Genomic DNA, 72,089 nt, shown 5'->3' with positions numbered 1-72,089 from the left:
TAGACCTCTGAATTGGCACAATTATAGGCATTGTACAAGTGTAAGTCTCTCTTGAACACTATGGTCTGTAATTATGAAACAGGATGTTTAGACCTTGATGGAATAAATAATTCTTACATCTTTTAAGTGAAGTGCTATATTGCATTAACTTTTATCCCAGATAAAATGTTAGGGTTTAGGATTTTGGGCAAACCAACTAATGATTAAGGTATCTGCTTATCAAAGACAGATATTTTTTTAGAAATTTCACAATGCAAAGGAGTATTTCCAGAATTAGGATTCATTGAGAAGGGGATCACTGGCTTTTTGATACGGCAACAAGAAATCCAGTGCTGCAGCAGAAAATTGGGGTAAGACTGCCTCTCTCTTCTGTAAAAAGATCATTTAAAAGTTACACGATTGTGGATCTGGGATCCAAGACAGAAAATAAATTTCTATACTTTCTCGAACAAGGAATAAAAAAGGAGATCGGTTGGGGCTCCTAAATTAAAGAGCTTTCTTATATAAAAAAAGGATGGGAATGGTCTACCAAGTATCAAATTCCCAAACACTTCCACCCTGCCCAACCCAACTCACTTGGGTGGAAAATCAGGGTATACATTGAAAAAATAACTAACGTAAAAGATTAAGTCACTTGAAGTTTCATGAGACCTGGAATGAAGAACCACACCTCATCCAGCTTTTGCTAAATAATAAGATGTGTTCTTAGTATTGTGGGTAGCTAAACATTTATAGCACGGCTGTTAAACGCACGTCATTACATGACATATTGGAACTTCCCCTCCCTTTGCTAAACCGGGCGTGGGCATGGCCAGCGCATGATGCATCTGGCGCATGGGCCGTGAGTTTGACAGCCCTGATTTGGATGGTCTTGGGCTGTTGGGCTGCTGTTAAGACTTGAAACTTTTTTTTTCTCTTGCCTTGATTGCTACCTTGTCTCCATATTAAAACACTGATGTAAATCAGGAATACTAATCACTAGGTACAAAATAGAATTTTGTACAAGAAGGTTGAACTACAGCCTGGTTCACACATCATGCTTAAGCTGTCAGCGTTCTAAATACCATGCATGAAATCAATCAGAGACCAAGGCAGAATCATCCTTAAAGGTCCAATTTATTCATACAGGCAAGTTAGCACGTCTATGGAATTCCAACTCTAATGTTCTTCCTGGAATTCCCCCCAAGTGAAAGTTCATGATCTATCCCCACACCCACAAATCCATCACATGTTCCAATCATCATCTACACCCCTCTGCTTCCGGTCAGGTGTCGAGGTGCGGAGACAAAAGATGACCTTGAGCTTCTATAAAAGAATGACAACAATACATTCCACAAATCTACTCCTTTCTATTCCCCCCTCTCAACAACTACACTAATGAAACAGCATAGGAAATTAATAAAAAGTGTGGCAGGCCAAAGATCCTAAAAAGAAACATAACTACAGGTATTTTTAGGTTGAATACATTAGAATGGCTGGGATCATTGCATTAAACTGTAAACTACAGTTTACAAACCACAATGACAATTCACACAAGAAACTAAGGTTATAGTTTACTATAGTTTACCTTGCTGTCTCAGCATCACACCTAGTTTCTTCCTCTGAAATATTCTGGGCTGAAATTAAAGCTTTATTGTTTAATTTTTATTTAAATTTATTGACTCCCCAAATCTAGTGGATTTATCAATGTTTTACTTTGGATTAACAAAGATTAAAGAACCTGGAATAAATGTTGTCCATCCAATTGCATGTATTTATGTAATCGAATGCAGCGTAATCCCAATTTTCAAAGCCCCAGATGGCAGGAGTGAAGGTTATTTGAGGGACTGCCTCTCCCTAGTTATATCTACTTACGGTATCCCACAAGTTCCAGCTGCAGAGGTATGTTGCAAGTCCTGCCAGCCAGGATAACTTGTCAACTAGGACCTAGGAGGGACAATCTTTTTTGACATGGTTCCCGCCCAGTGGAACATCTTTCCTGCCAAAATAAGGCTGGCACCAACCCTGTTAGCTTTCTGGAAGGGCCTCAAAACATGGCTGGGAATCCCATGACAGAGTGGAGCCTACTTAGGGGTTATATAATAATTCTTTGGAATGTACTCTCCTACGTGGTTTTTTTTCGCCATTTTGCTTTTTTAAAAAATTTAATTGTATGTAATATTTTTTATGCATCTGGACTTTTTAAAAATTATGCACACAGCCCAGAGTCACTTTTTTTTGATGCACAATTCCTTCCTTCCTTCCTTCCTTCCTTCCTTCCTTCCTTCCTTCCTTCCTTCCTTCCTTCCGAATGAATAAATAAATAGAAAAGACAATTTGCTATAGTGGTTAAGGTCATCAGGCTAGAAACTGGGAGACTGTGAGTTTTCATGCCCCTTTGGGCACGAAACCAGCTTGGGCCAGTTACGTTCTCTCAGCCCTAGGAAGAAGTAATGGCCAACCACTTCGGAAAAACCTTGCCAAGATAACTGCAGTGATTTCTCCAGAGAGAATTGGACATGACTGAAGGGAAGAATGTATGCATGTACAGTATATGTAGTTATGGATGTATGTAGGTGGACTGTCCTCTTTTATCAAAGCCTGCAGGAAAGGCCTGCGTTGCTTGTGGTGGATCCATCCCCCACTTTTGTCACTAAAATGAAATAATTATACCATCCATAAAAGCTACTCCCAGAGGCCCCAAAGTAATTTTTCTCCCTTTTACTTCCTGTTTTTAAACTTCCTTTTTATTTTTAAGCTCTTGGGTCATGGTAACAGTTCTAAATTATGGCATTCCTGAATTAATTACAGCATGCCCTCTGAAGCTAAATATATTAAACTTTAAGAGCAGCATTATTTCTTTTCATTGGAGGGAGACCCCAGTTAGAAAAAAAATCTATGTTAGTTTGGTTAACTAACTACCCATATAAAACTATGGTTAACTAATAATGTGGTAGTAAAGTTGCTATTGAGCACAACTAGGATTGCAAAAACCTGGTTAATGGCAGTGAAGTGCCTCTGGATTTTTGCAGCAGAGACCTGCTAGCTAGCCCTGGCCACATAGCCTACGAATCTGCTTTAAGAAAAAATAATAATTATCAAAAAGCTGAATTCAATTTCTAATGAAATATTCTGCATGTTTTCTTACGACCTTGATTGCAACATGCATGCAGCCTTATTTCAAGACTTTGGGGTTCAGAAAAGGTCACTTCTAGCAAGTAGCCCCCAATTCTAGTACATCTCGTTCATTGGTATTTGCCTTTCTGGAATGTCTCTTCCTTTTTCTCCATGCATACCTAATTTAAAGTTATTTATTCTCCAGTGAGCAAACTCAAAACATTTATTTTTGTTTCATGCCTATGCTTGCCCATGAACAAAGAACCGGGAGAGTTTTGATTTATTAACATTACTTGCCAAGTTGTCCTTTGTTTATTCAGGAAGGGGAATATAAACTTTCTTGCTATTGTGAAATTGATGGCAATGAAGTACAATAGATGCTTCTTATGATTTATGAAATGTATGAATAATCTACTATAAATATAAATGTCTCAGATGACAATTTCTTACAATATAGGGACTTCACATCAGGAAACTATTATGTTTGACATTTATCAGCTTTTGTTTTCAGAATTTTGGATAGGAAATTAGGAGAATGTGGTAGTAACTGGTTCAAATGTTAATCACATTTCATTATTTGACTTTTAGGAAAACTATTATATGTAAGCCTCAGATTTCTGTTTCAACACAAATTAATGACATTGGCATGTGCTAGTGGTCATGTAAGATACAACTGGTTGTTATATTATAATGATTGTGTGTGTATGCATGGCCTTGAGTCTTGTTGACTCCTGGAGACTGCCTACACAAGTCTCCACAGTTTTCTTGCCAAAGTTTTTTGGAAATGGTATGCCATTTCCCCTACCTTAGGGCTAGAGACAGTAACTGGCCCAAGTCACCCATCTAGTTTTCTGCCCAAGGTGAGACAAGAACTCTTAGTCCTCCAATTTTTGGCCTGGTACCTTAACCACAGTGGCTCACATGCTGAACTTGTTGATCAGAAAGGTCAGCAATTTGGCAGTTTGAATCCCTAGTGCCATGTAACTGAGTGAGCTCCTGTTACTTGTCCCAGCTTCTGCCTACCTAGCAGTTTGAAAGCATGTAAAAATGCAAGTAGAAAAAATAGGAACCACCTTTGGTGGGAAGGTAACAGCATTCTATGAGCCTTCAGAGTTTAGTCATGCTGGGCACATGACCACGGAGATGTCTTCGGACAGCCCTGGCTCTTTGGCTTTTAAATGGAGATGAACACCATCCCCTAGAGTCAGGAACGACTAGCATATATGTGCGAGGGGAACCTTTACCTTTTACCTTAACCACTAGTTAGTCTGAATTCCTTAAGTTCTTGAACTTGTGGTTGATTTTTCTTTTGTTCAGGAAAGAAGATATAATTGCCAGGTAGCTTTTCAAACTTTTTGTTCTGAAGATCTCTAATAGCCTTAGTATAGTTAAATAAGCAATTTCCAAAAGTGATTAGAAAGTGAGGTTAGCAAATTCAGTGTCTTTTAAAAGGCTCCACTGTGGTTGATAGTTGATTCCTTCCTCTCAGACCTGCAGGAAACTGTTATTCTACAGATGTACAGTAATACTGCGGATGTAAACTCCAGAGAAGTTTCAAAGAACCAGTCTACTCATTGGTTTATTGGTCTTTACTACTATCATAATTTTCATTTCTTGGGAGATGTGTTTAGTTCACCATGCCTCCTCTGCAAATCTATGACAGGAAAAAAAAAAGTACAATTCTGAATGAATGCTATCCAGGGAAAATATTTTTTTAAAAAAGTACTTTGAATGATTAACTTGATCAAGGCAAGATATTATCAAATAGATACATAAATACATAAATAATTGGGCTGTTTGATAACCCAAGAATGTATGAGAAAATGAGCAATTGAATATCTGCTTAGAAAAGGTTGTGTTTGTTTTGAATATGTGGTTTATTCATGCATAGTAAAGGAATGAATCCATAACAAGCATGACTGATTTGAGTGTTTAAGTTGAAAGAAGAAAGAGATAGAATTAGCGAAGTGATAGGCGGGGGCTGAGAGACTGGAAATGAGAGACATTTTTTGAGGGCCGAGTTAATGAGAAGGCTGCATCCTGGGTTAAAGTGGGAGTAAAAGAAAAGGAAAGAAGCGAAAGAAGCAGGAATGAAAGTCGAATGACTTCAGGAAGAAAAAGTTGGAGAAGTTCCAAAAGTAGAAGGCAACTTACGAAGTGTTAAATGGATGTGTTGGAAGCAAGGAAGTTTGCAGTAGTCAAAAGGGACCCAGAGGTAAATTGAATGGGGTTGATGGAAATTAGTTTTAATTATTAGCTGCTGCATTTCTTTGGGTTATTGACTTTCCACCTTTTTTATGCACTAAGCAGAACATTGTCTACCCTGAAAAATGTAATGTAAATGTAAAGGATATTTATTTATTTATTTATTTATTTATTTATTTATTTATTTATTTATTTATTTATTTATTTATTTATTTGTTGTTCATCTCACCAAAAGCCTCTCTGGGCAGCTTACAAAATATACGGACATGTGCATATGCAGATACGTATACAAAAATAAATTAATTCATAGGTATAACTATGAATAGGTTCTATTGGGGGTGGGGGAAGGGGGACATGAAAATAGTAGGGATAGGAAACCTTTAGAGGCATTTAACCCAGCAAAATTCAAGCTGAAGACTTCAAAAGTTTTCACTTTACTTATTTTGTTTTAAAAAAAACCCTCTCTGCTTCTCTTTGAAGATAAAGGTAGCAGGAACAAAGCAAAGAAAGCACCACAGCTTCCAAATTGCCCAGCAAACTACAAAGACATTGTGCTGAAAATGCAGAAACTGCCATGCTCCAGTGTCAACAGAATTTATCCGAAACAATTGATAAAAAAATAAGCTTTCAGTTTTGCTCTTACCGTTTTGTGAGGGCAGGCTTGGCATTTATGCTGAGAAATGACCACCAAAGTGCACTTGTGAAGTTGTGTAACTTTGTTGCTTCTGATCAATGGGTTTTATTGGGTGTCTGTTGGTTTATGTGATGGGCAAACCCCACACACCATTGACTGTGACAGTGTGCCAGAGAAGGCAAGGCACAATATATTTCCAAGCATCATTCCATTGTGTTAAAGCTGTGTGGCTTGTTAGCAATATTTTTGGTTAATTCAGCAAACTCAGCAGGAACACGCAGGCATAGTCAGATGCAGTGCCATAGAGGTAATACAAGTGGCTTTCATAATCTTGCAGTCTCCTCTTTTGCTTTTTTTTTTTTAAAAAAAATACATTTTTGTGTTTAGCCTGGCCTCCATTTCCTGATAACCAGGATATTTTAAGCTGTTCTTGTCACGTAGAATTTAAAAGAAGAGTTTGATCAAAGGAACAAGATTGGCTGCCCTTTGTTGAATCCACATTCTGAGGGTTGAGAACTGAGTTGAAATTCAGATTGGATTGTTAGGATCATCATAGCACATTCCATTAGAATGAGAGAGGCAAACATGAACGAAGCCCAAAGCAACATTAGCTTTGCCTCCTGAAAATGTTCCAATGGCTAGAGAGGTTATCAAAATGGTTATTCATGAGTAGCAGCCCAAGGTTCCTGACCCTGTTATGGCTCTATATTTACTATATGTGGAAGTGAAGTTGAGCCATGTAGGTTGTCTGCAGCAACTACGGAAGCAGCTGAAAAAACATCAGATATGTGCAATATTTAAAATACTTCACATTTTCTTCAAGTGATTTTGGCTTCATTTGGTGAATCTGCTGCAAAGGGCAATTTGATAGAAATAGCTCTGTTGAATGAAAGCAGCTCTTCAACACTTTGCAAAATCCTCTTAACAAAGTTGGGAAAAACATGTTTGCATGCATACATACCTACCCAAACTTTTTTTTTCCCCCATAGAAAAAAGGTGAGGAAACTGTTAGGTGATAAGAAATCCAGCAGATTCATACAACATTCTCAACCAAAGCTTAACAAAACAGCTTGGATTAGGGTAATGTGTTAACCTAACCTTATAGTGGGAATGGTCAGGGGCAATATAGAAGCCAGACGTTTCCAGATTGTGTCATTAAAATAAATCACATGCGAACTCCACACTTAAATTTACAAATTTGGGAAAAAAAACCACCTTTGGGGCTCAGAATTGGCAGGCATGTTGAAAATTAATTCTGTCTGATTGTCCCATATTACTAAGGTGACCAACCGTCCTCCTTTAGGGAGGACAGTCCTTCTTTTGTAAGTTCTGTCCTCCCTCGAAAAGTGTCCTCCTACATGTCCTCCTTTTCGATATTTGAAGACTAATCTGTTGCGCGTTATGTGACGTATTTGTATTTGACATGACAATTCGTCAAGACTCGGTATAGTGCGGTATAAGACGCGATTATGAGACGCATGCGCTCCGCACGGGAGACCTTGAGAGAGAGCGCCGCGTGCAAGTGCCTTTGTTTACTTCTTACCGAAACACAACATGGCACATACGCACGCAGTAGACTCACGGCACGTCTGCAGTTGAATGACTCACGGTAATTATTTCTTTCTCAGTGAATATTCAATTATACAGAGGTAAGTACAATTCATGTTTTATTAAACAGTTTTTAATGGTGTTTTTTTTACTTCATCGCAAGTATATTGAACAGATATTGAATCTTGTGTTGAATTTTTATCTAAAGAAATGCTAGACATTAAAATAAACGACAATTGTCTCTTTGAAGAAATTAGAAGACTGAATGTATATTTAAATTCTGAAAAATTAATACAATGGGAAAATCAACATGTTGAAATTGATAAAAGATGGGTGGATATTTTCAGCCATTTCAAAAATGAACATATTCCATGTGAACATTTATTTATACTTGTTCAATTTACATTGTGGTGCCCTGGAACTAATGCAGCAGTTGAAAGAGTTTTTTTCAATTGCCAATGATTTTTCGACAAGTGAGAAATTGAGATTGAATGTTGATACTCTAGCTGCAGCACTTGCCGTAAAATTCAATATGAAGGATATTTCTTGTTCAGATATTTCCAATATATTGTTAGAAGATGATACATTGACAAAAAATATTAATTCAATGGAAAAGTACTCATTTAAATAATAATTAACAGGCATGTAAGCATAATTACAATATAAAATGTTACAAATGTTTTTTAATTTAATTTATTAAACTTCTAGACCGCCCCCTCTCCCCGAAGGGACTCAGGGCGGTGTACAGGTACAAATTTAAAAAACCATACACTCGATAATATACATAACTAAAATTGAATTAAATATCCCCTGTACAAATTTATAAGAATTAAAAACTTAAACCTTAAAACCAAACCATAAAATTTAAAAATACAAACTGAGGTGGGAAAGCTGGAATTAGGCCAGGCCAGCTAGGTGAAACAGGTGGGTTTGAGTTTCCGGCGGAAGGAGCGGAGGTCCGTAGACGTTCTAATGTCAGGGGGAAGGTCATTCCAGAGGGTCGGGCCCATCACAGAGAAGGCCCTTCCCCTGAGTGTCGCCTGCTGGCACAGCCTAGTGGACGGCACCCGGAGGAGTCCCGCTCTGTGTGACCGAATCGGCCGAAGGGATGTATGGGGCAGGATACGATCCCGCAAATAGCTAGGTCCTGTGCCATGGAGCACTTTGAAGATGATAATCAACACCTTGAAACGCACCCGAAAAGCCACAGGCAGCCAGTGTAGCTCGCGCAGGAGAGGTGTTACGTGGGAGTATCTAAAGACTCCCGAAACTACCCGCGCGGCCGCATTCTGAACCAACTTCGGGTGCATCTCACGGGGAGCCCTATTTAGAGCGCGTTGCAGTAGTCTAGCCGGGACGTCACAAGCACATGAGTGACTGTGCGAAGGGCACTCCGGTTCAATAGAGGACGCAATTGGCGCACCAGGCGAACCTGGTGAAACGCCCCCCTGGCCACGGCTGTCACATGGTCGTCCATTGATAGCTGGGTATCTAGAAGGATGCCCAAATTGCGTACCCGATCCACGGGGGCCAGATGTTCACCCCCAATGGCCAGTGATGGAGTGAGCTGGTTGAACTGGGGCGCCGGTAGCCACAGCCACTCGGTCTTGGACAGGTTGAGCCTGAGTCTGTTACTTCCCATCCAGATCCGTACGGCTTCCAGACACCGGGACATCACTTCGATGGCATCGTTGGGGTGGTTTGGGGTAGAGATGTACAGCTGGGTGTCATCCGCGTACAGATGGTAATCTACCCCAAACCCATGAATGATCTCGCCCAGCGGCTTCATATATGCATTGAACAGGAGAGGCAAGAAGACTGACCCTTGTGGCACCCCACAAGTGAGCGGCCTCGAGGTCGACCTCTGGCCCCTGGCAATACAAATTGCGCTCGGCCAGAGAGGTAGGAGGAGAACCACCACAAAATGGTGCCCCTCACCCCCAACCCGTCCAGTCGATGCAATAGGATACCATGGTCGATGGTATCAAAAGCCGCCGAGAGGTCTAATAGGATCAGGATGGAGGAGCAGCCCCCATCTCTGGCCCTCCAGAGATCATCCACCAATGCGACCAATGCATATATCATTTTTTAGTGTATTATTGTTGCAATGAATAAAATATTTCTTTTATTTGCGATATTTTTTTCCCCAATTTATCTGTCCTCCTTTTCATTGTAAAAAAGTTGGTCACCTTAGCATTTTGGACAATAGAACATGTTTTGTCCTCCTTTTCATTGTAAAAAAGTTGGTCACCTTACATATTACCAACACTACCAATGCAAAACAATTCAGTTCCATTTAGCTAAACATAAACATTGTGTATGGAAACATTGACCACCACAAAAAAGGAAAATAGTTGCTGGGAGCATATAAATGTAATATATATGAACTTTGTTTTGCTTTTAACAGAGGACAGCATTCAGGGCATCCCATTCCTCCCATCCACCTGCAGCTTGCAATAGTACATTCCCATCTACAGCAATGTTTTTCAAACTTGTGGACTTCAACTCCCAGAATTCCTCAGCCAGAAATCTGGGAATTGAAGTCCACACTTCTTAAGGATTGTTGTAGAATGTTGAAACTGTAGATAAGTGTTTCTCAAATTTGAGAAACACTTATCTACAGTTTCAACATTCTACAACAACCCTTATTGCGGCATCCCTCTTAGCAAAGGAAGTGGCACCCTTTCTGGCTAGGGCGCCAGATTAGAAACTGGAAGACTGTGAGTTCTAGTCCCACAGCCTGTGCACAGCACACACACTTCCAGCCCCTCTGCCTCTTCCCTCTTCCTGGATTCACTCAGGCATTTTTAAAACTCACAGCCTCTGCACAGGTACACACTCTTCCAGCGGCCCCTCTGCCTCTTCCCTCTTCCCCAACATCCTCTCCCCCACCCCAGCCACTCACCAGTTCTTTCTTCTTCTAGTTCTTCTTCTGAGAACTTTTCGGCAGCATGGTGCGAATGGGCGGGGTGAGTGAAAGAGCGAACGAGGGGAGGGAGTTCTGGTACAGCGCCTCCTGACTAACGGGTACGGGAAGCACGGTAAATTTCATGATCCGTTAAGGCCGTACCGCTCCATACCGGTTGAAACCCACCCAAATGCGTGCGCTTTGCACGTGCGTGTGTGCTGTGTATGTTCATGGGGTGGACACTGGGCCCTGTTACACCGTACCAGTTGCAACGGGATCCGGAACCCACCACTGGTATGTGTGTGCTGTGCACATATCCTTACGAATGTGCTCTAAAGGATCTTATGCATTTTATAGTGAAGTAATCAATTGTATTTCATTCTTTTTAAAATGGTGTTAGTATTAGGTGGTTTTATTGGATAAAGTAAAACCATATGCACCATACTTAACTATTGCAATCTCATTTTCTTCACTGAAGGAGTTTTTAAATAATACTCATGCCACTCATCCCAAATGATTATTCTTTAAGGTGATTCTCCATTCTGGGCTAGAGTTAAAATGTATTGATTAGCCCAAAGGCCATATCAAAGTCCAGAGTTCCAAACACAAATTATTACTAAAATCCGATAAAAACAATCTAAAACGAGATTGGAATAAAATACAATTTAAATGAAATTGAACTTGGAATAAAATACAACAATTTAATATATAGGTAAATAAAATAAAATTATATTTCAGTATCACCCCCTCCTAGCTAAAGTTTTGGGCAATTTTAAGGTGTCAGGACTTCATCTGCCAGAATTCAAGGAGTTACAATCCAGACATTTTAAAGTTCCCAAGGTTGAGAAACACTATTATGAGTTTTCCTAGAAATCTGTTGCTTGAGGAAAATAATCTTTAGATGTAGGAATATCTTTAGTTTTTCCCCCTTCCAATTTTCTTGGTTTCATTGCCACCTAGTGGTTTGCAGCCATAAAAAAAATCAGACCTTTTTTTCTCCTTAAAGACTTATAAACAATAAGACTTCCATAGTATTAATTTACGCTGTACACTTTTATTACAAACAGCAACTGCAATGGGAAAAAAGAAAATTAAACCTTTTCCTCATTCCAGAATCCCAATAAACTTTGAATATTGTCCTTCTCCTTGCAAAGGTGGTAAGTTGAATTGCAAAGCCAACAATAGCCAGAGATACCCTGTAGTTGCCAGGTGTGGTAAGTATAAGCATCCTGAGGGAAACGACAGCTGATCTACAATGCATGAGCAGTTATGGGTATGTCTTGGTACATTTGTATAACAACTCTGCTATGCAAGCTATACTGGTGACCTTCCAGGCGCAATTTAAGGTGCATTATCTACAATTCCCTTTATGGCTTGAGCATTGGCCAACTGGTGTTCCACCTTCCCTTCATTGTTTATGAAAATTCTGAAAGATCCATGATTTATTCACATCTATAACACAATGCTATCTGATGGTACCTATGTATTATACTTTCTCTACCCTGGACCCCATCCTCTGGAATACCACACTCCTGGAAGTCTTACACCTCCAGCCTTATAATCTTTTTAAAGAGGTGTGAAGATCTGCCTCTTTTGCTGTATTCCATATCAGCTATTTGGACTCTTATTATGTTTAATATATTTGTGGTATGTCTCTTTCTCTGCTGTGGAATTGTTTAAAATCGATGTAATGTGTCATCCTTTGTTTTTAATCTTCCTACTGCCCTGAGTTGCGGTGAAATGGGAGGTCTTATACATTTATATTAGAGCCTAATTGGTGTAGTGGTTTAGGCTTCAGGCTAGCAACTGAGAGACCGTGAGTTCTAGTCCTGTCTTAGGCACAAAGCCAACTGGATGACCTTGGGCCAGTCACTTTCTCTCAGCCCTAGGAAAGAGGCAATGGCAAATTACTTCTGAAAAACCTTGCCAAGAAAGCTGGAGGGATTTGTCCAAGTCATTTTCAGTCAAATTCTGGAAACAAAGGATGAAAAGGATGGGTGGGGTGTGTACTTTTTCATACTGCAGAATTTGAAGAACCTGACTTAGGCCATAAACTAATTTTTATGAGAATTTTTTTTGTATTTTGTTTACTTTTTCTTTTTTTATTTAAAGTTATTAAAGTTCTATATTCTCCAGGGTTTTCTTTTAATAAGTTTTTTTTTTCAATAAAAGCATAAATTAAAATTAAGACAAACCTTCTACAAATTCAATTCAATTCCTATTGACTTTAGATTTCTCACCATTAACATATAAATAGGCTTCCACTACCTTCTTCCTGGCTGTCCCCACCCCCCACTTTATGGCCATTAACTAACCACCTAAAAAAGATCAGTTCTTGCTCGTACCTGTACGAAGAATACACGAATTTAAAGAAGAAATTGTACTGTGACATAGTATCACTAGATGGCGCTCCAGATTTTTGAACAAACTCCTTTTGAAACCTGGTCGTATTTACTTACTCCTGAAAAGCTCCCGTGCGAAGGGTCTAATGTAGCTTGTGTAAGACACATAAACTTAGTATATTAGCTGCCTCCAAAATAAGCTACTGAAAATTCTTGTACTTGCTCCCCTGTGCTGAAGACTAAAGTGCCAAGTCTGAATAGATAAGAGGAGCTTTCATGAATTAATAACCAGCCCCAGTACCGGAGTGTTTGAAAATAAATTAGGTTATAGGTTTCAGCTATCAAACTGCCACTGTAACTACAGAACGGTTTCAGAAATGCAGGTTTCTATTGCAGCATCAATGCATTTTGCATGGCGAGCATCTAGTGGTAATCCGATCAACAGCAATCTAAGAATAGCATCCAAGGGTAATCTGTCTGGATTAGGAATTTGATGAGTAGTTGGTGACAAATCAGGAAAATACTCAAGAGGAATGGATTGGAATACAGATACAAAATGCGATCTTTATTTTTAGAGCGGTATCTGCATTCTGATTTCAAGGATTTAATCCTCTCCCCACCCCACCTCCTGATCTTTGCTATAATAGTTTCCTAGCTTCCCCCCCCCCCCCTCCTGCAGGAAATACAGTATTTTTCGGATTGTAAAACGCACCGGAGTATAAGATGCACCAAGATTTTGAAGAGGTAAAATAAAAAAAAGTTTTTTTTGCATTCTGCAGACCTCCCAAACCCTCTAGGCGCCTCATTTTTTTGTGAAAAATGGTGCATGCAGAGTTTGAGAGACCTGCAAAGTGCTCCTGGGGGCTGGGCGGGGGGGGGGGGAAGAGCAAAAACCGGCCCATTTTTCACTAAAAAAAGGGCATGCATAGCCTTTAGGAGGCTTGTAGAGTGCTCCTGGGGGCTGGGGGGGGAATGGCCTGTTTTCCACTAGTTTTTGCCTCCCCAGCCCCCAGGAGCACTTTGTAGGCCTCCCAAACCCTCTGCACTTCCATTTTTGTGAAGGGGACTTGGTTTTGGGAGACCAAAAATGCTCTATTCAGTGTATAAGACGCACCCAGATTTTCACCCACTTTTTGGTGGGAAAAAGGTGCATCTTATATTCCAAAAAATGCGGGTATTTAAAATTCCAGCCCTTCTGTTTTAATTTTAGAGTGATTTCTCACATTGCTTTTCTTGATACGGTTATGGACTGTAGAGTCTTGGAACGATTGGGCGTCCTGAGATTTTACTGCTCATCTTCTGGTTGGTGCAGATAAAATGAAGGGGGAAGAAAATCCCCATTGGTCTGAAAAAGGACTCCGGGTGAATTTACAGCATCTGAGAAAAAGGATGAGCGAATTTGGAACAAAGAGATTTCTCCTGGTTTTAAAAAAGTATTGCTATTTAACTATGAATTAAACTTAGTCTCTTCAAATAGGCATTATAACAGAGGCCCCCATCCAAATATTTTGGCAAAGTTACTGGTGAGAAAGAGGAAGAATAACTAGCATTAGGAAGATCCTGGAGTCAAGATTGTGTTCCTCAGCTTTTGGTAAAAGGGTGTAGAGAAGAACAAAGGCATTCTTTCCTTCTGGTTTATTTTTGCCTTTTTAGTGAGTTTGGGACAGATCATTCAAATCTGTGCTTTTCAGCAACAAGACAAATGTATTTAGGGTTAGAGATATCCTTCTAGTTAGCAGTGGCCAATTGTAATTAAGCTATCTTGCATTTAGGTACTCCCTGGTTACTCACCTACTCTTATTAACTTTCTGTTCTTTGAGCTTTCTCAGAAAAGAAATGAAAATAAGATTTTTATTACAATTCTTTAGGTAAACCCACCTCAAAGAACAAACAGTTCAAATTAAACCAATGTCCATATTTAATTGGTGTGTGTATGTCTGCGTGTGTGTGTGTGTGTGTGTGTAGATTAATAGAAAAAGACATTTAACTTTCAAGGCTCGTAGTAATACATTAAAACTCTGGAGGTAAAACTGCAGAACAGCAAATATATTTTACAAATGAATGAAATGTAAGCAGCTCATTCTGGGAAAAAGAAGTTACTACTAAGATGGAAACTTCTTGAAAGCTTTCTACATCTTGCTTCTGTATTGAATACTTTTTGTAAAAATTACCTCCCTCTCCCAAATCCATTCCACCCCCACCCCACCCCACCTGCCAGCCTGGAAGCCATTAGCTGCAGATCTAAAGGACAAGCCAAAGGAAACACTGAAAAGAATTTTTGAGAGCTGCAACCTTCCAACCTTTATACAGTAGTCTAAAAGTTGTACTCCAGCAGGATTCTGTTCTCTTGCTTTGATTAAGTTGAACTTCTTGTACTAATAGGAAATGTCAAATCAGCACTTGGAAGAAAGTTATGCGAATTACTTCAGTAGAGGATTGGTTGACCACAAAGATATCTGAGATCTTCCCATCATATTCAGGACTGAAAACTGTTTGTTTAGTAACTTTTTAAATATTATATGTATGTTCATTTTGCTTAAAACAGCCTTTCCAAGCCTGGCCCTCTGCCAAATTGTTAAGTTTGTAACTTCCAGAATTTTTCATGCCAGCCATGCTTGGTACTTGTTTGTTTCAATGTTCCCAAAGGACAGCAGGATAATGAAGGCTTGTTGGAGACATGTATAATTCATGTTAGTTTTTTTTAATAAGGAAGTAATAGAATATCAGGAACATCTAAAGTAAGTAGAATGCAGTGGGAACCAGGAGAAGAGTGTACTCTAAAACAGGAAGATATCATATTAAGAAATGGATGCTGAATGAATATACCTGAATGCACAAGTGAAACAGTACTATGCAGAAGAGATTTGGTTACGTAATGTGGTGGAATGTAGTCTGGATTCCCAGAAGAAGGGGCTGCATCTCAGAAGACCACGAGATAGAGAAATTTAGATAGTTTAGTTGGGAGGAACAGAGTCAAAACAACTCATCCCTACAAGTTCTCATGGTATATTGTTAATGATGCAAGCAGCTGCTTTGGCATGATTTCTCTTTATAGGTGAGGAACAACAAAGGAAAAGGTATATTTCTTGGTTTTGGAAAGAAGAAACTGTGTATATTTCTTGGTTTGGGGAGACTGACATCAGGAGAAAACATTACGAATTTGCCAAACAAAATTACAAAGAAAGCACAAATGGCATAAAAGAGAAGGGAAAGAACAAGAATGATAGATTTGACCAGGTTCTCTATGGAAAAGAAGTTAAGAGCAAAAGTAGTGAATAGATTATATTAGACACAAGGAAAGGTATGGAACACTGTAGTAAGATGAAGGCTGTTGCTTTAAACTCATTTGCTCTAGTTTCTTCTCTTAATGCATTTAAATTTGCCTAATTAATATTTCTTACTCCTTTTCTGTACTCAAATAATATTGTATATCCTGAAACGAAATAGTATGATGGATATATACATATATATGCATTATGAAGGAACACGGTGGCTCAGTGACTAAGACACTGAGCTTGGCGATCAGAAAGGTCGGCAGTTTGGTGGTTTGAATCCCTAGTGCTGTGCATATGGAGTGAGCTCCCGTTACTTATCCCAGCTTCTGCCAACCTAGCAGTTCAAAAGCATGTAAAAATGCATGTAAAATTCATGACCGTCTCTTCCCTGTGATAGATTCTCATGCACTGTTTGCCTACTATCTACTTACATTTGAGAACCTAGGCAAAATGCAAGCAAATTTTTTTTGCTACCTTTGGAGAAACGAGTCTTACAATTTCATCAGACGTTGATAAAGAGCTTTGTGAATGGAACAGCTGCGTGTTAGGAAAGTGTCTAGAAGCAAACAATGAGCGGCATAGAATTTGATCCATTTCAGAATGATCTTAGTGGTAGAAATTCCCCCACTAAAGTAGACTCAACCAGGATTTATTGATATGACAATATAATGTACATTGAATCAAACTGGACCTGCATCCTGCTTCAGGTTTAATGATGGAACTGTGAAACAAGACTTGTCATCTCAGTTCTCCATATGAAAGAGGATGTGTTATCACTAAGCAAAACAGTTCAAATTCAAAAAGGGTTGTTTCAACAAACCCAGAAACATTTCATGTACAAAACCAGGTTAATTCAGACAGTAGAAAGCTTCAAGAAGCTCATGCATGTTGAGCTTGAACTGTTTTAAATTCAAATGTTTTGCACAGCTCTAATTTACAGATCCCGACTTCTAAACTGCTGGCCGATGGAATCCCTGAGGATAAAAGATTATTTGCCCCAATCAAGAATATTACCGATACTGATCCTGAAAAAGTACTGTGTTTCATTCCCCTCCCTGCCAAACACCTACACATCCACAAACATGCACACAGAGTCTCGGAGAAATTCCCAGTGTGAGTTTCTTGTGCATGCAGCAGTTCTAAAGACAGCTAAAGGATATGTAGGAGCATCATTCTGCCTTTGATTGTACACATGACTGCAGCCTTCATTCCTTCACAGGCTTCAGTGAAATCCCAAAGGAAGCCATCATGGCGAAACACTTCACATTGGGCTTTTCAGATCAGGAGCCACGGGCAGGCCCCGAATGAGGGAGAGATGCGAAACAGAGAAAGCCAACAAGGATTGTAGCCACCGTCATCTCACAACAATAAAGAAGTTCAAAATACTTTCAAAAGCAACTCAAAAGCATCACCTGGAGAAGGGAGTGGAATCAGAATTCTCTTTTCACTGAGGATGAAAATGTTAGAGAAATTGGAAACTTGTTTTCAGTGCATGTTTAAGGAGTTGTGTTTTTTTATTAACATAAAAAGAAAGATGTATTAATCTCTCTCTTTGTGTCAGTGCACGCACACACACGCACGCACACGCACACACGCACACACAGAGATCTCTGTAACTGGCATAAACATTACATTAAAAAGGCTTTTGTGCAAATCTAAGCAAAAAGATCCCACTTCCAACTCTATTGTTGGTATTCCTGATAATAATGCTATCGTTGGAAGAATGCTGCCGACCCATTTTAAAACTAGAGTCTATTATGAAGCAGAACTATGCTGGTTATTGTGCTATATTGTGTTCTGTGTGATATAATAAACTGGTTTGCTGAATACGTTAGCCTAGTTTTGAAATTCTGAGATGCGGAAATACAAATTCCCAGTCACCATTTGTAATAAATACTCCACAGGAAATGCTACCTCAGTTATATGGTGTTCAAATGCTGCCACCAAAATATCTTTTCCAACAGGAGTAGGAATTTGTTTCTTCCCGGCAGTGAGTTTTCCCAGCATTCCCCACACAATCGGACATATGACCTGGAAACATTAGAAACCTGATATTGCAAGTCTTAAAGTTGCCAAGGTTGGACATCCTGAATTAAATAAAATTCTACTCCTATGGTCTTGAAACTGTGACCTTTATTGCAGATCCATGGAAGGGGCATTATGATTTGAGAAGCCTTCCCAGTTGAACTTAACAGTATTTTTTGTAGTATAAGATGCACCTTTTTCCCCGCAAAAAAGAGGCTGAAAATCTGGGTGCGTCTTATAGACGGAATACAGCATTTTTGGTCTCCCGAAACCCCACTCCCTTTGCAAAAATGGGCATGCTTAGCCTTTAGAAGGCTTCCAGAGTGCTCCTGTGGGCTGGGGAGGGCACAAAAGTGTGGAAAACAGGCCGCTTTTTGCTCATTTCCCCCCCCCCCAGCCCTCAGGAGCACTCTATAAGCCCCCTAAAGGCTAAGAATGCACTTTTTTGGGACAAAAAACCAGGCCTGTTTTTGCGAAAAACAGGCCATTTTTGGGAGGTGTTCAGAGTGCAAAAACTTTTTAAAAAAATTTGCCTCTTCAAAATCTTGGTGCATCTTATACTTTGAAAAATGCAATAGTTAAAAGATTTATTAAGACAAACATTTATAAAATAATAATCTTGCAAGATATTTTTGCCTTTCTCTCAGCCATCGTTTGTCTGAACTCCACCATAACTCTTTCTAATGAAGAATATATGCCATGTAATATATTTCTCTCCTTCAGCTCCTCTGGTTGCTTTGGGTTTTTCACAGACTTTTTCTGAAGTAACCTTAGATGTTGGAATCTCTTGCCTATGTAAGACTTAGCACGACTTTATGGCATGATTTCCCTCCCTTTTTTTTCAGCTACCAATCTTGTTTCTTCGTCCAGCAGTGATTTCACTTTTTTTATAATTTGTTAAAAATTACAATTAAAAAGATAATAACCAATGCAAATGCAAACAATTAAAGGATAAAAAGAAAAAGTACAAAGTGCACAAAATCTATATAAACAATAATGCAATGTTTGTTTGTTCAAAATCTCAAATCTCCGAAAGTTCTTCACCAATTGCTTTGAAATTTCCACACAACGTTACATTCGACTAGGTGCATGTTTTTATATATGTATATTATATGGATGTCACACCTGTGACAGGTAAAAACATGCTTTTTTGAAAACCAGCGCCATCTGCTGGACGTAAAAGCAACACACACTATACCATAGCGTTCATTTCTTGAGTATAGTATATTAGGAACAGTTCGGCCTTTCTCCAGCTTTGTCCCAACAGTCCCTTTATATGTCTGGCTGGGCTGCGGCTGCACCCTTTCCCCTTTCCGTCCCTCCGCCGAGCTTCGCCATTTCCACCAAGGGGAGCCGAAGGCTTTTGGCCTCTCCCTCCCCTCTCTCTCCTCCTCTCCTGCCAGGTCTTTGCTGTCTGTGACGGGGCGGCGCCTGCCCCATCTCTCGGCCACCTCCTTCCACCTTTAAGCCAACCTCCCCCTGCCCAGCCCAGTGGAGCTCCAGAGGAGGTGGAGGCGGAGCGCTCTCCACCCCCCCTCACATGGAGCCAGCTATGGCCTCGCCAAGGCGGCTCTGATGGGGTGGCGGCGGTGTCAGCCTGAGGTGCAGCGGGGCTGGGGCGGCCACTGGGTGCCCCGTGAGGCAGTGACTGCAGCGGCGAAGGCATCTCTGGATGGGGCCACGGCCAGCGGGGGCTGCCTCACGTCTGTGTCACCAGGGGAGGCTCCTTCCTCCTCCTCCTCCTGCTGCTCCTCAGGGGCCGCCGGCCACCTCCTCTCGTCGTCACTGCTGAGGGAAGCCAGGTCGGGGGGCGGCGGCCTCCTCCTCCTCCTCTCCTCCTCAGCTTGGCCAGGCCAGGTCCTGTGGGAGCATCCTCCATGGCGGCTCTTGCAGGGGCCACCGTGGCTCACTTCCATGCAGGGGCGCCTCTGCCGGGGGACTTGCGCTTTCTCTTTTCTTTCTTTTCCATTTAACCAGACTGGGCCAAAGCAATCCGTGGCCAGGTACAGCTAGTATAGAAATAAAAATACAGAAGAAAAAATAAGAATGTAGTAAAGAAAAAAAGAAATATATAAAGAAATGATATCCCTTTCTTCACAATAAGTATAAACAATTTTAATATCTGATCACCTTCTGTTAAAATCTCTTATCTATAAACAAATCCTCAAAGTCTCATCATTCATTCTGATCATCAAAAATCCACTAAGGATTACCAAGGTAATCACATATGTATTTTAACCTTGATCAAATAAACCAACTTTATATTCTTTTACTTCTAACAATCTTGATCTATTGTCCATTCAAATAATGTCCTAGAACTTGATTTCTTTTCATTTCATTTCTTTGTCTCTTCTCACAAAATTCTTCAAAGCTTTAATAAGACTCTTCCATAGATCCAAAATAGGCAAGTTACCCACATCACTCTCTTGGTTTATTTGTTTATATCCCTTTAATTTTAAAGACTTCAGCCAGTTTTATTTTGTGTACCCAGTGTAGCAATCTTTGCCATATAATTTTTCTAGTCTGTCATTTTTAATCCACTTTCACATCAGTCTGAATCTTGTCTAGTAAAAGTTGTTCTTCTTCCAGAATATTTTAATACAGTGCATCTATAGAGGCAGACATTCTTTTGGGTCCATTTTTCAAAAATATTGTTCAGTATGTCCAGTGTTAAAATATTTGTTCCAGTCTGCATGTATAAGTCAAATTTAAATATTGTTCCATTTAATGTAATCTTTAGTTGCTTGTTTCCCTCTAGCATCCAACCTTCAAAGTCTCATTATTACATTTTTAAGAAAATTCAAACAAAAGTATTTTGTTTATGGGAAGGATTCTTTATAATTAATTCCAAAATCTTATTTTAAATCCATCTAGGCCCTTAGCTCTAAAATCAAAGTTCTAACCACCCATTTGTTATTTATTCCAAAACACTTTTTCTTAAAGTTCTTAAGCTTCTATTTAAAATGTCTTGTGCTATGGATTGAAGGAAACTCATTCAGTAATGTAAAACATGTCAATCCAAAGTTCTTTAGAGCTGAAAAAGAGATTAACAAGCAATATCCAAAATGGATTAGAAAAACCAGTGAACCCAGTCCTTTTTGAAAGTGCCAACTGTGGTTTCAGCAAGATGGCTATTCTCTTATCAACCATAGCTTTAAATGCTCTGCAGACCATTATCTTGTGGTCTGTTTGTGAGGAACAATCACTGGAGCACTTCTGGGCAATCTCAAGTCCTTCCCTTGTCCAGAGAGGAATTACCAAGTGCTGTCTATTTGGCAACTGTTCATTTTGCTCTTGTTTTCCACTTTAACAGGACTATTTGCCATTTCATCCTTGGAAATTCTAGGTATTCCAAGCAATGATTTCTTAGTCCTAAACTTTTTCTTTTCTGAGCTCTACTCTCTTGGGTCATTAATCATCAGTTTTGTGGTATACAGCATAATGTTTAACTGATTGTATTCCCCAAAGAAAGCAGGGAGAGCAAGCATATCCTCTGTGACCATTTCAAGAGGTAATAACTCAAGACAGGTGTGGCAGGGGCTACAACACCTAACCAACTATAAGGGCAATACAAAAAAATAGCCAATGCTAATGCCCTGCTAGTAGAGGAGCTAAATAGCTTCTTCACCCTCTTTGAGGTCAAAAGATCAGTCTCTATGGCTCTAGTCCAAAGGCCCTCTGACCTCCAGCCACTCACCCTGGATGAACATCAAGTGAGAGCTGAGCTGAAGGCTGTAAATCCCAACAAAGTTGCAGGTCCAGACAGGGTGTTGGGGAAAGTGGTAAAAACCTGTGCTGACCAATTAACAGGGGTCCTGACAAGGATTTTTAACCTCTCCCTGCAACAGGCTAGCGTCCCATCATGCTTGAAAGCAGCCACAATCATCCCAGTTCTGAAGAAAGCGGCCATAAAAAGCTTGAATGACTATAGACCCATTGCACTGACATCTATTGTGATGAAGTGCTTTGAGAGACTGGTCCTACAACACCTCAGGTCCTGTCTTCCACCCAATTTTGATCGACACCAGTTTAATCGACAACAGGTCGACAGGGGACGCCATCACCACTGCTCTACATATTGCACTGAGTCACCTTGAGAAATCTGGGAATTATGTCAGAATGTTTTTATAAACTATAGCTCGGCCTTTAACACCATCTTACCAGGAATTCTCATTGAAAAGTTGACTGACCTAAATTTCCCTCCTTTCACTTGGGAATGGATCAAAGATTTCCTGACGGATCGTTCACAAACAGTAAGGGTTGGGTCTTATACATCTTCTGCACTGAAGCTCAGCACGGGCTCCTCTCAGGGCTGTGTGCTAAGCCCATACCTATACTCACTGTACACATATGACTGCATAGCCTCTGATCCATCCAACACCATAATAAAGTTTGCAGATGACACAACAGTGCTGGGTCTCATAACTGGAGGGGATGAATCAGCATATAGGGAAGAAGTCCAGAAGGTATCCGCATGGTGCTCAAGAAACAACTTACATCTAAATACCAGTAAGACAAAGGAGGTGGTGCTAGATTTCCAGAAGCACAGAGAGGAACCTGCCCCACTGTATATCGAGGGGGGCTGTGTGGAGAGGGTTTCCTCTTTTAAATTCTTGGGAATGCTTATTAGTCAAGATCTCACCTGGAAAAACAACATGTCTCTGGTGATTGGAAAGGCCCAACAGAGACTTCATTTCCTTAGAGTCCTGCGAAAAAATCAGGTGGAACAACCGCTGATGACCTCTTTATAGTATAGCCAGCCGAACAAACAGGTTTAAAGATAGTTTCTATCCTTGGGCTGTGAGACTTTTAAATACAACCACAGTCACTCCATGCACATTTTTCTTTTTCTTTCTTTTTTCGTTTCAGTTATAATTTTGCACCAGTGAGGCTAAAACCAATTTCGTTGTATTTAAGTACAATGACAATAAAGATTATGCTTATACCAGATTAACACCTGTTACAGCACTATTTTGTTTTTGTTGAACAGATAGAAAAAAACCAAATATAAAGGATTACTTAGAATAACTGTAATATTGCTGCTTCCTGCTCATGTTATGTTGTGGCTAAAGACTTTATTGATGTGCTGTGTGCTCATAAAAGCACGTGCAAAACACTCTGGCGCAAAGGGGAAGTGAGATCTCTGATGGTTCTGGAGGCCTTGCAATCATACTCACATTATTGCTCAGCTCTCAGAACTTCACTCCTTATCTTTTTTTTTTTTTAGATCCTGACACATTTAGGGAAAAAAAGTTATCTTATTTCTTTTTGACTATTTGGGGCATGTATGTATTATTGCAAATACGTTGATACCTAAGTGTATGTTAAGTATCTATAGCTGTCAGCCTTTTTCCAGAATTATGCTATTTGATCAAGAAGGAAAACTCGTCTGGTATTTGGGGGCTCAAAGGCATTTGAAGTCCTCATTTCCCCCCTTAAATCAATTTGTTTTCCTGCACCTAACTTTTAGGTGGACAAATGTAGCACACAATCTGTGAACTGCCCACTTTTGTGTTATTTCCCACTATCCCGTCAGCACCTTGATTCTACACGGTGTGCTGGAACATTGGAAAAAAGAGGTCTTGGTTTAAAGCAGGGGTGTCCAAACTTGGCAACTTTAAGACTTGTGGACTTCAACTCCCAGAATTCCCCAGCCAGCTCTGCAGAGTTGAAGTCCACAAGTCTTAAAGTTGCCAAGTTTGGACACCCCTGCTTTAAAGGAATTGAGTTCTGATTTCTCCTCTTCACACTGAGGTCACATTGTGGCCTATTTGCATTTAACTTGGCCTAACGTATGAACTCACCCATTATAGTTTAGCATTGGTATGAACCACTCAGCTGAGGTTTTTTTAAACACAGTATTACCGTTCAGTGTAAACTCATCCTTTCTGTGCTAATGCATCAGGGTTACATGATACCCAGAGAAGCCCTAGATTGAAATTGTGATGGGAGCGACCAAATGTATAGAACACGGATTGTTGAGGGCATGCTAGAGATGCCTATTGGAGCACAAGACATTTCATTTCAAAGATACTTCTTTTTCCTGATATTAAACTTGATAATTATGATCTAAGTGGCTCTCAACTTTTTCTTCACCCTTAAAATACGTTTTCTGGCCACGGACCATGGCCACGGACCTCCAAGGCTTAATTCAAGATTTAAATGGTAACATTTCTTCAAGCCTTTGCAGACTCCATGTGACATCGCCGCCTCGCCAAGCGGTCCATAGGCCATAGGTTGACAATTAGTGATCTAACTTATCAGTCTACAATCAAAGTTCAGAAAAAACCACAATAAAAAACACCAAATAAATTTAATGTTCTTACCCAGGGTGTCAAACTCAATTTCATTGAGGGCTGCATCAGGGTTGTGTTTGATCTCAGGGGGCTGGAGTGGGCATGACCAGGGTGGGGGTGGGCAGCTCAACATCACTGTTGGAGGCACCTGTGATGACGTGAGTGCTCTGCCAAAGAAAACGAACTCTTGAGCTCCATTTTTGGCTGCCATGGCCTCTTGCAACCCTCTGCCAGTGAAAAAGGTGCTTGGGAGGGCCATCCCCAGCTTTCCCAAGCTCCATTTTCACTGGCAGAGGCACCACGGGCCGGTCCTTTGCTGTTTCCGGGGAATTTCCACGGGCCAATTCTAAATACCCGTGGGCTGGATCCGGACCCTGGGCCTTGAGTTTGACATCCCTGTTCTTACCAAATCAGGCTTTCCAGAACACAGATTCACCATAATTTGGGATAGTTTCCCCATCACTAACTTTATTCATTTCAAAAACCACAACATTTAATAGCATGTAACCTCAGGGTAAGTGTAGAAAAATAATCCAAAGGTGTCCATTTTTTTTTTGCACACTGAACTGAGATAAACCTTTTAATGATTTTCATCCCCCCTCCACCAATTTGTATTCTTAAACCCAGTTCAACAAGGTTTCCCAAAGACCATTAAAGCAACATTATGTCAGTTTTGTACCTCCTTAAAATCTTGGCTTCAGCCTCCAAATACTTTCAAAAGCTGCCACCAAATTTGGGGCAGGGGGTGCGGTGGAAAAACGAGGAGAGAAATCGTAATAGACTTGGTTGAAAAGTCATCATATGAAAAACTATTGACTTTCAGTTAAATGCAAATAAAATACTGAGGCACCCATTCATTAATTTTGGGCGTGCCTTGCGCAGGGCGCCATCAAAGGCGTGAAGCAACTCTGTAGCCCAGACAATTTGTGCGCTTTCTCCACTAAGAAAAACTGTGAACGCAGCGTGAGGTTTGATAACAATTTTTTTTTGCTAGAGTGCCTATTGCTAAGAAGGGTAAGCAGCTCTTAAAAGCCACTTGCTTCTCCATGGCACCGCCTGATCAAAAAAGAAAATGTCCCAAAGAGAATCTAATGCTCCCAATAGACAGTAAGATGCCATGGGCCACAAATCACTTGCTATTACCTCAAACTATACAAAGACACTGAGAAGGTTTCCAATTTATTATTACAGATCAGAAAAAAGACTCTGGATGAAAAGTGGTAACTTCCTGCCCAACCTAAAGAATAGAATGATAGAGAATTCTTGGAAAATTCCAAGGTGGTACAGAGAAATAAAATACAGGAGACTGAAGCACAAGCGCCATAAAAAATAGAAGCCAGCCCTACCGCAGATTTTTGCCTAGAGTGTTATTTTTACATATTCATTATTAAATTTATTTGCCGCCCCTTCTCAAGGTCTGAGATATCTCTGAGCAGCTTACAAGATGATAAAATATGTAAATATCGCAACAATTATAATTATAAAACAGGTTAAAATTACAAAAAATAAAAAAAATTAAACAAAGAACCCTGGGTTCGGAGGGGAGAAATGGAGATATCTTCTCTGTTAGTGCATCAACTATCTCCAGCGAACAGCTTTCTCCTTCAGTATTCCAAGCCAACCACCATAGCCAGGTTTTAAGGCATTTCCTGAAGGCTAAAAGAGAGGGAGTGGTTCTCACCTCAGGTGGCAAGAGGTTCCAAAGGGTGGGGACCATGGCAAAAAGGGCTCTACTCCTAGATCCCGAAATTCTTGGCTGATGGGATCTATCTAAACTAGGCGCAGGGATGAAATTCAGCAGGTCCTGACAGGTTCTGGAGAATCGATAGCGGAAATTTTGAGTAGTTCGGAGAACCGGCAAATACCATCTCTGGCTGGCCCCAGAGTGGGGTGGGAATGGAGATTTTGCAATATCCTTCCTCTGCCATGCCCACCAAGCCACGCCCATAGAACTGGTGGTAAAGTTTTTTGAATTTCACTATTGACCAGGCTCCTTTGCCGGCATTAGTGGGGTGGACCAATCCCATTGGGGAAAGATGTGCTGCAGATATCCTGCACCCATGTCTTAGGGCAGGGATCTCCAACCTTGGCAACTTTAAGACTTGTGGACTTCAACTCCCATGCTGGCTGGGAGTTGAAGTCCATAAGTCTTAAAGTGGCCAAGGTTGAAGATCCTTGGCCTACAGCAGGGGTGGGTTGCTGCCGGCATTACTTCGGTGCCTCAAAAACTTTGCTCGTGCGCATGCCAGATGTGCTCTCCGCCTGCATGTACATTTGCAAATAAAAAGGTCTGTGCATGCGCAAAACCTTAAACAATAAAAAAAGTTACAAGATGGCGGCCCCATAGGAGAACTGTTTCAGGGGTGTGGCAGGCCTGGGTCACTGCCGGTTCCAGTGACCCAGTCCGCCAAGTTACTACCATAACATATGAAGAATGGTTGCAGGAACTGGGTATGTTTAGCTTAAGAGAAAGAAGGACTAGGGGAGACATGATAGCATTGTTCCAATATCTCAGAGGTTGCCACAAAGAAGAGGGAGTCAAACTATTCTCCAAAGCACCTGAGGGTAGAACAAGAAGCAATGGGTGGAAACTAATCAAGGAGAGGAGCAACTTAGAACTGAGGAGAAATTTCCTGACAGTTAGAACAATTAATCAGTGGAACAGCTTGCCTCCAGAAGTTGTGAATGCCCCAACACTGGAAGTCTTTAAGAAGATGTTGGATAGCTATTTGTCTGAAACGGTATAGGGTTTCCTGCCTAGGCAGGGGGTTGGACTAGAAGACCTCCAAGGTCCCTTCCAACTCTACTATTGTATTGTATTATTGTATTGTACTACCAGTTTGGCCAAACTGGTAGGAACCCACCTCTGGCTTAGAAGTGATAACACGTTGAATTGTATCTGAAAGCAGATTGACATCCAGCTCAGCTCACATAAGGCTGGCATTACATGTACCAGCTCAAGGGCTTCCAAAACTGTCCATGCTGCGTCATTCTGAAATAATCTATTTCTATAAGAATAACATTTTTTTTAGAAACTGGTTTTTTTCCCCTCCCTTGGCTTTAAATAGCTTGGATTTCCCCATTTCCAAAAACATTTGTCAAAGACTAGCTGAACATTCCAGCTTTGGTCCAGCTATTCCTGCCCTTGCATTAGAAAAGACCAATCCAATCCCGCCCCCCCCCAGGAGATGTATTGGTGGTGGATGCTGAGGAAATCCTTATGTATATGTGATAGATGGCATTCTTCCATTGTGACAACGTTAATTGGAAATTCGGAGTTGCAGTCTGCACGCTTGTAACACATCTAAAGAGACTTCAAAAGCCACCATCACAGTTAAGTGAAAAAAAGAAGAAGAGCTAAAACCAAAATGCCATCTAACTTCTAAAGGTCCTGATTTTTTATTGATTTCTGGAGTTGAGGGAGAAGTACGTCACTGAATGTTTTAGTAGAGGCATGAGGGAATTTACTGCTGACTTTTTTTTTTACATGTTTGTTATTTCTTTACTTTTTTGGAAGAAATGTCCACCTGGATTCAGTTCCAAGTAGGGAAAAAGACACTGGATTCATGGAAGTTTCTTGGAAAGAAGGTTTATTGATGATGGACAGGAAAAGGGGAAGAGATGCTGAGAGTGCCCTGGTTTTATGCCCTCTCTGGGCTTTTGAAATTGAGCTTGTATTCTGATTGGTTGTCAGACTCCCATGGGGCCATGCAGGGACAACTCTGTAGGCTGTCGTGAGTCCCAGGCTTGGTTGAACCTTTGCTGGGTGATGATGTAATGAAAGGGCTTTGGGATTCCTACTGTGGCTCTGCCTGAAGGACGTAGATCTTTGTTATGTAGAATAGATTGTTTCAGGCTTTAATGGCCCATTGACAAAGGTGGGAGGCTGAGTTCTTGCTTCCCTTTTAGGAGAGATATTCTGTCCTTTTAATATTTCCTAAAATATTTCATTTTTCCAGGCGAGGTGTGGGTGCTAACTTCCTACAATTTAAGAAATGCATGTGGCCAAACATCTCATACACATGTTTCTGAACAGCTCCTGTTCACAAAATTAAGATAAATATCCAAATTAAAATTGCATCATCGGCAGTATAAAACAGCTGCTGAGAACATTCCCAATATTCCAATCTAAGTAACCTTGAAACAAGCTCAACCATTTTGGAAGGACCCAGGATACATGAAAAAAGCCAAGGTTTGAATACCTTGCAAAAGGCCAGCAGGGTTGGGACAAGCCTGCTAGTGGAGGAGAGGGAAAAGTTTGCCCCCCCCCCAAAAAAAAGTGGAGCCCCCAGAAGTGGGGGAAGGAAACATTTCTAAGAGATGTCATCTTAATTGATGTGCTACACATCTGCCTGGGAACTTATGTTTATCTGAGCCTGCTGTTTGATACATTGAGGCCACTTTGTCTATTTCTAACCCCTCTGCTGATCCCTTATTCCTCCATCTAGTCAATGCAAAAGCCACCCATTTCTTTTTTGCCTTTCCAAAAAGAATCGGGAGATGCTAGATGCTAATGACTACCTAATCTTCCAAAACCCCAGATAGCTTCTTGATGGCCCGGCTTACAGACAATAATACCTGGTACTTGAAACCCCTTCCATTCAGCTTAGCCATTCCTGATCTGAAGATCAAATTTCCTATTTGATTGTTATGGCTACAGTTTCATGCTGATAAAAGTGAACCTGAGATCTCCTCGGCCACTCAGAAATTGAACCATTCTTTCTTTTCTCATCTGACAGAGCTCCTCTGACAAGAACATAATTTAAATGCTGAATCGCTTGCTGACAAGCACACCATTTCCTCACAGTAGCTCCAGCATTGCCATTAAGAAATCCAGGGGCTGCCAACCTCAAATCATTTGATTTTTTTCCCCCTTTGAAAGTGCAAGTTGGGTATGGAAAACTGTTTGAGACATCTGTACAAAACGTGGCCATGAATGCTTGCTGGGCAAATCCTGCTGCATAAAAAAGTCGGGTAAATTTGCTTCCTAGTATTTCTCAGCCTAGGCAACTTTCAGGCACGAGGACTTCAACTCCCAGAATTCCCCTGCCACATGCTGGGAACTAAAATCCATATGTCTGAAAGTTGCTAAGGTGGAGAAATGTTGTTTTAAACACCCATACCATAAACTTTATGGCATAAAGTATCCCATCTGGATGATGGGAGAATCAGTTTCACAAGACATTTTTATGTTCTGGGCTGGGTTGAAAGATCGGTGCCTTCTCTGAGCTGTTATTCCTTCCAAGGGTGATATTTACTAACTTTTCCTACCGGTTTGCAAATGTGAGCGCGTCACGCATGCGCTCAGCCTTCTGAGCATGTGCTTTGATTGCGCATGAGGCTTGCATGCATGAGTGCAGCTGGGAAACGTGCCTAAATAGGACGGCATAAAACCGAGGCAGGTGGGTGGGGCCACCCACGATTTCCACTACAGGTTCAGGCGAACCGGTACGAACCGGCTGAATACCTCTTCTGATTCAGAAGTGGGTTGCTCCCGGTTTGGCCCGGATTGGGCAAACTGGTAGTAATGGTGGCGGGAGGCTCCGCCCACCTACCTGGACGCTTCTGCGCATGCGCGCCCAAGAGTGCGCCTGAACCGGTAGTAACAAAATTGACAACCCGCTACTGCTCTGATTCCTTCCTACATTTTATTCTGGAGCTTGGAAAATTTGATTTGAGAAGACTTATTGTTGTTCATTCTTTTGTCACTTTAATGTTGACTGGTTCTTAATGTTTGTAAGCAACCCAGAGTCACTTCCAGATGAGATGGGTTGCACACAAAACTAAGTAAATAAAATATTGATTGCAATATGGTTTATTTTGGTTCTAAACTTTTCTCTTTCTCCATTCCCTTCTCTATGGTCAAAAGAAGTTTCTCACACAAAATAAGACAGGCCTGCCTTTGTCATCATGAGCTGAACAAGGCCTCCATTTTAAACCACCCTCATGGTGACAAAATGCTTGTGCTTCTTCAATCTTACCCTTTCAGGAATGGCTCCATGTTTTAAGTGGCCATTGAACAAGCTTTCCGCTTCCTCACAGCTGCTATTCTGCTCATATTCTTGTTCTCTTCCTTTGGGAAGGATCTCACATTACTTAGAATAAAATGCAACTTGGAATTAAGCTATTTGCTGAATTTCACACTTTTCAGAACGTTGCAAGGAAGTTCTTGGGGGTTGAAATGTGTATCAAAATGCACTCTTAAAATAAATGTGTATTTCAAGAGAAAAGACATGTTTAAATATGAATTGTAAAACATTTGCTTCTTTTTTTAAAAAAATTGCCAGATTAAAACAATAGTGGAGTACAATTATGGGTAAAAACAGAGAAAACTGAGATCAATGGCAATTGAAAGGCAAACCTTGGTTTGCCTAGACCAGGGTGTCAAACTCACAGCGTCGTCACGTGACATATCACAACTTTTTTTCCCCTCTGCTAAACCTGGTGTGGCACATGATGCATCCATCCCGCGGGCCGCAAGTTTGACACCCCTGGCCTAGACAACAGGGCCCAGGGATCTTCCTGATATGTGGAACCCACAACTCTCATAATTCTCAGACTAGGTGAATTATTTATTCAGTACCCAACCCAAGGTTAGGGTTGGCTAGCCTAGGAAATTGGGATAAATATTTTGGGATTTCTTTTAGGTGTTTTGGACACATGGAAAAGAAAGGTCCCTCTTGCGTTGGAAAATAAGCTATTAATTTTGAAACTGAATTTAGTAACACAAACATGAATGCGAGGCAAATGTTGCTCCGAATTCAGCTAAAGAGAGCATGCTGTGCACAAATATTTCCTAGCACACTGATGTACATCAAAATCCACAAGTAAGTTTTTAAAAAAGCTCTGTATTTCTGCCTTGGCCTTTATGCATCTTGAAGACAGTAATATTCAGAGGCAGCTTCAGAGGGAGGTCAGAAAAATCAGGTACCATAGTGCACAATTGAAGCTCTGCCCTCTTTCTAAGGGCATGAAAGGGCAAGGCTATGATTGTGTGGTTATGGTTGCAAGATTGACCTTTTTGCCTTGCCCACGGGGAGGGGAGAAAACTCACTCTGTGCAGAGTTTATTACACTTGGCTCATGCTTCTCCTCTAGAGTTTTTGTCCTCTAAAAAAGCTGAACTTTTCTCATCTATTTCAGAAAAAGGTTAAAGAAATCACCACTGGCCCTTGACTCTTTTGCACGCCACTACAAAGCTTACCTACAAATCACAGTGAGAAGTGGAATTGCGGTTCAAGAAATTGAGCTTCTGCAGAATGGGCCAAGGATGAGCAAACTTTGGTAGTCTCTTATCAGTTCATGCAACCTTTTTCTCTTTGACTGCAGACTGATTACTGTTAAGCAAACACCAATATGATTGAACAGGTGAATGTTAAACTTGGACATCTTGCTTCCAGCTCCTGGAAAGAACAATTAGTCTTCCATATGTTTTCTTTTTCTAATGTCGCATGTTCAATTTGGCATCTAGGGTGGTTCAAAGTCTCTGAACTTAACTCCTAAAGCATTTGACACCTGTGGATATAATTTTTGATAAATGAATATCATCTCCATATTTTGGCTTCATCCTCAGCCGCAAAAGCTCACCGTGGGAGTTGGGATCAGTATTTCACTCTCTACCTCACCTACCCCACAAGGTTGTTATGGGAAAACATTATAAGAAACACAATGTTTGTTATCTTCAGTCCTTGAGGAAAGATGAGACAACAATGAATAAAACAAAAAAATTACATTTGTTTTCAATAGTACTTTAGGCTAAACAGGGATATGCAAATGTTTCCGAAATATCTGGATTTATCAGAATTGTATTAGCTTCCCCAGAAATTCCAAAATCTTCTAAGGAACAACTTGAAAATCTGCTTTGACTTCTGAAATCCCAGAAATGATTCCAATCAGCGTCTGTAATGGCAGTGGCTAAGATATAAGGATTTGTATGATAAGGATTTGATTTGACCATCATATTAATGAGCGCATATGCTCAATGAATGTTCAGATTGCTTGTAGACTGAACCAAAAGAATAGCAATTTTCCTAGTTGTTATATGTACAGCAGTGGTGGGTTTCCATTTTTTTAGTACTGGTTTGCTCATGCATGCGCGCGCGATGCTCTTGTGCATGCTCAGAACAGGGGTGGGTTCCTGCTAGTTCTAACCTCTTCTATATAAGAGGTTCCACAAATCTACAGTGCCGTTTAGAACCGGTTCCAGCTCCCTCCCCCCGCCCGTCCGCACATCATCAAGATGAAGAACGAGCGGAGGAATTCTGGGAGTTGAAGTCCACAAGTCTTAAAGCTGTCAAGTTTGAACACCCTTGGTTTTTTTTTCTAAAGGGTTAGGGGTGCAAGGGTCTTGTAACCTGACAGCTTTAAGACTTGTGTGCTTCAAATGCCAGAGTTTCTGAGCCAACATTTTGGTTGCTAAGCAAGAGCGTTGTTAAGTGAGTTTCACCACATTTTACAAGTTGGCCACGCCCACCCAGTCACATGGCCAGCAAGCCACTCCCACCCGGTCACATGGCTGGCAACACAGTCACATGGCTGGCAGGCCACTCCCATATAGCAGGCCACACCTACAGAAGAGGTTCTAAAAATTTTTGAAACCCACCACTGGCTCAGAAGCATCTGGGAGGGTGGGCAGAGCCTCCCACTGCCACTACTACCAGTTCACCTGATCCTGGGCCAAACCGGCAGGAACCCACCTCTGATGTACAGTTGGTATTGCATTTTGGGGGATTTCTTGCAAAAGCCCAACCCAGCCATGTCTTCATTCATGTCGTATTTCCCTGTTTAGTTTTTGAGCCATCTATATCATGCTTAAAGGCAGGGCAAACCTGTAAAAAATCCATGATGTGTTACAGCGCAGATTTCTCTTCCTGCTTTCATCACAACTTTATTTACAGTTCAGAGGGACTTCTGAGTGAAGGAATGGCAAACAGTTAATAAAACATTTGATGGGTATTAATTACTTTCCACTTAATTACCTGCCATGTGGATCTTGTTGAGCTATTGATTACTGGCAAACATGCATCCCACTGGGGATAGTGTGATTTAACTTTATCCAAGGAGTCAATTAGCCCAAGGAACACTGAGAGAGCTGGTGTTTTGCCTCACTAGCTGGGGGTGCTTGCCAAGAATAGTAGATAAGCCGTTTATTTGTTCATTAAAACACAGTGCTACTGTGTCAACAGGAGGCACTTGCTAGGTGTTATTGAGACTGGTGAAATGTCACTTCATTTGTCAAAGATCAGCAGCATCTAAGGACAGCAGAATTAGCAAAATGGACATTACTCACTGAAAACAGAAACGATTAAGATAGGGAGGTTAATTCTTGTGTTAAGAGCTACTGCATGATATGGAAGTATTATTTCAGTGTGGGATCTTGTGGTGTCCTCTTTGTTTCTTATAGCATTCTATAACGGTTTGCAGATTATATAATCCTACAGGTTTTGTCAGGAGTCAGTATAGAAACAGTGAAGTCTCTCTTTCTCTCTTTCTTCAGGGGCATACTTGGCATAGCATCTAATTGTTTTATCTGTCCCTTTGAATCTTCTGTGCTCTCCAGATGTGATGGGGAAGCGATACTTTGCACTGCTTTTTTAAGAAGTAGAAGAACTGTTGTGTTAATAGTGATGAATCAAGCAGGTTGGGAAAAAAAGGAAATCAATGTAGAATTATAAATAGGATTTCTGGTCTCCCTAAGATAATTTCTGTTTCTTTAAATAGGAGTACAGATAAAAGGGAACAAGGAAAGTGTATTCTAAAAAGTGAGAATTTCCTTTTCTGATTTCTCAACTCCTACGTACAAGGTGTATCTCCTGATAGAACAACATTGTACTAGCACATGGAATATTTGCAAATTTATCCATACTTGCTTGGCCTTAAATACTTGGAATAATTGAAGTGCATCTGATAGAAGAAGAGAAAACAGGTGAAAGAAAAAGAAATCAAAGATCTTTTATAATGCATAGTTTAAATGAAATGCTAAGTGTGATTAGCATTCAGTTTTATGCATGCAAAAGATCACGCAAAAAGCTATATTTAGAAAGCAACACATAATTCTCAAAAGTGGACATCATTGACTTCAATGGCATGTTAACTAAATGAATTTGCATTTAATAAAAGTGTCAAAGCACAGCATGGACAGAATTATTTATGTCACTTTTAGCAAATATAAGTATACAAGGTTCATTTTCTAGACAAAATTTGATTTTTAGAGACACATTAATTAGTATTCTTTGCAGTTGGCCTATTTCATATAAGGGTAAATGAGGAAACTGAGAGGCTAGTAATTCCATGGCTGAATTCACACATTGCAGTAAGCCACACAATGATTTCTTAATGTGGTTTGTGAAACTAATTTTTGCTCTTGGTGAACAATGTTTGTTCAACAAAGCATGGTTTAGTATGACAGGAGAATCCATCCCATAGTTATGTACATTGGCAGTTGAAATTCTCAGAATATGCCTGATACTTTGAGTATCATATCCATTGGCCTCCAGGATACTTAGGGAAGCTTATGAGCTCTGTTACCATGAACTGTAGTAGTGGGAGAATTAGATACACAGTGTTGCACAAGTAGACATGCTAGCTGCTAGAACAAAGCCACTGTGTATTACCCTGCCTCTCTGGTCTTTGTTTTAAAAATTATCGACCACAGATTACATTTTCGAAGAATCGGATGTGTTGCATGGCATCACCAATCTAGAAACTTCTCTGGAGATGGAAGCATCAATCCATCACAGGATTAAAAGAAAATCTCTTTATGTAAAGTAATTTTGCTATGGAAGTTCCAGCAAGATGAAACTTGGTGGGATAAAACCGACAAATGGAACATACAGCCAGAAGGATTTAAATTATTTATAAGAAATAGACCAAATAAAAGAGGATGTGGAGTTGCACTATATATAAGAAATAATTACCTCTCTACAGAAATAGAGCACAACAATGATGAGAACAATCTTGAATGCATTTGGGTCAATATTAAAGGTTGGGGGGGGGGGGAAATGACATTGCCCTAGGTCTATACTACAGGCCACCCAACCAAGCAGAGGAAGTAGATGAACTTTTTGCTAGTCAGCTAACTAAGGTATGTAGGAAGCACACCACAATAGTAATGGGAGATTTTAACTACCCTGACATCAACTGGGAAACAAACTCTGCACCAAGTGGAAGATCCAACAGGTTCCTAAGAAACCTAGCAGACAACTTTGTTTCCCAAAAAGTAGAGAAGGGAACAAGGGGATCAGCCATATTGGACTTAATCCTCACTAACAGAGAGGAAATGATAGAAGGTGTTGAAGCCACAGGAACCCTGGGGGCAAGTGACCATGCAATATTGGAATTCAACATTATCCAAACACAAGTAGTAGAACAAAGTAAAACTAGAGTCTTGGACTTTAAGAGAGCTAATTTCTCTAATAAACTTAGAGAGAGCTTGGGAAAAATTCCATGGATGAGAATCCTCAAGGGGAAAACAACTCAAGAAGCTTGGGAGATTTTGAAAAATGAGATTACAAAAGCCCAGTCTAGCACAATACGAATGAATAAGAAAAATAACAGCTCCCAAAAGAAACCAGCATGGCTGCATAAAGAACTCTTTGACAAATTGAAAGACAAAAAATATAAGTACAAAAAGTGGAAAGGGGAGGGGGGCATAACTAAGGCAGAATATCAGCAAATAGCCCGAGCATGTATAGATGAAGTGAGGAAAGCTAATCCTCGCAATGAAGAAAGGCTTGCCATAAAAGTAAAAAATACAAAAAAAAAAAAGCTTCTTCCAACATGTTAAAAACAAGAAAAGAGTTAAGGAAACAATTGGTCCATTGCTGGGAGAAAGTGGCAAGATGATGACAAGCAAGAGGGAGAAAGCAGGACTATTTAACTCATGTTTTGCATCTGTCTTTACACAAAGGGATAAAACAGTCCAACCTATCAAAAACAGCACTACAAAAATCAGATTAGGAATACAAATTGAAATAGGGAAGAAAATGGTAAGTGACCACCTGTCTACCCTAGACGAGTTCAAATCACCAGGACTGGATGGATTACACCCCAGGGTTCTGAAGGAACTGGCAGATGAGATCTCAGAACCACTGAACTATATCTTTCAGATATCCTGGAGCACCGGGGAACTACCAGAGGACTGGAAAAGAGCTGATGTGGTTCCCATCTTCAAAAAAGGGAAAAAAGCAGATCCAGGAAACTACCTCAATACCAGGAAATATTCTGGAAAAGATAATCAAGCAACAAATTAGCGAACACCTAGAAGTAAACAAAGTAATAGCCAAAAGCCAACATGGGTTTGTCAAATTCAAATCATGCCAGACTAATCTTATTGCATTCTTTGACCAAGTGACAAATTAGTGGACCAGAGGAATGCTGTCGATATAGTTTACTTGGACTTCAGTAAGGCATTTGATAAGGTAGACCATAACCTACTACTAGATAAAGTAGAAGAATGTGGGTTGAACAGCATCACCACCAGATAGATTCGTAACTGGCTGACCAACCACACTCAATGTGTAGTCCTCAATGGAACTGCATCTACATGGAGGGAAGTAAGCAGTGGAGTACCCCAAGACTCTGTTTTAGGCCCAGTACTCTTCAACATCTTCATCAATGATTTGGATGAGGGAATAAGTGGGGAACTCATCAAATTTGCAGATGACACCAAGCTGGCAGGAATAGCCAACACTCCAGAAGACAGGCTTAAGATACAGAAGGATCTTGACAAACTCGAACATTGGGCACTATCTAATAAAATGAAATTCAATGGTGAAAAGAGTAAGGTTCTACATTTAGGCAACAAAAACGGAATGCACAGGTACAGTATAGGTGGTACCTTGCTCAACAGTAGTAACTGTGAAAGGGATCTTGGAGTCCTAATGGAAAACCATTTAAATATGAGCCAGCAGTGTGCAGCAGCTGCCAAAAAAACTAACACAGTTCTAGGCTGCATAAACAGAGGGATAGAATCAAGATCACGTGAAGTGTTAATACCACTTTATAATGCCTTGGTAAGGCCACACCTGGAATACTGCATTCAGTTTTGGTCACCACGATGTAGAAAAGATGTGGAGACTCTAGAAAGAGTGCAGAGAAGAGCAACAAAGATGATTAGGGGACTGGAGACTAAAACATATGAAGAACGGTTGCAGGAACTGGGTATGTCTAGTTTAATAGAAAGAAGGACCAGGGGAGACATGATAGCAGTGTTCCAATATCTCAGGGGTTGCCACAAAGAAGATGGAGTCAAACTATTTTCCAAGGCACCTGAGGGTAGAACAAGAAGCAATGGGTGGAAACTAATCAAGGAGAGAAGCAACTTAGAACTGAGGAGAAACTTCCTGACAGTTAGAACATTTAATCAGTGGAACAGCTTGCCTCCAGAAGGTGTGAATGCCCCAACACTGGAAGTCTTTAAGAAGATGTTGGATAGCCATTTGTCTGAAACAGTATAGGGTTTCCTGCCTAGGCAGGGGGTTGGACTAGAAGACCTCCAAGGTCCCTTCCAACTCTGCTATTGTATTATTGTATTAAATATAACAAAAAAACAAAGATGACTTAGGGAATGAGAAATGATTTTTAGGTATCTCTCCCCCCTCCCTCTCTCCCTCCCCCCTCCCTTCCTCCCTCTCCCCCCTGATTTTCTGTTTGGTAATGCTAAATTAGCATGTGAAAATTGAAGCAGTTAAGCAATTTTAGCTGTTAGAGATATTGCTGGGTCTGAAAGAGGAGAATTTTGAGCAGTGTTGTGCTTTAATGTGGTTTTATTAGTTGTACAAAGGGGGACTGAATCCTTGTTTTTTTCTGCTCATGCTGTAAACAAGGTTTCAGGGAGAATCCTTTGAAGTGCAGAGATCTAAGCTAGCTGATTTTAAATTCCCCTGTGGTACTACAGAAGAACAGTAGGTATCTGATAATATTTGCACTTTGCATAAATCTTCCTGGGCACAAGCCCTATGTTGACAAACAAGATAAAAAGTGGATTATTTAAAAGCAACACTTATGATAAGTGGCACTATTTACTTCATATAGGTCCCTGAACCTGACAATATCAGTTATAATCAATTTTTGTTTTGATTCTTCATCCTTCCACATTAGGAATTCCTGGAACGGTAGATCCTAAGATTTCAGAACTGACCATGTGTGTATCTCCTTTTCTATTTCCCTTTTCAATGACACAATGGAGAAACAACCAGGATATCACATATGGAACATATCCAAGCAAAGGTTGACTAAACCTTTGGGAAGGGGAATTGTATTATTTCAATTTTTTAATTAAGAATGTTAATTATAATAGTAAAAACTAATGTATACTAAGAGAAAGGAGAAAGAGAAGACAATGGAAAGAAAGAATTAAAAGGACAAGAAAGGAGAAAAGAAAAGAAAAAGAAATGAGAATCCAATAAAGAAAAAAAGAAAAGAAATGTATAAAGAAGTGACTTTCAACCTGCATCACAAGTATAAATAAACTTAATAACTCTTCTCCTCTTAAAAGGAGGTATCTCTTCATTCCATGTCTCCTTATCTATAAGTAAATCCATATAAATTAACTTTTAAATCCTTGTGTTAGTAAAACGTTCTTGAACATTACAAAAAGCCTTATTTTAAGCTTAATCAAATAAACCAACTTTATATTCCTTCCTTTATTTTCTGTCTTAATCTTTAATTCATTTTTATTTGGATTCCTAACCTGTACAGTGGGTTAGACTTAATGGCCTATTCCAGAATTCTGTATGGAAGCAGAAGTAAGTAAGTGTGAGAATTATGCAAGAATTTAGCATGTACGGGCTTTTGAAATATTATCATATCATTTCTAATTTTGATTATATAACAGGCCAACTCTTTTAATCAATTCAGTAATTAATTGTACTGTACTACAGAGAACCTGGATACCTGGGGAGCCTAACTTGCACAACTGATATGTTAAATATGTTAAAAGAGGGAACAATTCTGGCAAGAGGAACTATCACAATTTGGATATGTGCCTGTAGTTGCTTTGGATATTTGGGGACAGTCATGAGAATACTTATAAAAAATAATAATAATAATAAAATTTTATTTGTTAGCCGCACCCTCTCCCGAAGGACTCGGGGCGGCGTACAATAAAACACATAAAATACAAAAATGAACAAACATACACAAGAACAAAGACGTATACGTGTACATGGAGGAGGTAGACAGATGAGTAGAAGCAATTAAAATCACAATTTAAAATCCCCTAAATAAAGTTACAAAATTAAAAAACCCGTCAGGAGCGATATGAAATTATGGTTGAGCCAGGTCAGCTGTTTGGAATAGGTGGGTCTTGAGCTTTACACGGAAGGAGCGGAGGTCAGAGGTAGTCCTAATATCCGGAGGGAGGTCATTCCACAGGGCTGGGCCCGCCACAGAGAAGGCTCTGCTCCTAGGCGCCGCCCCTTGGCACTGTCTGGTGGACGGCACCTGGAGAAGTCCCTCTCTGTGCGAGTGGATGGGTCGCAGGGATGTATGGGGCAGGATACGATCCCGCAAGTAGCTAGGTCCTGAGCCATGGAGCGCTTTAAAGATCGTTATCAGGACCTTGAAACGCACCCGATAGACCACAGGAAGCCAGTGCAGCTCGCGCAGGAGAGGTGTCACGTGGGAGTACCTTGTACTCCCCATAATCACCCGCGCGGCCGCATTCTGGACCAACTGTAGTCTCCGAGTGCATTTCAAGGGAAGCCCCATGTAGAGAGCGTTACAGTAGTCCAGGCGAGATGTCACCAGCGCATGAGTGACTGTGCGTAAGGCGTCCCGGTCCAATAGGGGGCGCAATTGGCGCACCAGGCAAACCTGGTGGAACGCCCCCCTTGCCATGGCTGTCACATGGTCATCCATGGACAGCCGGGCATCCAGGAAGACGCCCAAATCGCGCGCCCGCTCCACGGGGGCAAGTTGTACGCCTCCGATGGCCAGAGATGGAATTAACTGGTTGAACCGGGGGGCCGGAACCCACAGCCACTCCGTCTTGGAGGGGTTGAGCTTGAGTCGGTTGTCATCCATCCAGACCCGTACGGCCTCCAGGCACTGGGACATCACTTCGATGGCCTCGTTGGGGTGGTTCGGGGTGGAAATGTACAGCTGAGTATCATCAGCGTACAGATGGTATCCCACCCCGAAGCCACGGATGATCTCACCCAGTGGCTTCATATATGTGACTCACCCAGCGGCTTCATTATGAACGAAGGGAACCAGAGTTCAGGGCAGTCGATATGTCTCTTGTAGACAGAGGAATCATACATCTACTTGTTCTCTCCCCCTCTGGCTGTACTTGCCCCAATAATGGTACTAAATGTTAGGTTGGTCTACGTTAAGACCTTAATTATCTGTGATATACTGGTGGGTGAGGGAGACAATCTGACAGGTACAGCTGAGATCTTGCTAGGTGTTTTCAGAGGAAATTCATTCTTATCTATCTGTGTCCATTGAGGTATTTGCTATGGCACAAGCTTCAGATACAGCATCAAGTTTATAAGATTTTCAGTTCCTATTCCAGACTTTGCACCAAAATGCTAGTTTGTTCCTGGTGGTGGATTGTGAGACAGATTAGGGCTTTTACTCAGATAACGTATACTCTGTTGAAGAAAATGGCTTGGCATTGCTCATCTTAGGAAACCCTGTTGTGTGGGCTGAATGATTTAATCAAGGGCTTTGGATTCTGTGGATCTTATGACAATCATGTATTTTTTTAAACATCTCACCAGTTTGATAGCAGGCAGTATTATGGACTTGTCTTGATTTAATTGGAAGATGATGAGTTGAAAGTAACAGATCTAACACCTACCCACTGCACTGGTCAGACTCCTACATGCTGAAGATTGGATTCTTAGTGGAGTTTTCTTTCTTCATTGACCCCAGAACTGATGGACCGTAATAGATTCCTGACAGAAATTTTATTATTGGTATGGTTGGTATTTTGGCTGATCTCTTATCTCAGTGACTTTGACCACTGACACAATCACTTTCAACATCCCACCTTTGAAGTATACCTTCTCTTTGAAGTCATTGTTGCAAATAGGAAGAAAGTTGGAGAGCAAGTCGAGGAAGATGATATGAATCTAATCCTTGCTAAGCAATTGCATTTTCACCATGTCGCCTCAAGTTGTTATCCAAGGTACTAAAATGTTAATTGAATTTGATGCTGGAAGAAAACTGTCTTCTTGACACATCTGCATGACATTTGAAGACAAAGGCACTCGTATTTGGCATGACTTGGGTTCTACAATAAATTCACATGCATTTGTAAAGATAATAGTTACACATAAGGAAGCATCTCCATCAAGTTCTATTAGATACATTTCAGTTGTTGAAATCAAAGGATGCAAATACAACATTTGGATCAATTCACTTACAGTACATTATTAACTCTTGCATTTTTTTGGCTTGCAAAATATAATAATGACATGTGGACAATTTACACCAGAAGAGTACCAATACTGCTTTAGGAGAAGAAATGGAACCAATATCTTTCAAAAAGGTAATCATAGTACATCAATTAAAAAAAAAGGGGGGGAATCTATGGCCCAGTTGTAGACATCTTCTTGGGTAAAATGAATCCAAATTATATTTGGATGAAACTGATTTTCTGGTCTAATTTCAATAAGTTATAGATAATTTCATTTTTGGTTGCTTGGTGCAGTGATCTCTGGAAGAGAAGGAAAATTGATTCTCCTAAACCTAATGGTTATGGTATGACATTTACATCTGAAAGGTTGGGAGTTGCATTGAGTAGCTCCTCTGTTACTTGATAGGCCACTTCTAGTGTACCGTTTTAGGAGATAATTGCTTTGTTGTATCATTGGTTGCTTAAATTTCATTATCCATGGTAAATAATATTTACATTTAAAATACTGAATGAAATTGTTAGAAAGTGGCTATTGAAAAGCTGCATTAACATCCTTTTTAGAAGGGAAGTTTGTGTTTTGTCAGTACAACAGAGATAAGGTGTTCCATTTAGAACAATGAGAGATCAGACTATGACTTTTTGGGAAAATTAAATTTGAAAATTCTAGATCTAAACATGTACAAACCAGTTGTTTAGACCTGTGTATAAAAAGAAGTGTTGTATAACTTGCATGGGGATGGTTGCACTCAATGCTTTTATCTCATGAGCTAAGAAACTTTTTAATTATGAATTACAATGTTTGATGTTTTGATTGGAGCAAGTAGCAAACTATAGGAAAGGAATTCCTCCAACAATTTCTTCTTGTGGTAATGGTTGAAATTTCACCAATAAGCTTTACTTTTCCATGTCAAATAAGCCATATGAAACTATGGATTGACACAATGGGTGCACAAGCCAGAATTAAATATCATAAAGATGAATTCAGACCAGATGAAGGTACTTTGGTGGGTGGATCATCTGCCCAGGTGGGCATTCAGCTGTTCTGGTGGCAGCTCCAGTCTCCTGCTTATTTCCTACTTTGGTATGTTAAACCATGTCAATCACCTATAATGCAATCATGTTTTTTTTTGAGAGCCCTCTGGCATTTAGTGTCAAATCTCACAGATCTGAGAGCAAGTGTCCAATAGCCAGAAATTGTTTTATTCTGTCAAGAGCCAAGGCTGTGACACCAAACTGGCTTATTTTTGAATGCTCTTCATGATGTTCATTTTTTCTACCACCAGTTGAAATAGTTTGCATTTCCTTGATTTTCATTTGGGAAACAGGGTAGCGCTTGACTTGCTTGAAGCCCACTGACCTGTATGAAGTCCACTGATTTTTTAAAACTGACACAGATGTAAACGTGACACACAGACACACCTCCACATAGCTTAGACCAGTAGTTTTCCTGTTTTGACTGCTTTTGGCAGTTAATTCAGAAGGCCTCTTGATTTTTAATAAGAATCTTTCTGAGGGAACCGAGGACGACAGTATGAAGAGCATCTGGATCTACAGTAGCTATATAAACAGCCTTTTAGTTGCCAGCCAAAACAGTTCTTAAATGTCATAATACAGTAAGTTAATTAGTTCTGAAGATGCGACATCCTTTTAAAATCTTTCTGTGGCTGTACAAAGTGACTTTTCTAGAAATCGTTATAACTAAGACTTTAGGCTTTTTTCCTTATTATTAGCAAAATAACAGCAAGATCATAATGAAATATTATTGTTTAATGTCAATGTCAGCAATTTATATTTTATAGTAATAAGGAGCAGAAGACGGGCAACATGCAACAATGGCCTACAGCCTTAAATAAGTTTTGTATCTGAGACATTCAAGAGAATTAAACAAGGAAAAAGCAGATAAAAAGCAAGAATAATTTAGATGCCAAGAAAAGGTTCTCAGCTGCAAGGAGACTGAAACTATTAAAATAGTTTTAAATTCAATTTTAATAAAGTTTTGGAGCAGTAGAGTCAAGTTTCAGTTAATGGCTGGAAAGTCCCAGCTAAACAGAAAGAGGTATCAGAATTGCAGCAGAAATGCAGAGAACCACACCAGCACACATCATCAGTGGAGGCTTCTGAGGAGTTGAGAGAACCTCCAAGATGGTTCTTTTACAGAAGGCAGCATTGCAAGAAAGCATGACATATGTGAAATCTGGCAGGATATAAATTCTGAACTGATTTTCTCATTTGCTCAGAAGGTATTTTCCCTGAATTAAAAATAAAGAGACACGTTCTAGTTGGGTTTGTCCAAGAATCTGAGAAGGCTCCTGTTGAATTCATCAAATTGTTTTGGTGGAGCCTGGCATTTTTAGCACGAGTGGTGAATCTTAATTCAGGAGGTCATATTTGTTGCCACTTATCAAGGTTACCCTTGCTGCTGTTGTGATTAGTTTTGAATCCAGAGATAAGTGTGAAATCCGTCAGGTTCTAATAGGTTCTAGAGAACTTGTAGTGGAAATTTTGAGTAGTTTGGAGAACTGGCAAATGCCATCGCTGCCTGGCCCCAGAGTGGGGTGGGAATGGAGATTTTGCAGTATCCTTCCACTGCCACGCCCACCAAGCCACACCATACCCACCAAGCCACGCCCGCAGAACCATTAGTAAAAAAAAATGATCTTTCATCCATGGAATTGGACCCAGAGCTCCTTCTCCTCCTTATCTGGCAGCTGAAGGATCTACAGTGGATAAGAAGGGAAACACCCTTTGCAAAAATAGAAGCCTGTCCTTACAATGTTGTATTTAGGTGATGTTGGGACATGCATTCTCCTTTTTTTCGTGATATTTTAAAATGTATTACCTAGCTTTCTATTAATTACTATTTATAGAAACAATCTTATTCCCCAGCTTTGTGCAGCTAATTATTTAAGGGTAATACCAGTCTTGGAACAGCATCCTGTGGTCGCACACAAAAAAAGGGCTAAGATGAATATGATTTAAGGTGAATATGGTTTAAAGATTTAAAGGATATAAAAAGTGGGTGAGAAAAGGAGCAATTAAATTTAATTCATGAAGCATTGGCTTTACATAAGACAATTTAACCCACATGCTTCGTCATGACCATTCTCTTACACTCACAAATTAAATCCACATTTAGCAAAGGGAAATAAACATATAGCCCTCAATTTTAACAAATGTTACACTAATACATTTTATTTATTCATAATTTGTCTTTCTCATCTTTTCACCATTTTAATGGGAAGAGGCTTCCATGTTTATTTTATTTTATTTTTTAAAAAAGGGTGGAAAGAAAGAAGTAATAAACCCACCCCAGGGAAACAGTAAAGTGATTTTGGAGCAATTAAGAAAGACAACTGAAGAAGGCGAATAATAGGCTGTTCATCATTAATTCCTGAGAAAAATGCAGTGTGCTAAATAATACCCAGGAAATGTTCATGGAAGACACAGGCACTGAAAATATCCAACATAATTTACTTACTGCCTGAAAAGAGAATTCCAACTTACTTAGGGCATGACAGAGTGTTTGCTAGTTCCACCATCAACCTTTTGTAACAGGGGGAAGATCTAAAGGGGGCTTTTGTCTCCATTCAGCTTTTATCAGATAGATCAGGTAGAAACCCACTTTATACTTTCCTGATCAATTAAGATCAGGAGTGTTAAAGATAACATTGACACATAGCAGAGGTGGGTTGCCAATTTTTTACTACAGGTTCGGGTGCGCTTGCACGCGACACTTCTATGCATGCAGAAGCATCCCGGCGGATGGGCGAAGTCTCCCGCTGCCGCTACTACCGGTTCACCCCGATCCGGGCCAAACTGGCAGCAATCCACCTCTGAGACATAGACATACTGAGGTTAGGACCTTGGAATGCCATGTTCAGTCAGTGGCATATTACAGTTGTGTTGGGATATTTTTTTAAAAAAACCAATTAAACTCTGGAAATAATAACAAGAGGAAGAGGATGCTGGATTATGATAACATTACGATGGATTCTTCATAAACAGTGAATACAAATAGAATAGCAATATTCTAAAAAAAATAGATGACCTTGACTTATCTCAAATAGCTTGGCAGATCAGATGGAGTAGTATTGAATGAGAGGAAATCCTACTAGGGAATTCCATAGTTTCCACTTGAAAACTTCAAAGTTTCTACTACTACTACCCTACTTCCCACTCCATAGATGAAGTTCATGTCAATAGTTTATGTTGACATTGTATGTCCCACTCCATCTATGTTTTACTATTCCATTTTTTTTACTATGAAGTAAAAAATATATCTGAATTTGCATTTTATGTTACCCTACAACGTTGACATAAAATATTGACATGAACTGTTGACATGAAAGTCCCAAATGTGCTTTTTAAAGAGGCAACTGAACTTTTGGTTTTGCTGTGAAGATGTTTCGCTTCTTATCCAAGAAGCTTCTTCAGCGCAGAGCGAAATGTCTTCAAAGAGAAACCAGAAAGTCCAGTTGCCTATTCAAAAAGCATCTTTGACCTGAAATGCCTGAGAACCAGCATGAAATGTCAACATGAAATAAATGTTCATGTCAACATATCAATAGTTGCCCTCCAAACTTGCTCCCCAAATTTGCTGCCCAAAGTGTTGTGACCCACCAGCAGAGTTGGCAGAAGGTTTGGACAGTGAGGAGGTTGGGGAGGAACATGGGCCAGTCTTGGAGTCTGGGGAACACTCTGATGAGGACTCTGTGTCAGAGGCAGAGGGGGCCCAGAGTCGTATGCCAGTTATCAGCTGCCATCAGAGTCAGACATCAGTGAGGCAGATGAACAGCTGGAGCCTGTTCCCAGTGTGCACATGCATAGAGTTGCTAGACGAAAAGAACAGCTAAAGAACAGAGGTCAACTTGGAAGTAAAGGCACAGGTGGGTGATGAATGGCCCTTCCCAGAGGAAATAAAAGAGGAGCAAAAGGGGAGTGGAGTTTGCAGAAGATAATTAGTTTGCTTAATTGGTTCGTGACTCTCTGAGACTCCTTGACAGGTTTTACAGATATCGGCCTGACAGCTCTCCAAGCTAGATAAGGTCTGTGACTGTAAATCCTCCTTTGAACGACTTTGCTGGATGGGAATGAGCAGAATTCATGGGAAATTAATAAAAGGGTTTTTTGTCAGGAGAAGGAGTTTGCTTCAGGCTCTCGGGAAGCCTAGGTCAGAACACAAAGCCAGTCATAGCACACGGCCTAGGAAGGGCCTAAATTCATATTTATCCAGAATATCTGAGAAAAAGTAGATGAGAAATAGTTCCTGCTTCTTTCAGCAAAACTAATAGGAGAAAGTTGCTGCTAGGGAGCCATGAGAAGTTGATAGGAGTACCCTTTGCATTTTCTGGAGAGTGGGTCAACATAAAAAACAGCACAATATACACAATTCCCCCTTGTCAATACAAACAGTGTGAGGCCTCTTACAAACTTTGTTAGCATACAGATGTGTGATACCTTTTAAACTCCCTGCAGTGTCTTCTTACCTGCTGTGCTTAATTTCAGATTCTAGTGAAGCCATTAAGAAAAACCTGCCTGCTCTTTTATGTCTGCCCTACTTTGCATCAGCTTCTCTGGGATATGTCCCTGGGACCTATCCTCCCAAATCCTATTGAAATATCTGTTTCTTGCTCTTTGAAATCCTGTCCGTTTCATAACGTTCTCTTGTGCCAAAGAAGAAGGAGAAAAAAAGAATAATACTCTAGCAAATTGAGGTGGGTATCCTGATAAACATCTTTTCCATAAAGTCTAGCGCTTGGACCGGACTTTATGTTTTATGCAATGTTGTTCGAAAAGGATAAGTAACTTTATTTTTCTTTCCTGAAGATGGAGTGCTCTAAGCCTAATTCACATTTTGATTTATTTGACTTGGGCTGCAGCGCTATTAAATTAGCAGAGAGAAGCAATGAACAAAACCCAGGAGATGAATTAGCCATTTGAATCCGGTCCATTAATCTCGTCTTCAATTCTAAAGAATTGTGGCTCACCCAGACCCTAAGATCAAATAAAATGCCTAATTGAGAAAATCCTAAACAAGAGTATCCCGGGGAGCCTGAATTTATTTGTCAACTCTTCAAACAATGATGTTGTTTATATGTCTTTAAACCCCTGATAGAGTGGCGGAAAAAGTATCTTAATCCTGGAGTTTTAAACACAGGAGGGTGATTGAGAATTGTTTTCAATTAACGAGAACAAAGAAGGACACTTATGCTAAAACCAGATAGATATGCCATGAGTGCTCTACTAAACAAGATGAGTGTTTTTAATCTAAAGCAGGGATGTGGTGGTTTTTTTTTTTGACCTAATCAACAATAGGCTGTATCAAATAGTAGCTTTGCATCACCAGGTAAGTATCTATAGTTAGGCAGAGCTGATCATCCAGTTTTGCCCTCTAATCCCATCTGTCTATTGAAGCCTTCTGTAATTTGTCTCATCTCCATCCAATATTTTCTCAATTTCCAGAAGAGGCTTTAAGAGGTTACAGTAAAACTGTAACGAGAAAGAAAAGGTTGGGTGATATCGGATGCTCTGACCTTTGTAAGTAGAATTCTGTGCAATTATAGCAAATTCACTCCTAGGTGGAACTCTATGTTTCCTTTGTATTGAATCAGGCTGCTGCAACAATCATAGTTACGAATGTGTATGTTTTGTGAGTATGATAATAACAGCAACTGTGTCGCTTAGGTACCTTCAAAAGAAAACTATCTGCTTAGAGGAAAACTTGAGGTAGGAAGATCTAGAAACTAAAAGTGGCTTACACTGTGAGCAAAGTGGTTAGAATGCAGTACTGCAGGCTACTTCTGCTGCCTGGCTGCAATTTAGTACCATATTTTTCGGAGTATAAGATGCACCTTTTTCCCCTCAAAAAAGAGGCTGAAAATCTGGGTGCGTCTTATACATTGAATACAGCATTTTTTGCCTCCCAAAACCCTGCCCCTTCACCAAAATGGCCGTGCATAGCTTGTGGAAGGCTTTCAGAGAGTTCCTGGGGGCTGGGGAGGGCAGAAATGAAGAAAAAACAGGCTGTTTTTCTCTCAATTTTGCCCCCCCCCAGCCCCCAGGAGCACTCTATAAGCCTCCATAAGGCTATGCATGCAATTTTCTTGACAAAAAACAGGTCCATTTTCGCAAAAAATGGGCTGTTTTTTACTTCTTTTTGCCCCCCCCAGGAGCACTCTGCAAGCCCCCCCAAAGGCTATTCGTGCCTTTTAAAAAGAATAAATGGGGCCATTTTCACGAAAAACAGGCTGTTTTTGAGAGGTGTGCAGAGGTAAAACCTTTTTTTTCCTTTCGGAAAGCTCTTTCGAGTGATTGATGAGAATTAGATTGATCAAGTGCTGTGCCAGCAGAAACAGTCTTAGGTGCTGCAGATTGTCAGCGATTTCCTTCTCCAGCACATGGATAAGTACACCTGGAAACATCAATCTACTTACCTATTCTCTCTTTCCCTCCCTACCTACTGTATTTCTCTCTCTCTTTCTCTCTTCCTCTCTATCTACCTACGCTACCTACCTACTCTCTCCCTCCCTACCCATCTACTGTATTTCTCTCTCTCTCACTCTCTATTTCTCTCTCTATCCCTCGACCTACCATCCTACCTACTCTCTCTCTCCCTATCTACCTACTGTATTTCTCTCTCAATTTCTCTCTCAATTTCTCTCTCTCAATTCTCTCTCCCCCTTTATCTACCTACCTACCTACCTACCTACCTACCTACCTACTACCTACTCTCTTTCCCTACCTACCTACTGTATTTCTCCCTCTTTCTCTATCTATATCTCTATCTACCTACCTACGTTTTTTAAAAAATTGCCTCTTCAAAACCTTGGTGAGTCTTATACTCCAGTGCGTCTTACACTCTGAAAAATACGGTAGTTCAAATCTCACCAGGCTCAAGGTTGACTCAGCCTTCCATCCTTCTGAGGTCGGTAGATTGTTGGGGACAATATGCTGACTCTGGAAATCGCTTAGAGAGGGCTGTAAAACACTGTAAAGCAGTATTTAAGTCTAAGTGCTATTGCTATTGCTACACTGCTGAGAATGACCAAATCAAGAACATGACATGACAAGAACATGACACAGCTGTTCCACCTGAACCTCAAGGGCCAAATGCATCCTCCCAAATCTTTGGGTGTTGATGTAGAACTTCCTATTCTGAAGAACGTGTGTATATTGCATTCCGAAAATGGGCTTTTGAAAAGTAATTTGTCCCAACTTTGTTGAAAGGATCCTTTGAATATATAGAAGCAAGGGGTACTTGGACCACAAAACGGGCCACAGAAAATTGGCCACGGTGAATGGGCCACGCAGCGGCGAATGGGATGCACCAAACGGGCTGCGGCAGCAACAACATCAAACGGGCCCTGCCGAACGGGCTGCAGTTGCGGCAAATGGGTCATGGCGGCGGCAAATGGGTGGGGGCAAATGGGCCACGGCGAATGGGACAGATGAATGCCATATGGATGCTGGGAGGCAGAGGCAGATTTTTTTTCTTGTTTTCCTCCCACAAAAAAGGTAGGTGTGTCCAGCGTGTCTTATACTCCAAAAAATATGGTGTGTGTATGTATGTTTGTATGTATGTATGTTTGTATGTATCTATGTATCTATGTATGTGTGTATATGTATATGTGTGTGTATATATATATAATATGTGTGTGTGTGTAAATGTATGTATGTGTGTGTGTGTGTGTGTGTGCGCACATGTGTATATATATACACACACACACACATCACAGACTATTTAGAATACATAGTGGAAAAAAGAGTCTTGAGGGTTGATACTATAATGGTATAAAACTATTACAGAATCTAGTTGTTATGTTTCGGATATAACACACTATTTTAATCTTGGTTTTTTGCTAGCTTTCTCTCTTATGTTTTTTCACACTGCAAATCTTTTTGGAATCAAAGAGTGGGAAGACAACTTTTAGTAACTGACTACTAATTTAAATAATCTCTCTGTTTGCATTAATTGGAAAACCTCTGTCGATCTGCTATGTGCACCTCTAATTAGTTGTGCTGGAAGAGAGAAACGTACTGAAGGGTCACACTTGGATTCAATAAACCTATGTAATTGTACTGTGCAGCGTTGCCTTTTGTGGTGATTGTGCCCAGTGGGGACAACGATCTTGAGATGGTTCTTCCTTCTCCAAAATCCTGCCTCTTGAAAAGAGCAGGGGAAAGAACATTGTCACAAACCCTAGGAATCCAGAAATGTGCTTTTGTGTAAGGAAGCTCACTCCTGCTAATCTATTTTTGGTGTCTAAATAAAAGTTAAATGAAAGCTGAAAAAGTTAAGCCCAGTCTTACTGGGTTAATATGTGATTTCCTACAGACTATAGGAAATACTGAGCTGGGAAAAAAAGCATTGGGGAAGGAAGGAATGGGACTCTGATTTTGAATTGTAGCCTGTAAGGACTTGTCTGTGAAGTCATCAGAAGTTGACTTTGGCTTAAAAGAGAATGAAACTTTCTTGATTGACAAGGGGGCATTATGAAGGACTTTTGTGTGTTTTTATAATGTATTCTGTCCGTGTGTTTGGGAGGGGAAACTGTTTAAATTTAGTGTTTATCTATTTGTACAGATCTGTCTCTTATACAGTTCACAGAAATGATTCTTTTTAATTTCCATTTTCAAAAGTCCTCTTTGAGGGAGATACAGTAGGTGGCCTAGAGTTACAAAAAATAGATGATAGATAGATAGATAGATAGATAGATAGATAGATAGATAGATAGATAGATAAGAATATACTCATCTTTGGAAGAGACAGAGGCCATAATGGGTAGAAATGTGTTCCTCACCTGCCCAGATCAACCTGATCATGTGGATAATTAGATCCATCATCTGAGAAGCTCTTTCAACCTGCTCTGTTTTATGATTTCCGTCTTTGCATTAATCCCCCCCCTCTTGCTGATAAACTGGAGTGCCCTTTGTTTAGTAATTAATACAGATAAAGGAACAGCACCTGTGTTCAACAGTGAAGGAACAGAGGGCAAAAACGTTCTGCAGAAAGCACAGCTCTACAACACAGCCTTTCTGCAGTTCAGAGACGTAACAAAGCTCCACACCCATTTGCACTACTCAGGTGACCAAAGACTCTCTAAAATAATGGAAATCACCAGCTGTCTGCAAGGGGTATAAATCCTTCCATTTTCCACCATGCAGTCAGAGCTGAAGAATTTTCCTGGATGAGAAGCAAAACATCTTCAAAGAAAAATAAGAAAGTCCAGCTGCCTCTTGAAAAAGCACTTTGGGGACAGTCCAAAATGTGCATAATTAAGTAATCTCTCAGAAGCAGGTAATTTATCTTTAAACCTGGGAAGTGGTGGCTGGTCAGTCTTTCAAAAGTTGCCTGATTTGGAACATAATGCTCAACAGCTGGGAGCCGCATAGAAGGCTGCCTTTGTGCTGGTTGGTGAATGGAAACATGTATTTGATGTCTGATGTCGCTGCAGGACAACTCCACATTTAACTTCTCTACTGATGATAAATCAAAACACAGAAGCAGTGGAGAATCAAAGCAGACTCTTAACTAAATTTTTCTCTGATTAACATTTCAGATTAAATTGTGATGATCCCAGGTCTTCTATCCCTTACAAATTCCCAGATCCTTTCTGGCAAACCCAGGTTCTATCATTATTTCAGATGGGTAATTATTTGTATTTTTGCAAGCGCCATATTCGCATGACCATTTCAACTGCTTGGCTCCAAAATGAACCATGTTTTCCCACATCAATAGGGCTTTTCTTATAATTTTTGCAATATCTGTAGCTTCCTCCCTTTCCAAAGTTATCCTATTTGAAAATGCATATTGCGGTTCTCTTAAAAATGTGTATTTTTAGCACAAATGCGTTTAGAAATGCCGTCTTTGAATAAAGATACTTTAAAATCATATTTAAATTCAAATCAGTCTTTGTGCATGTTTATGAGAGTGTGTTTAAAGTGCATATTAATATAGAAAGGAGATAGGACTGAATTATGGGTGAATGCTTGCAGAAAGCGCCATGGAATGGAAATAATTCAAGAAGGCATCTCGGTGTCTTCTCAGTAAAGAAAGATTATAGAAAAAGATAAAGCAAAAAGGATAAGTTATATCAATAGGCATATTATATTACTATGCATAGTAAAATGAGTACAAGGTCTCAGATGATGAATTCTCCTTCAGCTCAATGTATTCCAGCAGATGCTGGACAAACATCTGTTGACAATACTTCACATTGGATTTCTATATGAGCAAAGGGTCTAAATTGCTCCAACTTTATTCATTATACAAAATGAGCATAACATCCATTCAGCCAATTTATTTTACGCTAATTGGAGCCTCCATTGAGTTTACTGCTATTATTGGCTAGATGGATAGGTGAATAGAAAGATAAATGGATAGATAGATCAAATTTTGGCCGTTTTGTAATCCAAATGTATAAATCTAATGCCAAACATTAGATTAGGGATGTGGTGGCTTAGTGGCTAAGACGCTGAGCTTGTCGATCAGAAAGGTTGGCAGTTCAGCGGTTCGAATCCCCAGTACTATGTAACGGAGTGAGCTCTTGTTACTTGTCCCAGCTTCTGCCAACCTAGCAATTTGAAATATAAAAGTTCAGCGGTTCGAATACCCAGTACCGTGTAACGGAGTGAGCTCTTGTTACTTGTCCCAGCTTCTGCCAACCTAGCAATTTGAAATATAGCAATATAAAAATGCAAGTAGATAAAATAGGAACCAGCTTTGGTGGGAAGATAACAGTGTTCCATGTGCCTTTGGCATTTAGTCATTCCAGCCACATGGCCATGGAGATGCCTTTGGACAGCGCTGGCTCTTTGGGTTTGAAATAGAGATGAGCACCACCCCCTAGAGTCAGGAATAACTAGCACATACAGTATGTGCGAGGGAAACCTTTACCTTAATGCCAAACAATCACTCCATTATTTAGAATCTTTTTTTAAAATGATGAGTATGTGGTTTATGGGTCCTTATAGAGCCATGGTGGTACAGTGGTTAGAGTGCAGTACTGCAGACTACTTCTGCTGATCACTGGCTGCCAGCAGTTTGGTAGATCGAATCTCACCAGCTCAAGGTTGACTCAGCCTTCCATCCTTCTGAGGTGGGTAAAACGAGGACTCAGATTTTTGGGAGCAATATGCTAACTCTGTAAACTGCTTAGAGAGGGCTGTAAAAGCCCTTTGAAGCAGTATATAAGTCTAACTGATATTGCTATTTTCCCACTAGCAATGTATTGTTACTTCTACAATCATCCAACCATCACTGTGCCAAAGTACAATAATGAGCACAGGCTGAGTGTTTATAAGGTGCTATTGGGAAAACAGTCAAGGTGTTTCAGATCTTCCAGGTAAACAGATAGATGATTCAAGTCCGCAGGATTGCTGACCTACTGCCAGGCTTAAAGAAATATTCAACTTTTTAATAAGCAAATATAAACCTGCTCTAGCTCTGGTTAATCTGATTAATCTATCTAGTTTATAAATCAAAGCCTCTTCACCAAAACACAACATTTTTTCTCAATTAATGAGTAATTTGGAGATAAGCTGTTTCACAGACACACAATCAAGGACCTTTTGTTTGTTTGCTTATTTGAAAAAATATATATAGCCTGAATTACAAAGAGGGATTGTATGAGGGGAGTGAGATCAATTTTATGGAGAAAAAGCATTTGAATCAATTATCTACCATCCTGCTCAGACTTTTTCCTGAGCAGTCAAACATGAGTTGAAAAGAGAGAAAAGATAAATATTCTTCTGTTCTTGGAATTTCGTTGCATGGAAACCAGGGGTGGCTTCCTGCCAGTTTTAACCTCTTCTATAGAAGAGGTTCCACAAATCTACCGTGCCATTTAGAACTGGTTCCAGCTCCCTCCCCTTGCCCATCCGCACCATGCTTGCCCCGCCCGCTGCTATTGATTGGCTGGCTCACCAATCGCCCCGCCTGCCTCTAAAAGTCCTATCTAAACCTTAAAGTCTTAAAGCTGTCAAGTTTGAACACCCCTGGGTTTTTTTCCCCTAAAGGGTTAGGGGTGCAAGGGTCTTGTAACTTGACAGCTTTAAATCTTGAGTGCTTCAAATGTCAGTTTCTGAGCCAACATTTTGGTTGCTAAGCAAGAGCATTGTTAAGTGAGTTTCACCACATTTTACAAGTTGGCCACGCCCACCCAGTCGCATGGCCAGCAAGTCACAAAGCAGGCCACACCTACAGAAGAGGTTCTAAAATTTTTTGAAACCCACCACTGCATGGACCGTAGAACAGTACCATAAATACTATACAGGTTTCTTGTAATTTATTTAGGCAAGCCAGTGAAAGTGATACACATGTTGTCTATATAGCCTTAGTTAAGGTCAAGATTTCACAGATGCTGAAAGAAATTACGTTACCTATTCAGACCAAGCAGAAAATATGTTTTAGAGTGATACAAAACCCATTCAAATCATATATCGAACAGGCAACCTCAAAGGAAACCAATGCTACGACCTTTTCTAAGTCCTTGTCTTACAACAGTTCGTTTATTGACCATTCAAAGTCACAACAGCGCTGAAAAGTATGACTTACGACTGTTCTTCATACTTCTGAACAACTGATCCCCAAATTTATGTTGCTAAGTGAAGCAGTTGTTGAGTGAGTTCTGCCCCATTTTACGACCTTTCTTGCCGCATTGTTAGGTGAATCACTGCCGTTGTTAAGTTAGGAACATGGCTGTTAAGTGAATCTGCCTTCAGAATGGAAGTTTGTGAATCTGCCTTCAGAAATTGACTTTGATTCTCAAAAGGTCGCAAGAGATTATCACATGACCCTGGGACACTAAATGAGGATAAAAATAAGTCGGTTGCCAAGCATTTTAATCACATGACTATGGTTACAATGGTCATAAGTGTGAAATACAGTCCTAAGACACTTTTTTCAGGGCTGTTGTAATCACGAATGGTCACTAAACGAACTTTTGTAAGTCTACCTGTATATTTAGCCGTTCACCCAACTTTCAACGTCCTACCCTTGATGCTGGACATATGGCATCAGGCACTATTTTGCAAATATTTATAGCCAACATGACCACCTTTATTTCTCAGGTTGGGAAGACTGAGTTAGGACACTGTGCTGGTAGAACATTTCAGTCCTGATGCCATGATAATAATGAAGGCCTTCTGTCTACGGGAACTGTAGCATTTGCAGAATCGTAGAAGCCTAAAGGCAGGTAAGACCATGAACTAAAGGATCAGATCAGTACAAAAGGAATCGGGGTCAGTGGATTCTAATTGGAGTTTTGGATCCCAAGCAAAGAACTTTACCCATTACAATGAATCACTGAATTACATTTCACCAGCGAATGGTAGATACTCATTTCACCAACTTCAATTTCACCATATGGAGAAAAGGTGACAAGATGCCGTTTCTGAGCAGACTGGTTTTATCTGAGCAGCTTGGGATCATACGATAAGTCTTCAATGTCTAATGAAGGCTTGTAGATGATTTGGGTTTGATGTGAGACACTTTATCTTTTATTCTAGCCTTTAGCGGTTGTAAAAGCAACTATTCACAGTAAAAAGACAGACAGAAAAATATGCAGAAGAAAAAATGTCTTATGCTTGCAAACTTTGTCGTTGGATTTTGGAAGTGTGCGTGCGTGTGCGTATGTGTGTATTTTATTGGGGAAAGAAACATAAGTTGGGTTTTGTCCTGTAGCATTTTATAAAGAAAAATAGAGACAGAAAACTATTTTTTTTTTTTGGCCAAATGGCTTGATTTTTCAACTGATGCATATCAGTGTCCATGTGAAATTAAAAATAGCAATACCCTTAATTGTATAATAGTTTTACAGCTTTAGTGTGTCTCAGCATGATTTAGAAAGTTTAGAGTTTAGGTTGTTTGTGGCATGATTCCTGAGCAGATACAGCAACATCTCACAACATATCTGTCAGGCCTGCCAGCCATTTTTTCTTTTGGACTTTTGGACCTGCCACACTTTCTACTATTCATTTTCTATTGTGGGAAAATGGGAGGGGAGAGTATAAGGAGTTGGGTGATATGTAGCCATAATACCATTCTTTTTAGAAACTCAAGGTTATTCTTTGTTTCTGCACCTGATCGGAATTGGATGGATGGAAGCTGCCAGCGCGGCAGTGGAAGATTGGACCATGTGATGGACTTGTGGATGTAGGGGCAGGATCTTGAACTTTGAACTGGGTGGGAAAACCTGGAAGCTTTTGTAGGTTTTCCCAGATGTGCCAACATGGCTCTCTTAATAAATTGGAACTTTGAGGAATCTTTTGCCTTGGATTTACTTTTGGATGCTATTTGTAACCCTGACAATATTGCCAATTCAGAGTTGTACTAGGGAATATAAATGGATTGGCAGAGTTCTGCTCTTAATCTTTTTGTCTGCCATTTCATGACGGTTTTCAATGGAACCCTTGAAGCTATATCTTAAAATAGTAAACTGAAACAGGACAGGTAATCCTTGACTTACAACAGTTAATTTAGTGACCATTCAAAGTTACAATTGCCCTGGAAAAAGGGACTTATGACTGTTTTTCACACTTACAACCATTTGCAGCATTCCCATAGTCACGTGATCAATACTCAGACACTTGGCAACTGGTTCATATTTATGATGGTTGCAGTATCCCGGGGTCATGGGTGGTCATCTTTTGCGACTTTCTAAGTTAATGGGGAAAGCAGATCCACTTAACAACCATGTAACTCACCGAACAACTGCAGTGATTCACTTAACAACCGGGGGGAAATTGACAACTGTTTTATTTAGCAACATAAATTTTGGGCCCAATTATGGTCGTACGTTGAGGACTACTTGTATTACTTCTTATTGAGCATTTGCTGATATTTGGCTCTACACTTATATTGTTCGGCATTTTCTCCGTAACATTTATGTATTTATTTGGGGCCTGCCTTCCTATAACTTGAACCCATTAATCTGCTTCTGTTCTCTTTAGTTCCAGTCCTGTAGCTTCTTGTGAGCCCAATTAATTGCCATATTATCCAGACCACATTTAATTTGCTTGTTAATCAGAAGTGGGCTCCTTCATTAAATGCTTTGCTGAAGCTAGATATATTTTATTCAGAGTACTCCAACCATCTACTGATCAAAAGGCAGGTGCTGGCCTCCTTTCGGTTCAGGATGCAGTTAAGCCCAAGATTTCCAAGTTACCAAAATAATGGACACTTCAACTTTGATGTTCTGTTTTCATATACCTGTTGCTGTTTAAACCTCTATTACAAGAATGGAATCCTGGATGAAAAGTCTGAGCTGGCACATATTACAAAAAACCTGGCTGAAGGACAGTAGTGGGTTTTGGCTCCTGTTGCAACCGGTACGCTGCAACGGGAGCTGGGCATGCACCATGAGCACATGTGCTGTGCATGCCTGTGCACCCACTGCCTGCGATGCTCCAGCTGCTCAGCGGAGCATCGCGCAGGTGACGTATGCTTCGCGCACATGCACAGATCGCCCGTTTCCTTCAAATACAGGTAAGGAACGAGGGCGGGCCGGCAGGCCCTCCAAAGCACCGTTCCGGTACGATGGCTGCTGCTTCCGGCAGGCATCAGTATGCCCTACTGGGGCATACTGCCTGCAACCTACCACTGCTGAAGGAGGAAGAAGAATCAACCTCTTTCTGATTTGTTCCCTGGAATATTCAAGGCAGCATAGCATGAGGATGGAGAGATGGCTTCACTTTAGGAACTTCTTCTCACTGACCAGAAGTTTCATCTGAGTTCTAGTAGATCTGGGGAATATAGAGATAGCGTTGGTGGCTGTCATACAGGCAGGACCAGGTAGTCCTCAACTAACAACAGTTCATTTAGTGGCCGTTCAACATTACAACAGCACTGAAAAATGTGACATGATCATTTTTCACCATTATGACCTTTGCAGCATCCCCAGGATCATTTGATCAAAATTCAGAAGCTTGGCAACTGGTTCATATTTATGACCATTGCTATGTCCCAAAGTCCTGTGATCACCTTTTGTGACCTTCTGACAAGCAAAGTCAATGGGAAAGAAAGATTGCCTTAACAACCTGATTGCTAGCTTATCAACTGTAGTGATTCACTTAACAATCGTGGTGGGAAAATATCATAATATGGGGCAAAACACGCTTAAAAACTATCTCACTTAACAACAGAAAATCTGTGGTTGCAAGTCGAGAAGAACCTGTATTGTTCCTTTGTATTGTCTTTCCCAGTAGCAGAGTTCTGTTCACCCTTTAGTTTCTGGATAACTGAAGCAATGAAACCTCAACCCAGGAATCTCTTTAATTACCAAAAAGTTTCAAATATTCCATTCTTGAGTAAAATGGTTGAGGCATCAAGATAAAATTGATTTTCTGTACGGAACTTCTTTGGACACCTTGGTAAATGACCTACATTGGACATTAGATATGGGAGTGTGACCCCCACTAGTATTCTTGGACCTCTCAGCAGTTTTTGATGCCACTAGGTGGATAGGTTTGATACCCAAAATGCATGACTGACTGCAAAAGCTGATGGAGTTGGCAGAGATGGCTAAATTGACTGCTTTAAATAAGGAAAAGAATACATCAAACTTTGCTTTGACTTGGAAACCACTTCTGGACTTTGTACTTGTGGTGGGGAAAAATGAAACTTTGTTTTTGTTTTTTTTGCTGATTAAATAGGTTTATTGTTATAGAAATGGGTGGTCTATATTACTATGTAAAAGTAAAAGGCTGAGGTTATATGTTACCTTATTCTACTGCGCTAAAAAGAGTCAGAAGTCAATGCTTTGCTTTTTCTTTCCCCATTTCCCCTACATTTTTCCTCTTTCCCCTTTCTTCCCCAACTTTCCTATTATTTTCATTTTTCTTTGTATTTTATACTTTGATAAACTAATAAAATGTGTAATAACTCCGATAGATAGTTTTGACACCAGTGCTAGATAGTTCTGTGGCAGAAGATTTTTTGACACATAAGACACAGGCCCATGATGTACTAGACTAGAGGGACTGTATTGTTCCTAAAACTGTTTCACTTCTACATTGGAGGAAGGTCATTCAGAGCTTTGGTTTGGTGTTAATATCACACAACTGTATTGCTGTCTATCTTCTAGTGCAAGGAAATATTAGGTACTCTTGAAAACAGTAAACACTCAGTAAATAGGCTGGATGTGATGGAAAACAAGATGAAATTTAATCCAGAGAAAAGAGTAGTAAAAAAAAACCCTGGGATTGAGGTCAAGCTTGTGGTTGGAACTGTACCAAAGCCACAGAGCATGCTTATATGCTAGGAATATTCCTGAACAACTCAACTATCATTGCCTTTGCAGACTGCGACAAATATATATATATATATTTGCAGAAGTATGGCCATGGTGCCAACGTCAATTGATTTCCTAAATCAGTCACACTTAATAACTGTCATCCACACCTTGGTTGCAACCCATGTTGGCTACTTCAATGTGCCAACATGGGTCAACTCTTGAAAAGTATCCAGAAATTGCAACTGGTGCCAAATGGATGGCTGCTGACCAGCAGACTGTACAACACGATCAGCTTGGGATGATAACACAGAAAGATTTTCACTGGCTACTAGATGCCTGCTGGGCACAATTTACTGTAATGATGTTGTCCTTAAAAAATACGTATATCTTAGGGGCTCTAATTATCGGTGGGACTGTCTGTCCTGCTGAGTACTTGCCTGGGTGCTTAGATCAGCAGGCTCTTGTGAAGTTGCCAGAAGCTCCAGTGATCCCACAGTGTTGCCATCACTGAAGCAAGCAAAATTACTGGGGTCTCTTTAATTTTGAAGGGCGATGAAAGTCATATCAACATCTTCACCCTGTGATCGTAGGGATTTATCCTTTTTTCGGGGAGGCTGTTTTCTCTCTTTCTTGATATCTGACATTTGGTTTAATAACATGAGTTCACCATCATTAGTATTTAAGGACGGATCTTGGATGCTGTTTAGCTAATGTGCAATTCTCGGAGGGTTTGCCGAAGCATAACCTTCACAGAGGTAACCGTAATGTCCCAAACACAAAGTTCTCTTTGCACTGCAGATCAGACACTGTGATGAACAAAAAGCTTTTGAGGCTTCTTCGTGTATTTGTTAAAAGTTTTTAAAGTTAAACTTTCCCTGCAAGTGTTACATTAGTCGCCTATTAATATCACAGCAGAATATTTTGCATATTAACACAAAGTATACATGGTGGTACATGGACATTGTGTGGAGGGTTACACTAGAAAATTACTTGCTCCTTTGCATACAAAGAGGATGAGGAGATGTCTGTTAAAATAACAGAGCACTAAATTGCTCTAAAACAGGATTGCCAAGCTGAGCATTTCAAATCTCAGCATCTTCATCAACGACGATGCTGATGACCAGAGGTGGGTTCCTACTGGTTTGGACCAGTTCAGCCAAGTAGGTAGTAACTCAGCCTGCCACGCACGGTTATATCAGTGGCACTGTAGGTGCTGCCATGTTGTTTTTTGCTTCTGCGCATGCACAGAAGCATTTTTTTACTACTGTGCATGCATGTGCGTATGCGTCCTTGAGCGAAAAAGCAGTAGAAGAAGCCAGAACCCACCCCTGGTGATGACAAATGGGATACTAATCTAAAGAATCAGTATAGGTAGTCCTCAATTTATGACCACAATTGAGCTCAAAATTTCCATTGCTAAGTGAGACAACTGTTAAGTGGGCTTTGTCCCTTTTAATATAGTACAATAGCAGAGTTGGAAGGGACCTTGGAGGTCTTCTAGTCCAACCCCCTGCCTAGGCAGGAAATGCTATACCGTTTCAGACAAATGGCTATCCAACATCTTCTTAAAGACTTCCAGTGTTGGGGCATTCACAACTTCTGGAGGCAAGCTGTTCCACTGATTAATTGTTCTAACAGTCAGGAAATTTCTCCTCAGTTCTAAGTTGCTTCTCTCCTTGATTAGTTTCCACTCATTGCTTCTTGTTCTACCCTCAGGTCCCTTGGAGAATAGTTTGACTCCCTCTTCTTTGTGGCAACCCTTGAGATATTGGAACACTGCTATCATGTCTCCCCTAGTGCTTCTTTTCATTAAACTAGACATACCCAGTTCCTGCAACCGTTCTTCATATGTTTGAGTCTCCAGCCCCCTAATCCCTCTCACAGTTACCGCTGTTGAGCAAGGTACCATCTACACTGTACCTGTGCATTTCGTTTTTCTTGCCACAGTTGTTAAGCGAATCATTGCAGTTGTTAAGTTAGTAGCATGGTTGTAAAGTGAATCTGGCTTCTCCCTTGACTCATTTGTCAGAAGACCACAAAAGCGGATCGCATGAACCTGGGACACTGCAACCCTCCTAAATATATGCCAGTTGTCGAGTGTCCAAAATTTGACCATGTGACTCTGGGGATGCTGCAATGGTTGTAAGTGTGAAAAACTGTCGTAAGTCAATTTTTTTAGTGCCGTTATAATTCTGAATCGCCAGTAAACAAATGGTTGTAAGTTGAGGACTTCCTGTAATTAGAAAGATCAGAGAATGAGCCTAGACTTGTTTAACCTGGCATAAGACAGTTCCTTATCACTTAAAAAACATGACTGATACCAGCCAGCCGCATGAACCTTAATTCATTTTATTGTCTTTCACTTGTAATATTCAATCAAATGAGTACCATATGAATTAGTCTAAAGTTTCAATCTCAACAAATAAAAATGTAGAAACACATGATTGATAATATAGAGTAAGATTTGCTCTGCTGCTTTCTTTTATATTTGGTTTCTAAGATTGTTAAATCTGTGAGTATCTTGGGGGGATCTCCACCACCAGTGTGGAAGCTGCCCAAATTTTTGTACATCCCCTTACCTTTCCCTATACATTCAAAGACCAATAAAACTTTGTTATATAAAGTTTCAATCTCTTCTCCAACACAGTAGCAAAGAGGAGATGAGGGGGAGAATTCCCACTCAGGGGTCAAAAGCTGATTATCCCAAAGGATCATAGGCATGGGCAGGGAAAGATGTCTTGTGCAAGATACTGGGCCACAATGCATCTGTCAGCAAACTGGCCACCAGTGCAGCTAAGAAAGAAGGGATGTTAGATGAGCAGAGAGAGGCATCCCATTACTGTCCCAACATTGCAGTGTTCCATTATTTGAGAGGCTGCCACGAAGAAAAGGGGGTGGGGAGTGGGCCAGTTTATTTTCCACCGTAGGAAATTAGCACCCACCCCTCTCCTAGAAAAATGAAATATCCTGGGAAATATTGAAAAGGCAGAATATTATATTTCCCTGGATAAGAAATGGAGAAACATGCTTTTAGATAGGAAACAGACTCACTCTTAATAGCCCCCACCTTTGTCAATGGGCCATTAAAATGCCTGATCTAATCTCTTCTACATAACAGAGCCCCCCTTCAGCTGCAGGGTGATGGGATTAAGGCATGATAGTATTAGCCCTTTACCCATCTCACCACAGGGCACCTGGGAAGAAGCAATGCTCAACAAAACCTGGACTCAAAACACAGCCTAGAGAGCTGCCCCTGCATGGCCCCATGGGAATGTGACAATTAATCAGAATACAAGCTCAAGATCAAAGGCCAGAGAAGGCATAAAACCAGGGACTTTCAGCATCTTGCTGTCTTTTCTCTTCTTTACTAATAATAATAATAATAAATAAATTTGGATTTATTAGCCGCTCCCTTTCCAAGTAGGACTCGGGGCGGCGTACAATGGAGCATATAACATAAAAAATATATAACAACACCAAACGTACATACATACACAACACGCATACATACACGGAGGAGGAAGCAAATTACATCAATAGACAGTTAAAAATCTGCTTTAAAATACCCCAATTGTAAAAACCCAATAAAATTAATATTTAAGAACCATTTAAAAAACAGTTTGGAGGAATGGGAAAATTACGATTGCGATTGAGCCAGGCCGGATAATTGAAAGAGGTGGGTCTTCAGCTGTACACGGAAGGAGCGGAGATCGGAAGTAATCCTGATGTCACGGGGGAGGTCATTCCATAGGGCTGGGCCCATCACAGAGAAGGCTCTGCTCCTGGGTGTCGCCCCCCGGCACTGTTTGGCGGACGGCACCCGGAGAAGTCCCTCTCTGTGTGAGCGAATTGGTCGTAGGGATGTGTGGGGCAGGATGCGATCCTGCATATAACTAGGCCCTGTGCCATGGAGCGCTTTAAAGATCATAATCAAAACCTTGAAACGCACTCGGTAGACCACAGGCAGCCAGTGCAGCTCGCGCAGGAGAGGTGTTACAGGGGAGTATCTAGTCCTCCCCATAATCACCCGCGCGGCCGCGTTCTGGACCAACTGTAGTCTCCGAGTGCATCTCAAGGGAAGCCCCATGTAGAGAGCATTGCAGTAATCCAGGCGAGACGTCACTAGCGCATGGGTGACTGTGCGTAGGGCATCCCGGTCCAATAAGGGGCGCAATTGGCGCATCAGGCGGACCTGATGGAACGCCCCCCTTGCCACGGCTGTTACATGGTTATCCATGGACAGCCGGGTATCTAGGAGGACGCCCAAATTGCGCACCTGTTCCATGGGGGCTAGTTGGACGCCCCCGATGGCCAGAGATGGAAGCACCTGGTTGAACCGGGAGGCCGGAAGCCACAGCCACTCCGTCTTGGAAGGGTTGAGTTTTAGTCGGTTGCCATCCATCCAGACCCGTACGGCCTCCAGACACCGGGACATCATTTCGACGGCCTCATTGGGGTGGTTCGGAGTGGAAATGTATAACTGAGTATCATCAGCATACAGATGGTATCCCACTCCAAAACCACGGATGATCTCGCCCAGCGGTTTCATATATGTGTTGAACAGGAGAGGCGAGAGTACCGATCCCTGTGGCACTCCACATGTGAGTGGCCTCCGGGTCGAACTCTGCTCCCCTGTCAACACACGTTGCGTCCGACCAGAGAGGTAGGAGCCAAACCACCGTAAAACGGTGCCTCTGACTCCCAGCCCCTCTAGCCGGTGCAACAGGATACCATGGTCGATGGTATCGAACGCCGCCGAGAGATCTAATAGGACCAGGATAGAGGAACAACCCCTATCTCTGGCCCTCCAGAGATCATCGACCAATGCGACCAAGGCCGTCTCCGTGCTGTGCCCGGGTCGGAAGCCGGACTGGCGCAGGTCTAGATAATCATTTTCCTCCAGGTGACGTGGGAACTGCTGTGCTACCACACTCTCTACAACCTTCGCTAAAAAAGGAAGGTTGGAGACTGGACGATAATTGACTAGGTCCGTTGGGTCCAGGGAAGGCTTCTTGAGCAGGGGCCTCACCACCGCCTCTTTCAAGGCGGCCGGTAGAGACCCCTCACCCAACGAGGCGTTCACCAGGCCCAGGAGCCAGTCGCGCGTAACCTCCCAGGATGCCAGTACAAGCCAGGAGGGACACGGGTCCAATAAACATGTGGTAGGTCGCAGACGTCCACGCAACCTGTCCAAATCCTCGATGGCAACCGAGTCAAACTCCTCCCAAAGCGGTCCCTCAAGACTCGCAACGGGCGTCTCTACTGAACCACTGAAAGGGGTCCATCCCATCCGGATTTGAGCGACTTTGTCCTGTAGATAATTCCCAAACTCCTCTGCTCTGCCCTGTAGAGGGGCTTCCCGTGGTCTCTCAAACAAGAGGGAACGGGTCACCCGAAACAGGGCGGCAGGGCGGTTATCTGCAGACGCAATAAGAGCGGCACAATGTTGACGTTTGGCCGCTCTTAATGCCACAAGGTACGTCTTCAAATAAGCTCGTGCCTGTGCTCGGTCAAATTCGGAGCGGGAGGATCTCCAACGACTCTCTAGGCGTCTCTTGTGGCGTTTCATCACCCTTAGCTCCTCGGTAAACCAAGGTGCCAGGGTGGTTCTTCGCCACAGGAGAGGCCGCAAAGGCGCCACCCGGTCTAGGGCCCCGGTAGCCGCACTATTCCACGCGACTACCAGGTCCTCTACCCGGGGGCGGGTCAGGTCCACAGGAGGTGGCCCAAGTTCCGTCTGGAACCTATCCGGCTCCATCACGCGCTTGGGGCGGAACCATCTAATACCTTCCAGTTCCGCCTCCTCGCGGCGGGTGGTGGCACCAGGGAAGTCCAGCCGGAGAAGTGAGTGATCCGACCATGACAGGGGAATAGTGTCTAGATCCCCTATTCCCAGATCACTCGTCCACTGGCCAGAGACAAAAACAAGGTCCAGGGTGTGGCCTCCCTCGTGAGTAGGGCCCTGAATTAACTGGGTCAGGTCCATGGCTGTCATGGAAGCCATGAACTCCCGAACCCCCTCAGACGCTTCTCCCATCGACGGCAGATTAAAATCCCCCATCACTAAAAGTTTGGGGGTCTCAACCGCCACCGATGAGATCAGCTCAAGGAGTTCGGGCAGGGCCGCTGAAGTATAGCGAGGAGCCAGGTATACTATCAGCAGGCCCAACTGCCTCCCTGGGCCCCATCTCACGACGAGGGACTCACACCCGGATGTCTGTGGCACAGTGAACTCTCTCGGCTCTAAGTCTTCCCGGATAATCACTGCCACCCCACCGCCCCTTCCCTGGGCCCGAGGCTGGTGAAATGCTCGATAACCTGGAGGGCACATTTCCACAAGGGGAAGACCTCCCTCGTGGCCCAACCAGGTCTCGGTTATTCCGGCGAGGTCCGGGTCCCCCTCCAAAACATCTTACCCAACATCTTGAAGCATATGATCACCTTTCCCCCCAGGACCTCAAACCATGTGGTCCTGTCCACCATTAAACTATCTTTCCAAGCAGTCTCCATGTTTCCAGTGTCTTCTTTCCCACTTGGAACTGTGGAAAGTTATCACCCAGCCCTCTTCCAGAAAAATGAAATATTCTAGGACATATTGAAAAGGCAGAATATTATATTTCCCTGGATGTGAAAAGAAAGAAATGTTTAATTGAGAGTAGCTCCCTGTAGCTTCCTGCCTCCACCCACTTTGTCAATGGGCCATTAAGAAGGCCAAGCCAGTCCCTTTACATAATAAAGAGTTCTCTCCTTCAGCTCCAGGGGGATGGGATTAAGGCATGATAATATTGGCCCTTTACCCAACTCAGCACATGGCATCTGAGAACTCAACCAAACCTGGATTCAAAATGCAGCCTAGAGAGTTGCCCCGGCATGGCCCCATGGGAGTTTGACAACCAATCAGAAGACAAGATCAAAGATCAAAGGCCAGAGAGAGCATAAAACCAGGGACTCAGCACCTCAGTCTTTCCTTCTCTTCTTCTCCCCAACATTGAAGCATGTGATCACCTTTTCTGTTCAGGACTCAAGCCATGTGGTCCTGTCCACCATTAAACCATCTTTCCAAGCAGCCTCCATGTCTCCAGTGTCTTTTTCCCCACTTGGAGCCCAAGGGTGGGTTCCTGCCAGTTCTAACCTCTTCTATAGAAGGGGTTCCACAAATCTACAGTGCTGTTCAGAACCAGTTCCAGCTCCCTCCCCCCGCCCGTCCGCACATCATCAAGATGAAGAGTGAGAGGAGAAATTCTGGGAGTTGAAGTCCACAAGTCTTAAAGCTGTCAAGTTTGAACACCCCTGGGTTTTTTTTTCTAAAGGGTGTTGGAAGAAATGTCCTTCTGGGTTCGGCTCCAATGGGGAAAAAGACACTGGAGACATGGAGGCTGCTTGGAAAGATGGATTTAATGGTGGACAGGACCGCATGGCTTGAGCCCTGAACAGAAAAGGTGATCACATGCTTCAATGTTGGTGGAGAAGAAGCGAAGGGAAGAGAAGGGCTGAAGAAGGGCTTGCAGGGATTTTTATAATCTGTTCTGCCCCACCTATCTGTTTCCTGTTCCTGTGTAAGAAATGTATTCTGATTGGTTGCCAGAGTCACATGGGCCCTTGCAAGGGCAACCCTCTAGGCTGTTTTGAATCCAGGTTTGATTGAGTTCAGATGCCATGTGGTCAGTTGAGTAAAGGCTTATTATCCTGCCTTAATCCCATCACAGCTGAAGAGGAGAACTCTTTATTATGTAAAGTGGACTAGCTTGGCCTTTTTCAGATCCAGGAAAATATAATATTCTGCCTTATCAATATTTCCTAGGACATTTCATTTTTCTGGGAGTGGGCTAGGTGATAACTTCCTACAATCCCTCCTTTTTTTTTTCAAAAAAAAATGTGAGTGGAACGCACATGTTTTTGACAAAGGATAAAATTGGTCAGATCAGGGAAACTTAATTTTTCTGATGGAAAAGCATTGAAAGAGACAGCAGAAGGATCCCTTCAGTGGCTCCCAGAGAGCTTTCAACCATGAAGGTCTTAGCAACCAGGGCACAATTTCTGGAAAGAAATTTACAATATCCAATTTACCATGCCAATTAATATCAGATATCACTTTCTGTGAGCTTCCAGGTTACAAGCAACCACAAATCCCAAAAATCCTTCACAGCCATGGTTCTGCCTTTTAAAGAAGTACAGGCTACCCATTTTCAGGGGATGGTTCTTTAATCTGCCCTAGCTTCTATTTTAGTGAGGCCAAATTGAGATTAGCTAGTGTGCAATCCAGACTATTTAGTATTTTTAAAACTACACACAATGAGCCCTGGGATTCCTCCTCCTGAGACCACCAGTGCAACATATCCTGCTTTACTGGGCAGTGTGGTGTTTTTTTTTTCTTCGTCACCGTGTGAGAGCTTGGGGTTTTTGGAGATCCTCTCTGCTACTCTTCAAGTGGGGGAATTGCCTGAGGGGAACTGACCCTCCGCCATGGGATTAAAAGGGAGATATCACTGTTTAGGCTTTTGTGCAAAGACAAAAATCAACCTAGGAAATGCTTTGTGGAGTTGGGTCAAGGAGATAGTTTCAATCTAGTTCTGAATGGAGCTCCTCTCTCTCTCCCTCTCTTTTGTGTGTGTGTGTGTGTGTGTGTGTGTGTGTGTGTGTGTAGCTGCTTCTACAATACAGAAAATACAGACATTTTGGACAAAATTTCCCTCCCACCAGCCAGAAATCTAAGGTGTTCAGAACTTGCTGTGCTAGCCATTCTCAAATACAATTCTTACATGAATACATTAAACTGATTACAATATAAATGAGGCAAGGAAGAAAGCATAATAAATTTCTGTGAATGAAACAGAGAAAGAAAACCTTATCAAATTCCACCCTCCCCATAATCTTTTCAGCTGTCTTCTGGGAATTGAAAAGAGTCTTTTGGTCTTTACTTCTTCATCTCCTTCAGGGTTCTTTCATGTCTGCTGGATGGTACTAGGCTTGGCTTGCTGGTAAGAGTGGTCAGTCAGTCTTGGCAGTCTGTCCCAGGTTTGGCTAAGTTTTTTTTCCTCATGTCAGGTTTTATCAGGAGGCAATCACCAGCAGCAAATTGGAGAGTTATGGTTTGAGCTAGCAGTCCTTTGTTTCTGAGGTAAAAAAAAAGAGGCCAAGAATACAGTTCTTTACAGACATATCTTTAGTCTCATGTTGTGGAATCTCACCCATTCTGTCCAAGTGTGGAAATCCAAACATTATTTCAGGAGGTAGACGATGTAAATTTCATGGAACATGACATTCCCACTGCCTGTATGATTGAAACACTTCTGCAGTAAGATGAGTAAATTTCCAAGAGGGACAACAACTTGTGTTGCAAACAAACAAACAAATAAAATATCATAGGGTAGAGCACCTTGACTCATAAACATTTAAAAATGCACTCAGGTGTAAAAGAGGGAGGGAAAAAAAACAGCTTTAAAAAAAATTGCAATTAAAAAAAAGGTACTCCAAAATATCAAATTCCATTCAGATGGAAGCAAATTCTCATTAAGTATGTTAAAACATTTACAAATGTAAGCAAAATATCTCAAAATCATTCCTTTTTATAGGTTTAATTAAGCATTTTAAACCTCAAAAATTTCCAGAAGAAGAAAAAAAAAAATCAAAATTGTATTCAGAGCAAAGAAATGTAACTGCATAATTTTTATATGCAGATGAAAGATCACAATAGTGAAAGGTAAGCGGAGCAGATCACCCATTTATTCCAAATTTCTCAGAAGAGAGGGGGAAAAAAAGTGGTTAAAGTGAGGAGAAAATTTTTAGCCTCCTTTAATGACCCAAAAGGAAGGAGGGAAAGAAGGAGGGGGGGAATGCCCAGAGGCATTCACAGGTATCACTGGGGCGTTTCATACACACACTCATGGTAAAAATGAGCAGACACTCATTCTCCCTGCTTTTCCTGCTTCCCTCCAAAGAATGACCCAGAAGGAAGATGGGGGGGGGGGGGGGATTCACACAGGCAATCAGGTGGATCTCTGGATCCATTCACTTATCACTCCCTGGGGCATGAGGGACACATACTCACATTCATACTGCAATCAGACCTTCATGCTTGCTCATGCCAAACAATCATAGGTATTTCAGGAAGCTTTTTTTTTTCACAAGCCACCAAGCTTCATTTTCTTTTATTAGAGGATCTCACCCTCCCTTCAGGTTTGGAAATGATAACACACATGCATACACACACATACCATTAAACAACCTTGTAACTGACTGCTTCTTTATATGAAAGGGAATCAAACTACATTCATACCAACTTTTACCATCAACATACTCACATTTGCACTGCAATCATTAATTTCACATACAAAAATCCCATTTCATTCTTTCTTCATGCAAGGCAGTTATTACAATTATTTCAGGGAGCTGTACATAAGCCAATGGGCTCCATTTTCTATTAATAAAGGATCTCAACTTCCCTCCAGGTCTGGAAATGATCACACACTAGATTGTTAATGCCTGTCTCTGCCCTGGGGTGTTTGTTTCTAATTTGGACCTGCCAGCGGACGCTGGCTAATTTTTAAAGATCCAAATTCTATCTTGATATCCCAGCACGCGCTGGCATTTTTAAATATCAAGATGTATAGCAACAATGTACAGAGATGTTTGTCCACACATTGTTTGCATTCAGTCAGGGTTCTACGTTGGCGCTCCCAGCACACGCTGGCATATTTTTAAAGATCCAAACCCTATCTTGGTCTCCCAGCAATTTCTGGCATAGTTTTAAAGACCAAGATGTATGGAGACTTTCATTAACACATCGTTTGCATCTGGGTGGGGCCCTTGATTCATCTGATGGTGGCCAGAAATCAGCAAATTTGTTGACAAAATCTAAATCAAAACTGCCTTCTGGAGGCCAGGTTTTTACTTTAGGACTAATAGAGTAGGTTGGCCAGATAAATGTGCAGAGGTTCTTTTTTACTCAGGTTGAAGGCAAACCTTTAGTAGGAATTTCCTTCATTTCATACATGCACACACAAGGCAACACTCTCCTCCTCCCCCCAAAAGGAAAAAAAAAATCTATACTCACCTGAAGAGTACAATCTTCTAGGGCTGAAAAACATGAGAACAAGGTTCCCTCCCCCACAGAAAAGGCATTGTTGGAGGATTAAAGGTAAGGGAGGGGCGGGGGGGGGGGAAGATAGCTTGCAGGCAGAGTTTGAAAAAAATAAAACCATCAGTTACTCAGCAGATAAACAGATAAACATTATGGGGATATCACAGATGAGAAATGGGGTCTGGATTCACATGCTTCAGGAAAGAAATGAACAGGTAAAATCATTTAAGCACACAATAAATGCAAGGATGAAACTTTTCTTGCAAACATTTCCTGGGTTGTTACTTTAAGGTATAGGCAAGGAAGGAAGGAAGAAAAAAAATATCTTTACTCTGTCTCTGCTGGCCAAAACAGATGCAAAGCAAAGATTCCCTCCACCTTCACTCAGTTTTGTGGGCCCAACAAACTGAGCGAAGGCAATTTCTGCCAGCTTACTCTTTTCTTTCTTTGAACACTTTAAAATTCTTGTCTTTTTTGGGGGGGGGGGATTGGAGACATTTTATAGTTACAATTACCTCGAGGGCACACAAAGACTTAGACATACACACAGAGAGACAAAGAGGGCATAACAAAACTCATGAATTTCACAAACAAAATCATTCCCACCCTGAATCTCAGTTAAATTGGGGAAGGCACAAATCTTAAGAAACAAAAACCACGTGGTTGCATAGAAGACAGAGTAAGAGACAGACAAGAGAAAAAAGAAACATTTCAACATTTCCCTTTTCTTTTAAGTACCTTTATGTAGCCAAATTAGTTTTCCTGTGTCATCTTTCAGCAAAGCCCATTTCTCACACAATTTCCTTGCTCTCAGCCAAAATCTTGGCATCTAAGGAAATCTCCGAGGGCACTTCTGGCCACCCACGAGCTAACGCTTCCCATGACCCTTTACATGCAGGGCTCACTTTGGCCTAGCCGGGTGCCACCCACCGTAAGTTTTCAGAAAAAAAAAAGATTCTGGAAAGGACTTCGATTCCCTACGTAGTATTCGGCCCCTTCTCTCAGGGAATCACCTGGGTTTTGAGGATCAAAAAAGTGATCCTTGAGGACCTCTGCCCCTCTCTCTGCAGTTAGTACCAG

This window comes from Natrix helvetica (assembly GCF_964273705.1).
Source record: "Natrix helvetica genome assembly, chromosome: 2".
NCBI lineage: Eukaryota > Metazoa > Chordata > Lepidosauria > Squamata > Natricidae > Natrix > Natrix helvetica.
This window is presented reverse-complemented; position numbering follows the sequence as displayed.